The 72089-nt window shown below is 31.9% G+C and overlaps 2 protein-coding genes across 2 annotated transcripts; both read left to right on the top strand.

Annotated features, from left to right (window-relative positions):
* Positions 1–28191: 28191 nt before the first annotated feature.
* On the top strand, positions 28192–32495 carry LOC137813572 (uncharacterized). Its single transcript, XM_068615905.1, has 2 exons — positions 28192–28528; positions 31695–32495. Exons 1-2 carry the CDS (start codon positions 28361–28363, stop codon positions 32229–32231), a joined length of 705 nt encoding a protein of 234 aa, XP_068472006.1. The 5' UTR covers positions 28192–28360; the 3' UTR covers positions 32232–32495.
* Positions 32496–43407: 10912 nt separating this feature from the next.
* Positions 43408–49973, top strand: LOC137813571 (26S proteasome non-ATPase regulatory subunit 11 homolog). The gene is made up of 2 exons (XM_068615904.2): positions 43408–43512; positions 48585–49973. Exon 2 carries the CDS (start codon positions 48600–48602, stop codon positions 49863–49865), a length of 1266 nt encoding a protein of 421 aa, XP_068472005.1. The 5' UTR covers positions 43408–43512; positions 48585–48599; the 3' UTR covers positions 49866–49973.
* Positions 49974–72089: the final 22116 nt, after the last annotated feature.

The following is a 72089-nucleotide window of genomic DNA, read 5'->3' as shown; positions in this document are numbered from 1 at the left end:
GTAGGAGGTTTTATGGTTAGTGTGTATAAAATTTAAAATACCTCCTTTTGAGTTTCTAAGAATGGAGATTCGTGATATAATCCAAGATGATGGATTGTGGAAGTGGAATGGAGTGACAACGAAATAAGGATGATCTTGCACCGTGAATGAGAGGTTTTGGTGAGGATTTAGAGTAGTTCAGGCTTGTAGATTCCACTCGGACAAGTGTGTGGTCCAATCTTTGTGTATCATGGAATGTTTCCCTTGGAGAGGTTGCAACTTTTCATGGTGTTGATTCCGTAGAAGTTTCAGGTGTTGGGTCTATTAGTGTCTAAGTTCAAGAGGGGAGGGGTGAATTGAGCTTATAAAATTTTCGCAAGAACACACAATTTTTCAGTATTCCAGAGGCAAAAAGAACAGATTGTTTTTACATGAAACAGATTGATTCTTCAGAGCAGTCTTGGCACAATTTGAATTTTGTTCAATGTAAAATTGTGTTCAACAAAGAATTATAACAGAACCAGATCAGCTTAATATTGTGAGGATGAAAGATACAACTATGCTTAGAAATCAATCTAAAGTTACACAACACAAGATTTCAAGAAGTATGATCCTTTCTCAGGTTTTAATGAATGATCAGTTTGTTCACAATTCACTTAAACCATTATATGCAGCAACCTTGTTTATGATCAGAAAACTTCAACAAATCAGGAAGAACAGTTTTCACTTAACCCAGAATTAACAGATTCAATTTAAAAAGAACAGATTTAGTTCTTGACAGAATTAAGCAAAAAACCAGAAAAGAGTGCAGGGATGAGAATACAAGATACACACGTTTTTATACTGGTTCACTCATACAGAGCTACATCCAGTCTCACCTTACCTCAAGGTGGAATTCACTAAAACAGTACCAATCACTTACAAAACCAGCAGTTCTTGAACACTACAAGAACAACACACACAATGCTGAAAAACCCTATTTCAGCACACCTTGCACTCCAAGAAACCCTATCAAGGAGTGACTAACACTTACACCTTTACAAAACAGAATAAAGGAAAGATTACACCTGAAAAGAAGATGCAAGAACTCAAAACCAGTAGTTCTATTTGCTGCAGAACTGCACCAGCACCTTCACCAAGATTCAAGGTTTCCTAGAACAAGCACACTTGAAAATCTCTTTGGAAAACCTTTCAAAAACTCTTTCAATCCTTCTTCTCACATGGAAATTGATTGATCTCTGTCAAAAGCGTAATTCCTCAGCACTAATTCATGTGAGAGAGACTTTTCTTTATATAGAAAATAGTTTCTAACCTCTTTTCAAAAAACAGTTGAAAAGCAGTTAAGAAAACAACAGATTCAGTTTTGAACTTAACAGATTTATTTTGTGAAAACTGCCAACTCAGCTTAACAGAAATAACTGTCTGAGTGGTACCTTTGGTGCCCTAACTAACTTGTGAAAAACCTTTCAGCACACCAAAGAATAAACCTGTTCTTTCACAGTAAAACAGATTAAAGTATAACACACAGGCCAGCTCAGCTTAACTGAAATAACGAACTGAGCTTTCCCTTGGTGCCTTAACAGAAATTTAGAAAAGCCTTTTAACAGAGAGGAAATAAACAGATTCTTTCTCCATAAAACAGATTTATTTGTGTACTGTTTTAAAACTGTTAAAACCATTTTAAAAAGCTTTTCAAAAACTATTTAACGAAAGCCTTTTTAACAGAGAAGAAATAAACAGATTCTTTCTCCATAAAACAGATTTATTTGTGTACTGTTTTAAAACTGTTAAAAACATTTCAAAAGGCTTTTCAAAAACCATTTAACCACATCATGTGCTTGATCTAGACTTGGTTAGGTATCTAGGATAGATTACACAGCAAAAGGCAATCATACACACTTACAAGCCTAATTACAAATGAATCTAAAAACCTATTACAATCTTCAAAGCACTCAAGCCATTTTCTTCATCAAACACACATCAAGCCTTGGTAGGGAAGAAGCTTCCTCCAGCTTCAACATCAGGTCCTTGTTGAACTTATTTGGCATACCAACAATGACATTATGGGCATTACTTCATTCTTATATATAGAGAATAGACTGGGATTTTAGGGCATAAAGGGAAGATGGGTCTATCTCACGATATGATGATGTTGGTGCTATAGTCTGGCTTTTAATGAGTACTGGAATAGTTGTGGTCTAGGAATAGTTTTATCTAAATCCCACGGTGGGCGCCAAATGTTTTTACCAGAACTGAGCGAAAACCACCTTAGACGATTTTGGAGAGGCTTTAAGGAAGTTGAGATTTGGTTGAGTTGAATCTTTCAAAGGATGGTTGTCAAGCTTATGATAAAACACTAAGTAGATGTCCACCTACAGAAGATTCTTTGACATTCAAGTTATAGTAAGATTTAAAGAAGTTTAAAAGTGTTTAAAGAGTAGATAAAAAAGATTGAGTGGGTACTTTTTGGAGAATAAAGCTATGTTTATAGGTTTTTAGACCTAGGTTAATATCTAGAGATAAGTCTTTATTAAGTATGGACCATTTAGTCTGAACAAAATCATTTTTTTATCTCACTCTGAATTATTTGGATTGGTAGGTGGTTTTACCTACGATTCTCACGAGCGGGTAATCTCAACTTCGAATATTTTTATATGGATAGTACAATTAGAAAATTATTAAATTTTTAACCGTCTAAGATAAATAATTTTAAAAATATTTTCTCATATAATTATTAGTTAAAAACTAATTTCTGTTTTACACAATGCTTTATTTTATTAAATAAAAAATTCTTTTTATACAAAATAATTATTCATCAAATAAAAAGAAAATATGTAAAATTCTAGATATAATTAGTTAAATTTTTCTAAAAAAGCCTTTAGAAGAAAAAGTAAAAATAAAACAAGTTTTTTCCATAAATTAAGATCAGCCGATAGATAAGTTAAAAAAAAAAATATGAAATAATAAATTTTAAATAGTACCATTTTATTTTTTTCTATTAAAAGTTTTTAAGTTTTTCATTATAAGGTGCTTGTACATTAATTATGCACTCCTCTCTTTTAAAGGTGACCAATTCGAATATCTGTCAATGCCTTTTTGTCTCTTTCTTTTTATTTTGCAGTTCATTGTTAAACCTGAACATTATAAATAAACTATGCATCCATTATTTTGCTTTTTCATGAAACTCACAAAAGAATCATCTTTCTTTGTCTCTTAAAAAAATAATTTTATTAAACTATACGATTAAATGAGTTGAGTAAAAAATTTTAGTTATTCATCCTTAATATCTATAATTTCCATGTTTGGTAAGCACAGATAATACGGTAACCTCTTCATAGGAAATTTTATTAAATATATTTGTTTAGTAGCCATCGTACTCATACTAATTACGTACACCAAATTTTATAAAATTAATTTTGTGGCATCTTTTAATCAATTTATTTTGCTTTCACAATTTATTAAAACTTTTGAGTTTATTTTTTTCTACAGGTTAAAAGAGTTGAGAATACAAGACTCTTCTCTAATCATCAATAAATTAATAATAACTTTAGGTACTGGAAATTTAATTATATTCCTTAATCTCTATGTATTATGGTTCTTTCTCAACTTTTAAAAGTTATGTAAATTATTTTCATTTAGTACTAATTGCTGCTAAAACGTATTTTGCTTGAACTTTCAGCCAAAATGGCCAGCTATGTCATGAATTAAAAAACATGAAAACGTGTCCCTTCTAACTTACCTTCCAAACAATCATTGCCCCAACACCTGATTTTGTATGATCAGTAACCCTTGATTCATAGAAAGGTTGCGCAGGTTGGTCCAGTCATCATCATTTTTAAGATTTTGCCACTTCTTTATATATAATTTTTTTTTCAACAAAACATTTATATATATAAACTTAGAACATAAAAAGATCGATGGGTATTCAAAATTTGAGTAGGGATAAATAAAATTGTTTCCGTTTTTATGTTCCTGAGATAGCAACTAAAATTCTAAGATTTTTTTTTAAGAAAATAGATGATTTTATGAATATGAAATTTGAGATTATGATTAAGGGTAAATAAATTTTTTTATATTGAACAAAATGAGTTATTTGAAAACCATTTTTGAGCAAATTTACATCAATTAAATTGATTCAGATTATAATTGACCATCTATGTAGTTAGTCATTAAAATAATTTAATTTTAGCATTATTTTAAACTCATCCTTAATGTAAAAGCTTCCTTTTTTTTTTGTTCATCGTAGGGAGGGATGCATTATATTTATGTAATTGAATTATTCCGCCAGCTAATGGGATCCATATATGAACTTTGAACTAAAATGAGGGAGAAACGTCATAATCCAAAGGTGTTACTTTTTGCTGGGATTCCTGGTCTATCAAAAGAAAGCTTCATAATATATCGTTTGATAGGCGCAGCCAAACTAATAATGCATTTCATTTTTCATTTTCACATAAAGCAATGTTAATGAAACTTTATAGCTAATTATGAGAGAACAAACAATTTTATATCAATCTTGTCTCAACCACTAGGATGACTTACAATTTCTTTTTTATGCTTAACAAGTTTTACTAATACTATCCAAATGACAATAAAAGAGAAAGTAACAATTCAAAATTTGTGAGAAAAAAATATGTAAAAGTAATATTTGAAAATTAAAACCTAAACAAATTATTTCTATGTGTTTATAACAAATTTAGGTTAAACAAATATATATATATATATATATATATATATTCTTTAATTTGAAGTAAAAATACTTAAAAAAGTCTAAGTTAAGGTTATTTACATCTCATAGTTTTCTTATGTATCCTATATACGTGGTTAAATAATCAAATTGCTTCCCTTGTCATTGTCATCCCTTCTCAATGTCACTCCATTGGTGTCATCGCTCAGTTGTCATTGTTACTCCCGTTATCTATGTGTTGTGTCATGGATAGACTTGAGGAAGAAAATGTTATGAATTGTATAATCTGAAAACTTTTTTTAAGAAAAAACGACTTCCAAAAAAACTTGTAGAATCTATATTTTTTTAGAATCCTTAAGTTTTTTTTTTTAATGCAAAATATGACTTATGGATTGCACAATTCATAGATTAAAAAATCTTCTGCATTGCATAATCTGAAAGTAAAAAATAAATATGGATTGCACAATCCATAAGCCAAAAAAGCTTTTGAATTACACAATCTAGAAGGAAAAAAAATCTTCCAAATTGCACAATCTGAAAGTCAATTTTGACTTCTGGAGTGTTCAATTTGAAAGTTTAGGTTTTTGCCAAAAAATGACTTTCAAATTGTAAATTAAGAAGCCATTTTTAAGCGTAAAATGAGAATTTTCATAGTTTTAGAAGTAAAAGAAGTGGGTTCAAAAAGAAATCCTCCAAAACTAAAACAAAAGTAAAATTGAATCCTTATATGTTATTTTTACAAAAATTCAGAAAATTTATCTCAACTTAGAAAATCATATTGAGGTGTTTTCAATCTACAATAAAACTATAAATGTGTCCACAAAATATGTGTTATATCAAACATACACAAAATTATCATTAACAAAAGTTGAGTAGGAGTGGGGAAGACATCGTTCATTATGCAGAAAGGTTCCAAAGTCATGAGATGTAGAATTGGAAGCCAAGCATCCTGAATTGTCAAAGGACCTCTGATGGAGGACCATCCTCACTACCAAGGCCATTATATATGCAACTAAGAGCAAAGCCCAATCTCAAGACTTACAAAATAAATTTTTGTCTTAGCCTATATAAAATGTAAAAAGTAGAATATAGGTATTTTTTTAGGGCTTGTATTTTTGGGCCATTTATAACATAGAATAAAGATAACCTAGAAAGCTTCTAAAACTCTCACTTGAAACTCAAGCAAGTGTTCATAGAAAGCCTTCTAGAAGGCACCCACAAGTTAGGGTTTAATACCTTGCTCCATACGCTAGACTTGTATCTCCATTTGTAATTAGATTTGGAATATATGTGAATGAGCTTCTGAATTCAAAATATTCTCTCTCAACCTCTCTTTTGCTAATATTCATTTTAAAAACGGATGTAAGACGTAAGTGTTTCATTTGTCAAGCGATACAACACGCTACAATTTTATTTTACGTCTAATAAAGCATTTAACATACTCAAACAATACGCATGTAGATTTAAGAAAACCTCGTACACACGAACATATATATATATATATAGTTATATATATATATAGTTATTCTATGTTGCAGAAAATATTTGTTGTCTGCCAAGAATATCCTTTTAAGCACGGGGCACACCAATGATCCTTAACGCTAGCATTGTCAACTCTAGAAAGACTATTTTCTTTGTACAACTCTGGTCATACACATATTCAAATAAAGTCATGTTGTCCAAGAAAATATAAGTATATTCAACTATTGGGATGTTGCAAAAGAAGAAAGCAATTAATGTTGCATGGAATGCATCATTCACAATCAAGCTCGAAAAGGTTGGCCAAGAGTGGTTACAAACCCAAAGAATACTCAACAAATTAGCCAAGAGTGACTATAGTGCAAAATAATACTCGCATTTTACTTCACAATATTAGTTTGTTTAATGAAATTCAATTTGTTGATTAACAATTGAGCGTATTCGCTTTGTCAGGAGAACTAGTATAAAAATATCTTGTGTAACTCATTTTTTTCCTATCTCCTTTACATTGCATATTATTATTATCTACACTAACCTAAGATGGAGGTTATTGTGAGAATCAATTTCTAAAACACGTTAAACAAAATAAATATGTGAAGTTATAAAGTTGTGTTTGTCGTATTCCATCAATCACGATATAGATTAAAAAATCATCACTTGTCATACAAAACTATAGTTTTAGTAACATCATATATTTACGAAAAGTTTTAAAAAGTTACTAAACCACAATTCACCACTAGATATATTATAATTAGTAATGTTAAAAAAAAATTACTAAATTAAAGAAAAAATTACTAATATAATTCAGTAACATTTTATCCAGCGGATATTTTATGTAACTAAAATTTTTTAATAATATTTTTACATTTCAATAAATACATTTATAAAAATATCACTAAATATTTTTACTAACATTTATTTAATAAAAAGGTAATATTTTAAAAATATTATTAAATCCTTTTAGTAATATTTATTTAATAAAAAGTAAAACTAAAAATGTTACTATAAATCTTTAATAATTTTTTTATTATAGAGGTGACATTTTAAAAGTGTTACTAAATTATTTAAGTAATATTTTTTTAAAAAAAAGTAACATTATAAAAATGTTACTAATTATTTTTAATAATTTTTTAAAATGAAGAGGTAACATCTTAAAAATAAATATTACTAAATCTTGTTAGTAATGCTTTTTAATAAAACAGTAACATTATAAAAATGTTACTACCTACTTTTAGTAATTTTTTTAATAAATAAGTAATATTTTAAAAATGTTACTAAATTTTTTAGTTATATTTTTTAAAAAAGAGTAACATTAAATGTTACTAAATATATGTAGTAACATTTTTTTAATAAAGAAGTGACATTTAAAAAATTTTACTAAATTTTTTTAGTAATATTTTTTTAATAAAGGTAACATTGTAAAAGTGTCACTAATCTAAATATTTTTTAAATAATATATATATTTAAAAAAAATGTTAAAGGTTTCTAAATTGGTCCGTGGTCTCGCATGACTACCTCTATATTTCATTTTAAATTTCTTTCTATCATTTGTGATCCTCATTAAGAATGTTAATTAATCTTTACACTGATATGATAAAATAGGATAAAACATAAATAATAAATAATGTTGAGATGGACAGATCTAATTGACGAAAACACAAAAGTAGCAACATTATATATATCATGAATGCTGGAAAGTGTACTATTTTAACAAGGTTGTAGAAATTCCTTTAGCAACAAATGTTTTAGGTTAAAAATTCATGATAAAGTATTAAAAATGAATGGGGATTTCCATACCAATTGGTTTTGTGGGACACATAAGTCCTTGGAATGCCCCTAGTCTTCTAGTTTTCATCAAGGTTAGCCCTTCCTTTTAGTTGCATGCTGCACCATGGTCCTTAAGTCTGCTAAACAAAATCCTCTCTCTGCTTTGGCTTATGCTAATTGGATTAGACTCTACTAAAAATTGCATTGTAAAAGCAGTAAAGATGCACTCAAACAAGTGGATGCAATATAGTTTCGTACGCATAAAATGCAATGAACTAATAACATAAAGAATATAAATGGAACTTACACTGAGAGAACTGGAATTGGTGACATGCCCAATGATGCACAATAGAAAAACAACATAGATGTCAACATTAATATTTCAGGTAATTAATATATATATATATATATATATATTTGATATTTATATTAAGTACAAGAAATAAATTTTTGCATGAATAATAGGTTAGTACAAACAAGGAGGTTTAATGATATCTAGTTTACTGCAGCACTATGTGAACTATTAACATGTGCTTGTGTTTAAGGTCACAAATTACGTGACTATTAGAAATTTGAAAAATTAGAAAAGAAAAAAAAGTTATTGCAGTAGAATAAGAGAATTTAAAGTCCAAAATTAAAGGCGGATTGAGTGAATCATTGCATGTTAAATATGAAATATTTTGAAAAATGATCTTTATGCATAAAACAACTTGTCAACAGTGGGAATTATATGCATATATGTGAGAACCAAGACTTCGGTGCAGATCACAACATTTTAAGCATACAAAAACTCCAATATTAAATAGCTATTTCAGAATATGGTGGCTCTGCAAACAAATAAAAGATAAAGGAGTAAATATTAAATGCACCCAAGCAAAGTAAAGTTCACTAAAATACTTTGTAATTACACACATTTGAGCGTGCTTGTTTATTCTTTTTTATCATAAGTAAAGTGGGTCAGGAACAATTTAACTTTGATATATGAGAACCAAGACTTCGGTGCACACCACAGTGTTTTTAAATGGCTATTCCAAATAGTCCATAGTTGAAACTTAGCTGCAAAATACACTAAAGCAAAGAGATTTGTAAATTACAAATAATCAATACTACCTTTAGTCCTTTTTACAAGAAATAATTGATAGTGTTTTTAATAGACTGGTTTTTTATATTAAGAACCAGGTGGAATAGAACAAACATGTTTGAAATAATAGGGATCAAGGAAGAACAAAAGAAGGAAATGTCAAATGAAGTTGACATTTTGAGCATTTGAAAAGTGAGGAAAGGACGAATGCAGAGCAAGAATTTAATAAGATCAAGGCAATAAAATGTTCATGCACAATATACCTCAAGTACTCTTTTTCCTCCAAAAGTCATTTTCCCATCATGAATCGCATGCTCAAGAACACTAACAAGATCAATGAAAGTAGTCCAGGATATCAGATAACCTACAAAGTCAAATGAGTAAATTTGATAACATCAATCCTTCAAATCCTCAAGGCAATAAATCACATGTACATAGCAAAAGCATAATTGCGAAAAGACATTTTCCTCAACATGAATCTTGTCATTATCTTTTTTCTGATTTAATATGGATTTGGGGCTTGGTTAAATTTTTTAGGATGATAATAAGCTAACCTTAAATATTTGTCACTTTGGGTTATTGGAACATGATTAGTATGTTCTAACGGCTAGCACAATTAAAATCAATTTGAGTTTGAGCCCAATGGTTCATAATTTCTTGCCAGTACATCGAAAACACACTGATAGACAAAAAAATTATAACACACTAAACTCATAACACATAAATATAGAGAAATTATTTTACAAAATATATTAGTAATGGGTTATGTGGGGATTGTTGAAAACTTTGTTATTTTGATTTTTATGGTTTCCTTAAAACCCTAAACCATACGAATTGGGAATTTTTGTTTAACCTCTTCGTTTCTTATTCTTGGTGTTTAGATTCATTGGAAAATATTGTGGTTTCTAACACCATTGGAAGGGAATGATTTGGCTCCCCATATTAGGGAATAGCTAATCTACCTAATGAAAATAAACAAACAAGAAGAATTGAAGCTTCCATTTGAACAATAACGTATGAGAGAACGAGAAAATTTTACCTCCGTTTGAACGAGAGAATGAGACATGATGGTCGTCGAAGTTATGCAAAGGTCAACATGATCACCGGTTGATGAAACGACGATCTCCATGTGTGCGTAGTTGGTGGTCGTCGAAGTTATGCAAAGGTCAACATGATCGCCGGTCGAGGAAACGGTGTTCTCCATATGTGTGTAATCGGTGGTCGCCGAAGTTATGCAACGTGCATGGGTAACTCGTCGTGTGGCGAGGTGATTGTAGGTGGCCTCGGTTCTGGGTGTTTCGGTAAAGTTGAATGTTGCTTAAAGGTAACTGGTTATATTTTTGGGTTTGGTTTTCTCACTTTAAGGTTGTTCTGCTCCAACCATAAAGGAGAGTTTCTTTTGTGGATGATATAGGAAGTCCACTTCTAGTTACTGTTTATGGGTTGGGATACCCCTGAAGTATCCCCTTTAATTTTATTTATTCATTGTTGATAAAAAAAACGAGAGAATGAGACAACGCACGTAGCAGTATCAATGACACACACACGCATGTAGTAGTAGTCGTTTGACCAAGCGAACGAGCAAGACATAGATGAAACACGAAGAAGAGAGTGAAACCTGAGGAAGAGGAACGACACTGTGCGAGTGAGGAAGAGGAACGTGAGAGACTGAGAGATTAAACAATGAGAGTGAAACGAGAATTAGTGACTTCGCAAAAACAAGACAAAAGTAACTTGGCAAAAAATATTATTTGAGATTGAGAAAAAAAAAACAGTATGAGAAAGTGAGTTGAAATTGAGAGTATAATTTGTATGAATTTAGTTATATATAATATTTAAAAATTTATTAAGTTAAAAAATTTAAAAGATGATATTAATTTAAATTTATTAATTATAATAATTATTTATAAAATGTTATTGTTTCTTTTGTTTATTGTGATATTTATATAAAAATTGTTACTATAGTAATTAAAATTTATGCTTATTTTATTTATAGTGATATTTATGTAAAAAAAAATCTAACTATAATAATTAAAATTAATATATTGTTACATTTTAAATAAATGTAACTATAATAAAATGTCACTATAGATAGAAAATGTTTAATCTTTCCTTTTTTTGTGTTTTTCCTGATTTCTACCTGTATATTTGAATTATATTGACTTTCTTTCTCATTCATTATTTAAATTAAGCATTTTTTTTTGTCTTCTCTGATTGTTTTAAATTTTAAATTGTAAATATATATATTTTCTTTCTATTAAATAATTATATAATAAATATGTATAAATTGGATAGTTTGAATCTTGTTCATTTATTATTTAAGATAAATTAGTTGCCAAGAATTCATTAAGTCAATAACATCATTATCAAGAAAATACTTATTTAGTTATTTATATTATTTATATTTCATTTTGGGATTAGTATCTTGTTTTTAGTTTTTCACAAATATAAAAAAGTAGGATGTTTCTTCATGCACCTCCATAGATTCTTTTGTCACTCATACCAAATGTGAAAATATCTTTTTATTCTTATTGTGTCACCCTCACGCATTTGAAAACAGACTTTCAGATTATATAATCTGAAAGCTAAAAAAACTTATGGATTACATAATCTGAAAATTAATAATCTGAAAATTAATTATACATTTGAAAAAAAGTTTCTAGATTATATAATCTAGAAGCTAATTACAAATTTTGAAAAAAAAACTTCTAAATTACGTAATCTAAATATTACCTAGTATACTTTTAAAAATAAAAAATTTATGGAGGTAAGATAATTATATATAGAGGTACAGGAAGAAACCATTGTGAGAGTTGTGGCCACTGGTAGGCCCTTTGAGATTAAACCCATCTTGTTGAATTTGAGAAGGTGACGTCAGTTCACAGGGGCATCTAAAGAAGATCTTAATGCACACCTTTCTAAATTCATTATGAGGATAGATTACACCATTCATAACAGATATTTTTGTCTATATTATATTAAAAACACTTTCAATATGTTTTATTCTCAATTTTTAAGTCATTTTCTTTAAATAATAATAAATTGGACTCTCAATTTTGTATTTTTAATTAATGTGACATTTGTTTCTCTTTTAGCCATATTTTTTCTGTAGATAATTTTTAGGGTGATTCTAGTTACATTAAATTTTAAATTTCGAGTGCTTCAAAATAAACACATGATTTGTTTGATTTAGAATTTTCTACTATTTTTTATTTAATCTTTGGAAGATAAGGAAAATTTGTTTTACTTTTTATAGAAACCTATGTATATTTTATTTTTTTTAACTTAAATTTTTGTAATTGATTTTGTTAGAATTAATTAGAATTCATAATTAGGTCTGCATGTACAATAGATTAGAGACCTTGTACAGAGATATGAAGAGACTCTAATTAGAGAGATTGAATTGTTTGTTTAATTTTTTAATTTTAGATATTATCTCTTGCTCTCATTATTTTCTCTCAAATTCACAAATGTCTTCTCCTCTTCCTTTTCTTTTGTGTTCTTTGTTGCAAGATGTAATGAGAATGAAAATTCTTGAAGTTCGATTCACAAAATTAAAATCATATCATTTAACTTGTGTTTTGTACTATTTGTTTTCTAAATTTATTCTTTTTCTTTCTAATTTGTAGCTTGGAAAAATATTTCTAGATTTATTGAAAAAGTGTTCTTTTGTAGTAGATTTTTTTTTTGTTATAAATTTAATTATATTAAAAAAATAACATTTATCATGTGTAATATAATAAGACTAAAATACTAACTATCTATAAATTTATTACAATATATATTCTCATTTTTTTTCCCACAAAACCAAATGAAATTAATGAAAATTTGTTTTCTTGTCTACGTTTTGGATGTAAACCCATAAAATAAACGTAAGTGTTTTTGTTAGGGAGATGAAACATAGAGAACTATATTACGAAAGAGTGGACTTTAAGCTGAACTCAACCCCATAAAACCGGCTCATAGGGTTGAGGTTTGCACCCACTTATATACAATGAAAGGCTCTAATCTCTAGTCGATGTGGGATCTCCAACACACCTCCCCACGCCGAGACTGCCAACTCGTGCGTGGGACTATATATTTTGGGTGGTCCGATAGCGGCCCGATAGCGGGTGGCACGATAGGCCCAACACAAACACTCGCTAGGATAGGCTCGAAAATGGCTCTGATACCATATTACGAAAGAGTGGACTTTAAGCCTAATTCAACCCCATAAAACCGGCTCATAGGGTTGAGGTTTGCACCCACTTATATACAATGAAAGGCTCTAATCTCTAGTCGATGTGGGATCTCCAACAAACTATTGAACACTTCATTTTCCTCCTTCTTTCTGGCAGGTTGCTAGGGCTTTGCTGTGATCCTTCTGGTTGTCACGCTACTCCTTCGGCTCTCAGTTTCGGGTGAATGTCAAACGGGGGAGGTACCTGCAGAAGACACTCTAACGCTCAAGTCTGTAAAGAGGGTGTTCAATTCTTGGGTGTGTACAGTAATAATGACATACCTTTCTTTTTGGAATGTGCGTTATTTATATTATTTTAATGGGCTTACCGTATTGGGCCCGATTAGTGGAATGTGCGTTCTTGGAATGACTTATGGTTGCATTACCTAATTTTTAATGGTAGTTTAACTTCACTGACATTGGTTTGAGCGTTAATGGTTAAATGTGTCAGTCGGTCTGATTGTCCGTAGAGTCTCGATCATCTCGGTCAGAAAGATCAAGTTTCGGACAGCTCGATCTCGCCCCATACCAGTACAGTAAGAAATATGAAAATAGTTATAAAATGATTTTTGTGATTTCTTCAAATAATTTGTTTATAGACCTACCTTTATTAAATGGATTAGCTAGAATGATTGTTTGAGCAAATGGGATGGTGAAGTTTGTACCGATTATTGGCTACATAGCAGACTATTTTATTGACATTTTTTGACGTGATCGATTAATCCTTTTCATTTAGTATCACAATCCACAACTTCAACCCTCGTGACTTTGGAGCTCTCAGAACTTCAATTCTGAAGTGCAACACGTTAGATTTCCACCTGGGTGGAGAAAAGGTAGAAGGACAAAGACAAGTGCATAATGTGATTTGTCCTCTTTAGGTAAGACAAAAAAATGGTAATAAATAATCAACCACTAATCACAAAATTCGCCATACCTTTTACCATTTCTTAACTTTTTTAGGTTCGTAACTTATTTGAGTCACGTCATTGTAAGCTTAATGAATTAAAATATGCCTACTCAGAATCAAACAAAATGTAATTGTACAGAGAAAATAAAGATTTAATAAAAGTTAGTTAGAAGTTTATGTGCACTTGAACCATACATAATCCTCAGCGTTCGTTAATTTAACATATTGCAACTTGAACCAACTTTATGTGCACTTACTAATTGGCTAAGCCATATAAGGATACGTATATTCCTATTCTTTAATCTCATGAACCCAATCCAATATTAGGTGCTAATGTTAGGTAGGTTCGAACAGCTTGCTTCAATTAAGCAACAATTATTAAATGCTCTGTAAATAAGATAGTTTTTTTTTTCACCCAGAGAATTCCTTTTAATTTTAATGGTTTTTCTATTCTATGATAATTTTATTTTTTCAATTTTATCTTTGAAAATTTCATATCAACTAAATATAAGAACATTTTATAATATATATATAAATAAATGTGTGTAAATCTCATTGTTATAAGACTGATTTTGTAAATTTGACTCAAATTTAAATTTCAGTTTTTAAAGAGTATCAAAGTCTTTTAAATTTTATTTAAATAAGAGTTCGTTAACATCATTGGTCATCTGCTAAAATAGTTTTTTATGAGACTAAATTAAACATCATATTAAATATTCTTAATTTATTATTATTTTTATTAACAAGTCAGTTGTCAGTTTCATGAAATTAAGGTTATTTTTTAAGGTAAAAAAGATATGGGTGAAATGATAGTATGATTAAGATGGAATGGAGAAAATGTGTGCTTGGTCTCTTGTGTTGTGGCACTAGGACACAGTGGACGTAGGTGGATATCAATGTGGAAACTTATTGCAAAGGCTCGTTGGCAACCCACTTCCTATGGCACCCCATTATTTGTACCTTTGATTTGGACAACTCACTCACATTTTCATTGCATAATACACTCCATCACTTTTTTTCTTTAGTTTTTTCTACATTCATCATAGAAAATTGTTATCTAAAAGCTTTCATATGCATATCTACATGGCTTTGGGGATTTCTATAATTCTAAAGCCAATGTCCTCATCAATTATGCACTCCCCACTATCCTCTTGTCCAATTCTTGCTTTCACAGAAAATGACACATTCAAATAACATTCCTTATACATGAAACATCTGGAAATACTACATCACTTCATCCATGAAACAATTTTATCTTTTTTCAAAAACACATGTTCTTATCACTCACTTTTCTTCCTTTAACTTGTTCTTTGCTTTGACCAGCTTTTTTTTAAAGTTGGGGCTGATTTACAAATAGTACATGGATATTGTTTGCATTTTCTTTACTTATAAATAATTAAATAGTTGACAAAAAAAATATATGTATATGTATAAAAAACAAAAAAACAAAAAACAAAATTCATTTGTTTCCTCGACAGAGAACATAAATAATCCGTGCTAGTACTTTGTTTTCTTATTACTTGTGTTGGGTTCTTACAAATATTAACGTTAATTTTTTTGTTGCTAAAATATCATATTTATCATTTATTTTAGTTTTTATGATTTTTCTTTTGGCATTTCATATTATTTTATTGAAATAGTTTTTTTTATTAATGTGTGACTTAATCAATTTGTGTTTAATTGATAGACGCGAGAAATAAATTATTAACTAATACATAAGATAATTTTCATATTATTATGAAAATCTTGAAAAAAAAATTGTTAAATAAAGTTTAAAAATCTTTGAAATATTTTCATAAAGGAATAAATGATACATGATCTATGAATATCGTCTACTACTTTAAAATAACTTTTAAGAATGTTTTCATAAACAACTTGTGAAAAATACTGGAAGTTTGTATTAAGTTTAAATGTTTAAACAAACAGACATTTCATTTTATTTTAATTCAGTGAATCTTAATTACGTTTAATTCTCCGTTAAAATAATTATTGTAAAGTTCTATAAATAAAATTTATTATAAATATTATTTATGTCACTTCTAACTCACAATCACTATAAAAAAACCATTAATAATTATCCTCTTTATCTTGTGTAACATTAGCTCGCTTCTAACTTTCAACTTTCAACTAGTATTCTATTAGTCTCATTCTAGTTATAATAAAAGAAATTGTTTACGATATAAAGAAACTCTTAAAAAAAATATACAAATGAATTTTTTTTTAAGAAATAACTTCGCAATGTGAAAGATTTATAAATGTAGTTTACTTTCTCTATTTCTTTTATAAAATTTCTAATCATTTAGTCACTACAATAATATTGGTGATTAGTTGTTAAAACATAACATTCATCAAATTGGAAACACTAACAAAGTGAATTTCATAGAATCTAAAACGACACTATATTAATTATATTTTTTTATTATGAGTCGGATTTGACCAAAATGTCATCTACATATACCTCGACATTTTGGTCGGGCATCCCTTTAAAGATTTTGTCTATTAACCTCTAGTACGTGGTTCCAACTTTTTTCAAACCGAACACATGACTTCGTAGTAAAAGTTAGCATAGTCAATCATAAAGGTTGTCTTTTCCTTGTCCCTTCAATGCATCTAAATATGATTATAGCCGGAATAAGCATTTAAGAAACTTAATACACGGTGAATGCCCACACCATCTACCAAGCAGAGGGTAAGCGTCCTTCGGGGAAGATTTGTTTAGGTCCGTCTAGTTCATGCATATTCTCCACTTTCTGTTCGCCTTCTTCACCATCACCATTTTGGCCAACCAAGAGGTATACTTTGCTTCACAGATGAACCCTACTTTCAGCAGCTTGTTGGTCTCGTCTTTCGCCGCACTTCATTTCTCTTCACCCATTTTCCTCTTTTTTTGGGTGACTGGTCGAGCTTTTTTATACACAGATAACTTGTGTCTAATGACTTAAGGGCTCACCCCAGGCATGTCTGACAAGGTCCAGGCAAAGAGATCAGTCTTCCTAACAACATGTTAGAGGAGGTATTGGCTTGCACTATCAGATATCTTATCTTGATATTTAGGCTCAAATGCTTTCCCTCCCTGAACGTGGTGTAGAGATTGAATTAACCTCGTGTGTCGACCCTTTCTCCAAAAAAAATGACGATTTGCTCATCGTACGACTCAATCTCCGCCTCTAGTATTCTCATCTTTTTAAATGTTTTCCAACAGAGTATATCCATTGAACTCCCCTGATCAACCAGTGTTTTCATATTGTGAAATTATCGATGTCCACAATGATTATCATAGAGTCATCTTGAGTTGGGTCAAATGCTTTGAAATCCCTATCTGTGAAGGTGATGGGAGGCATCCTTAGGCAGGTCATCGCGGAGGCCGAGTTCACAAATTGCACGACACAAAGGTGTTTCTTCTGAGCTAAGCTTGAACATCCTCCACCCGCGAAGCCACCTACTATCGTGTTGATCACTTCTTTGGTACCTCAACATGCCAGCTCATCCATTCTCGGGGTTCATTCATCCGGAGGCATTGCTTTGGTTGTCTCTCTTCATGGCTTTGTTTGAGATACTAATCCCTACACCCTTCATCTCTCTTCAAGGGCTCTTCTCCGTGATGGGCGAATAGTTCGAACTGCAGTCATCTCCTTACACAAATCTGTGCAAGTGTTTAGCCTGGATAAGTTCCTCAATCTTATCCTTTACTGCTTGACATTCCTTGTTCGTGTGCCCATAATTGCGATGGTACCAACACTTTCTGGTCATGTTGGTATCTTTAGGGCTTGAAACCTTCCTTGGGATTGGCAGAAGATCAGAATTTCAAGGTTCCTGCAAGACCCGTCCCGTGTCTGAATTCAATGGGGTGTAGTATTGAAAACGAGGTACTTCAACCTCCCAACTTTTGTCGAACGCAGGTTGACTACCTTTCTCTTTTCCATTTCCTTTTTCTTTTTCCTTCTCTGCCTTGTCTCGGTCTGGACTTGATTCCACTATACACGAAGTTCTTCAAGTTGCATAAACTTCGCCACTCGTTGTCGTAGTTCATCCATATCGGATGCCAACTTCTTAGATAAATTATCAACAAAAAGTCCCAACTGCAGTGTTGTTACCATATGCTGCATTGCCACCTCCAGACTCATATTTTATATGTTCATCAATATTTTTGTTAAACCTCTCCATGAACACTCTAAGAGGTTCTTCCTTTTCTTGTTATACATTCATGAGTGCAATGGAGGTTAGGTGATGGGGTCGACTGGTTGTGAAATGTATCCCAAACTTAGACGTTAAGGTTTCAAAACAATTGATGGAATATGGAGGAAGCTTTGTGAACAAGTTGAGGGATCCTTCTTTCAGCGATGTAGGGAATACTAGACATAAGACCGAATTATCAGATGTGTACAAGCTCATACGAGTAGTGTAGACATCTATATGTTTGTCCAAATTTGTGGTCCTGTCGTACCAGTCCACATTCAGTCCCTTCCAAGCAGGGGGTAGTTGGGCCCCCATGATCTCATCAGTGAAAGGGTTTCTCCTAGGTCTACCCATGGTGTCGAACGTGAGGACAAATTAATTGAGTCGTGACTCATCGTTTTGGCTATTGTTCCCATACGGGCGAGTTATGGTTGATGGAACCTTCAGGTTCTCCTTTTGTTAGGTACCCTTAGTCTCACTTGAATGCTTCTTAGTTGAGTTACCTGCGACCAACTATTGCTTTATTTCTTTTTCTTCCTATGAAATACGTGTATCTCTTTTTCATGCCTTATCTCGGCCATCTCTCTTTGCAGGGATAGGAGCAAGGTCGTCTAATCGGCTTCAATCATCATCTCACTTGCCATGTTTCTTGATGATACCATTTGCTTATATGTGACTTCCTCTACTATCTTGGCCCCACGGTGGGCGTCAATTGTTCTTGTAAGGGGCTTAAACAGTAACTAATACCGACTAAACAATTGATTTCTCTCCTTTGGTCACGCTTTTCCTTTCTCTCCTTCTTCTAACATTCAGACTTCGATTCTCGGTCGGGAGTGTACTTGCAAAAGGTTCTCCGACGCTCAAGTGAGTATTCTATACTTAACTTCTACGTTCTTAGATTCCTTTCTGTCATTGTGTGATTGTTTCCAAATCTTATTTATTGATATTAATAAAAAAAAACACAATTTTCAAATAAGATTAATGATTGGATGGGTTTGGAAAGTTTTCATAATTAGAAATATAAATATAGAACATTGAAAATATGAAATATTATGTACTTTAATATGTTTTGTGAATGAAATATACTTTCTACATTGATTGTAAATTATTTGGAATACAGTTATGCCTTAATGATTGAGTTTAAGACTGAATTAGAAAGTTTTTAATAAACAATATTTTAACTAGAAAGTTTCCAAAAAATAGAGCACATGTATTTACCATATAAAATGGGTTTTTGAAATATATTTTGTAGAAATATATCCAGGTTAAAATCTAATTGTGCTTCAACATTTAAATTTTGTGTTAACTTAAAAATTGTTTGAAAATTCATTCACTAAGTATAAAAACATATGTCTCAGTGATACCCATGTTTTATTATAATGATTATTTTGTTCACTGATACTTATAATCTTTTCAAAATTTGTTAAAGGAAAATAAAGACGTGTATAAAGCTAAAAGCCAAAGTTTCCTTATTGAGTGTCTAACAGAAAAGAGATGAAGTTGTGAAGCAAGATTTGCACTAATGAATATAGAAGCTATTTTATAATGCTAAGAAAGAATATTTGCAAAGAGAAAAAAGTTTGAAGTGCAAACAAGTGATACGATGCATTAAAGGCTCATATATGAACTTTCGTATTCGAGCGTCTAATACAAAGAATATGATGAACAATGTTGAAAAGAGAAAGATTCAAGTCCATAATTTCCAAAGCCTCAACATTCATATTGATTCAGATAAAGAAACAATTTGAAGAGAAAACATACGTTTAAAGGTGCATGTGTATATTACATCAAAGCTAATGTTTCCATATCAAGCATTTATAGCATTCAAGAAAAATAATGTGGTAGATTTCTACAGTTGATCAAGTTAAGAAGATTAAATCTACAACAATCATATTTTAAGAATATTAAGAAACAATTTTGAATTACTTCAAACGGTTAAGACACAAAGATTATATCAGAGAAAAAGTTTTCTTTTAGGGCATTTACTGCATGATGGAAAGATTAGCGTTGTAGACTTTCACAGATATTTGAATTAAGAAGACTTAATTCTTCAGCCTACATACTAGAGGAATAGAAGGAAATAATTTGAATTGTTTCACATGTTCAATACGCGAAAGAATCAATCAGAGCAAAAGTTTCTATTTCAAGCGACTAACGATTATGTGAAGAAAGAAAATACATGAAGCTTCAACAGTCACATTTTTAAAGACTATATAAAGACCTTGAAGATGAAGAACAAATAGATAAGAATATACGAGCATTCAAGTGTACAAAAATGCCATTACAACCAATATACAGTTGTGAGTTAGAATAATGCTTAAACAATTTTGTATCTGTTATTGAAGTGTGATTTGTGAGATTGGGTAGTGGGCTTAACCATGGTAAATACTTCACTTTGTGAAGCATACCCTGTGAGCTTTCATTGTTCTCTCTAAAGAGAATGTTTTATCGTATTATTGAGAGATTTTGATCTCAATGGGAGATTGGGATTGGTTTACCTATAAAGGTGGGTATAGAATATTTGGTGACCTAAAGAGATGTAAGAATACTTGTGTGCCTGGAGAGATGGAGAATACTTGATGACTTGAAGAGGTGTAAGAATACTTATGTACCTGGAGAGGTGTCAGATACTCACGATAGTGAAGGCTCTTAAATAAGTTACTTAAGGGGACTGGACGTAGCTCTAGTTGTTGAGTGAACCCGTATAAATTTGTGTCTACTTCTTTCTATTATATACTCTTTTAGACATTGCATATTATTTTTTTGTTATTCGACGAATTGAATTCAAGCTCCATTTAACCCCTCCTCTTCTAGAGCCAGTTGTACCTTCTCGATCATCTTTTCTAAAGCTATACTAGAAGTTATGAGTCAAAGAATAATACACAAAAAATACGAAAAACAAGAAACAATTCAAGACAACTTTTTTGTACAAAACACAAGATACACATATGTATATATAGAGCATCTAGTCCATCAGGTTGTGAGCTAACCATTGTAAAACCTTCACTTTATGAAGTATACCCAGTGAGATTTAATTATTCTCTATGAGAGTAATTTTCTCATATTTTGAGAGGTCTTAGTCACATGGGAGATTAAGACTGGTATCTGAAGAGGTTAGATACTTGGTGTGCCTAGAAATGTTAGAATACTTGGTGTACCTGTAGAGGTTAGAATACTTGGTATACTTGGAGAGGTTAAAATACATGGTATACTTGGAGAGGATAGAATACTTGGCGTACTTGGAGAGGTTAGAATACCTTGTGTACTTGGAGAGGTTAGAATACTTGTTGTACCAGAAGATGTTAGATAGTGTACCTAGAGAGATTAGAATACTTGTTCCCAGAGAGATGTGAAAACTCGTTGTAACCAAGTTGTTTAGTTAGTGAAAACTCTTAAGTAGTTTTCTTAAAGGGATTGGATGTAGCATAAGTGGTAGGGTGAACTAGTATTAAATTTGTGTCTACTTTTCTCTTATTTTTTTCATACAAACTAAAAATAATTAGTCACTATATTAACTAAATTATATATTATTTCAGAGACTAAAAAAATTATTAATATCGAAAGTAATTTATATTATTAATTAATAATTTTCAAATTGTTACATAATTAACTACCAAAATTTTAGCTACCAACTAGTTAGATTCTAAAGTTGGTATCTAAAATTGATATCTATTATTTTTCTTTTTTAAAAAATTGTGTTCGGTTAAATCTCACTCTAAAGTTGAATTATTACTTCATTTAAAGTTAATTCTTAAGACTACTTTTTTGTTAAATGACTACCAGTAATATTTTGTGATATAGTTTTCTTATTTGTTCCTTTTTAAAAATTACAACGACAGTTTGATAACTCATCAAAAAAATATATTTATATAAAAATATCGTGAAATTACAAATATCTTAGTACCCAATACGAACATAGCCATAAATATAATTCACTTTTTTTTTAACTTTTTAATTTGCTGGTGTTGTTTTGGAGTTACGATAGGATGTAATAGTTCAATTGCATATGCCCACCTACATGGACTTCAAATCCCACACCATTTCAATTTTTAGTTCACCCGTGATTTAAAATGCTTATTAAATTGAAAAGTATTATTTTTTATCAAAAAATAATAATAAAATAAATAAACATTAAATATTTGAGAAATATTCCAATTCTTATAAAAAATATATAATAAGTTTATCTAAACTCCCAACAAATATCTTCTACAACCAAAAGGTATCTTATATATACTCTTTATGTGTCCTACACAAAACAGACCAACAAAATTGGCCTAATATAGAATTATAAATATTATGATATAAAGTATATTGAATAGACAAACTAAATTAAGAATTTCAATCTATTAATCCGTTGCTATCAACTCTATCTAAACAGTAATTGATTGACCTAATTTTTTAACCCATTACTAACTCCTTATGAAACTCGTTAGTGGGTAAAATAGGTCAAGTAACCCTTTTGATTTTTTTTATATAAAAAATATAATCTAAAAGTTTTAAACTTAAAGTTTTTACTATATCTTTTAAAGATTTTATTGTTTTAAGAAAAAAAAAATTTATTATTATTCTTAGCTTATTTTATAATTTATTTTTTCTAATATTAATAAAAATTAATATTTATATGAAATTATTAAAATACTTAACATCTTTAACTACATTTTTCTATTTAAATTAGTTTATAAATAAATAATTCATCTTTTTTTAAAAATTTCTTTTATCAACTTGTTCCTAAAGATATATATCAATATTCTTAATCCATTTTTAAACAACCTATTTTAAAATTTGATTATATTAAGAATGACATCAAGACTAGTCGAGTATATATATATCTTCTTCCCAAATGTAAAAACTTATAATTATGTTCATCCTCAGTATTCAAAGAGTGTTAAATATATAATCATGAATAATTTTCTTACAAAAATTTAGCAAAGAAAATATATATTAGCAAAAATTCAATACTAAAAAAACACTAACTTTTTTTTTTTATTTTCAATGTCAAATAAGAAGGAAGTGATTAGATAAATTTAAAAATAAAAAATTAAATACTTTAAAAGTATATTTGCTATTTATTAATCTAGGAAGAAATTGAAACAATGTTTATGAATACTTCTATTAGGCTTGTAGCATCTAGTAAACGAACGCCAAACCAAGCAAACGTTAATTGGTTGAAACTGGGAGTGAGCTGTGTTGCCAAGAACTTGTCGTTAACGACAAAGGTGTGAGCGAAACGGCACTGCTTAGCTGCATGAAACGGCAATGTGAGACAGTTAGCGCAATTGCGTTTCTTCTAAAAAATCGCGACGTGTCGCCTTCATATCTTATCCCTCTTTCTCACAACTCACCGTAGTTTCGTTTCAAAATAAACAAGTTTATAAGAATTAGTTATTCCCCTTCTTGGTCCTTTCATCTAAAATCATTTCAATCTCACATATACGGACATTGATACGATACGAATATGGATACGGAGATACGTATAATCTCTAAAATGTAGGACACGGGGACACGAATTTATATATTATATAATTATGAATTATATAAATTGAAAATAAATATTTATGTGCAAAAGTATGTTTCAGATTTTTTTGGGATCAGAAAAATGTTATGACTGGTTCAAAAGAATTTGTTTCTTATTTTTAAAATCATAATAAAAATTTATACAATAAATATGAATTTTTAGAAAATTATTGTATTTATATCTTTTAAAATTGTGTTAGAACCGTGCTAAAATTTTAAAAAATCCAACAAATATTTTTGGAATTGAACACTCCACCGATAAGTGTCATACGAGGGTCGACACCGATATGTGTGTCCGACACGGATACGCCCATTTAAGAGAAGTGTCCGAACTTCATACACCTGATCTTAAATTATGATTTATCTGCGTTTTGTTTTTTTAATTTATGAATATATATAAGGTAAGTCATTAATTTTAACTTGTGAAATCATGTACAATCCAATACATATAAAATATAATAAAAATAATTATTATAATAAAATTGATTTAAAAATTACTAATATTTTTATAAAAGTTATAAAAAGTTATATACATAAAAAATATTTATGAAAACAATTTTTATTAATGTTATAATTATATAACACAAATATTTGTAAATTTTCATTGTAAAATTATGATAAAATGTGTATAAAATATTTTAATTTATATTTAAAAAATCATGATTATAATTACGTGATAAAAAAAATACTTTCAAATTTTATGGGTAATTTTCTTTTCAGATAAAATAATGAAAACTAAAAAGTTCGTTAAAATTAATATAAAAATACAGAGGATAAAAGACCTACAATGTGTTTGGTCAATACATAGTAATGTTTAACATGAAAACATTTTTATAAAAAAAAAAAAAATATCTTGTCAAATTCTTACTCATATCCTATATTTAAAAGTGTAATGGAAAAGAACAATAAGTGGAATAGATTTCATCATGTTCTTAGATAAAAGTTCAAAGTAATTGTACGAATTATTGAAGGAATAAAGTTTCATTGTTGAGTTTGTGAACTCTTTGAGAATGAGTATTGATTGTAATGTACATCAAAGTATTAAATGAAGGTTAATTTGCAGAAAATTTTCTAACTCTTAAAGTAGTAATAGTTTAAAATAACAATGAGAAATGCAAAAAAAAATTGATTGAGTACTTTTCTTTTATAAATGCTTGTATTTATAGGTGTTTAGGATTCATAAACAAAGCTGGTAGTAGAAAATATATTTGACTTCTTAATTGCGCTCTTGCCCTCTATTGAACTAAGGTGATTGATTTCTTAGTTTTTATATTGAATTAGGTTCCAATATATGTGATAATCAAAATGTACTTGTTATCTAAGTATCTCAATAGTAAATAATAGGTATACAAACCCTCCAAATTGAAAGCTGATTAATACTTAATCGAGCAAGTAGACAAATAGCAATTTTGATTTCTGTAACAAGGGTTCTTTGGTTTGGCTTGGTATTCGTGGTTCATCGGGTTGAATGATTAGCTACAAGTTGCATGACACTCTAGTTGCTAACTCTCATTTCTTTCGCAAGTCTTAGTCTCATACTCAATTTAGTTGGCAAATGTCAAACCATTGAATTATGTCCTTTCATAATTATACCAGTTCCACTTTACCTTTTATTTCAAGAGCCATCAACACTTAATACCCACAGTCATGTCTTTCATTGAGCTTAGTAGCTCAACAAGAAAGTCAGAAAATCGGTAAATTTTCACTCTTTCAATTCTCACATAGATGTCAAACTTAATTTAACAAACGTTAATCAAATTTAATAAAATCTTATCAATAGAACAAACATCTAGTAATGTATTTAATATCTCATTCGTCTTCAAGTATCTACTCGTGATATGCTTATCTTCTACCTCTTGAACTAAACAAATAAGATATTCATTAGAACTAAGCAAACTTACCAATAATTCTAATTAAAGAAGATAATTGAATTCTCAACAAGCGTTCAAAAATAATTCCTTAACAAAAACTAGAATTAAAAAAAAAATAATTAGACCTTTTAACACAAATTGCTATAGAAAACAAAAATTATTGAACAAAAACTTTAGAATTCATTGTGCAATCACAAGAGAATCAACCAAAAGAAGTTTAGCATTCCATGTGGTAGCAAAACAAAAAGATTATAGAGAAGAAAATAAGAAAACACTAGTGCTCTATTTTTCAAACACCATTGTGAAAGTTCGAAGCTTGACCATTTCTCCTTGAAACTTGCATCTTTTGTTAGGTTTCTTTTCTCCAAGGATATCAGAATAATATTTCCGTTTAGATATTGTTCAAAGTTTCTCAGTTTCCAATTTTCTAGAATTATTGAATTTTGTTTCCTACTTTAACGTGAACTCTATTTCTTCGTAGTTTTCCAAAATTTTGCTTCCAATTCTGTTTATAAGATATTGTAGATTTTATTATCTAATTCTCCTACTAAGATTTTGCTTCTCGTTTAGAGAAGCAACTTGGACTTTCATGTGATTCGACACATTCACACTGCAAGACACTTCATTCAGATTGTCTAGTCATAAAAATATTATACTGTCTACTGTGACTAAAAGACAATATTATCATAAATAATAATTAAGCCCAAAATAAATCTAATGAATCTCAACTAAATCAATGAATTTATTTATGATTACAATTCAAGAATCTATACTTAAAGCTTTAAAGTATGAACAAAATTATGTTGATCACAAAGTAAGCAAACTTGTGTTCACCTGAATGTGGTACTATGGGTCATTGACTCAATTGAAAATTTACCATGAGCTTATTAAAAGTTGGTCAATTTCTTCAAAATCAATAAGGGGTGAAAGTTGACTTCCTCTTCCATGGTTAAATCTTGGGTCCTGGACATTAGCTCAATGTTATTGAATTGTTACAAAAGTTTATTTTCCTTTGACCCTTATTACTAGCAAGCTCCATTGTCTTGGCTTGAGTTTGGTTGAATCAACGGTTCTCGTTCTATTGTTCAAAGTGTAGGGGTTTACTATCAAATATTGAGTGTAATAGTCCCTAGCCTCTTTGGGAGCAACCTTGGTGTTGATGATAATATTGTCTTCACCTGTCATTGTCATTGTCATGTGAGGTATAAAGACCATTACATTGATTTCATTATTGAGATGTTAAGTATTTCTTTTAGTAAATACTTATATTTACATGATTTTTTTTATTAAAACTCATGCTGGATAACATGTGTCATCACATCAAAATAACATAAAATCAAAAAAAATTGGAGGACTAGACCACAAGAAAAATAAAAGGACAAAAAAACTCTCAATAGCATAAACAATTATATTGAGAATTTAAACCAAAAATAAAATAATTAAGTAAAAACAAAAAAACAAACAGAATACGTACTTATATTTATGGGTATTTAATCATATTTTTTTATGCTGTAAATTAGGTAATTGAGTTTAGTTTTAGTTCTAATATACATGATAATTAAAAAAATATCTTTAATTCGAATATATCAATGATATGTTTAGAAGAGTTAAGGATTTAAATTTGTTTTTATTTTAATAAGTTTTATGTTCAAGTATACTCTTACTTTTTTTTAGATATAGTCTATTCACGAGTTTTGTTTCTAAAATTAAACAATGACTTTTTCACTAATTTATTTCTAATTAAAAATTAAGTCTTGAAGTCAATATCCATAAAAAAAACTGACGTATCCTAATTTTCTATTCAAAATTGAAAGAATGAATTTTCTTAGACTTTTTGCCAAAATCGATCGTATAAGGAAAAATATAAAATTTCACCCAAATAAGAATTTTTTGTCAATTTTTCTCTCTTCAAATCCTAATTTTACATAAGATAAAATCCTTCAAATTTTATAAAATTTCCACTAAAAATCTATTTTCTAATCTTAATGATTGTGCATATAACAAACTCTAGAATATTAAATAGAATTAAGAATTTATACCTAGAAAGATTAATAAAGAGACTAATTTTACTTAATTTTAAAAATAAAATCTTATAATTAGAAAAAAAATATAAGTAATCAAAGCAGACAAATTTACATTAACAAAAAACACATATAAGCTTAAATTTACATCTCCATTGCATGATTATGAAAATTGTATAAAGAAAACAAGAGGGAAAATAGAAATTTATACAATGTGTGGGGGTATATATACAAATTTTTGGTAAGTATGCAGGGTTAACTTTATATATGATATAAAAATAATGGGTGTTAATAATTCCAAGCACTATTATCCGTTAGAATGTGGAAGAAAACCGGGATTAAAGTTAAACTAATTGGAAAAAAAAAACAGTGAAGAAAGGTGGAAAAAGTGATCCACTAGCAGAAATAAAAAATAGTCCAATGTTTGTAATATAGTGATAAAGTAGGGGTGTTTGATTATTCTTAGAACAAAACCTTGAAATAAGTCCACGTACATCTCTTGTGATGTGCCTATATATGGGGTTGAAGCTTGGCATAGATGAGAGAAGAGTGACACCAATTTTAAACGCAAATTGTTCTCTCAAAAATTGCTCTCTCATAAGCAATTACCGATATTCCATTCCACCAAGTTATCTCTCTCTGTTGAGATCAAGATCATCATGGAATGGAGGAAGTGCTACTTGGATGTGATTTTGGTTCCTTTGGGGTTTCTTACAAGCATTGGGTACCATTTCTGGCTATGGCACAAGGTTCGAACTCACCCACACACAACCATCATTGGCATCAATGCTAGTGGTCGTAGAAACTGGGTTAATACCATGATCAAGGTACTTATCTTTTTTCTTTTCATTTTTCTCTTCATTTACCTTTCATTTTCTATACTATATATCATCCTTTTCACCATTACTTGTCATCATCTTCAACTAATTTTGCTTCACACGGCTAATGGCTCATAAAACTTGTATTTCCGATTGCAACTTTTGTGGCAAATGAAAAATTGCAGGTTTTAAAAGGTTGATTCATAATAGAAAAAAATAACAATCTGAGTTTTACCAAGATTGAATTAGAAAGTTTGGTAAGGTTAATACTTCTTAATCATGACTAGTAATATTTTCAAAAATTCTACTTTGATTAATCATAATTTAGTTATGGAAAATGTTATACCAGCCATTTACATTGCTGTTATAAAGCACCATAAGTGCTGTCGAATTTTGGTGGTGTATTGAAAATATATGACTAATTAAGACAGCTATGAGAGGCTAAACAATACATTTTTTTAAAAAAAAAAAAATTGTTAATAATTACTATTACTTTACTAAATTGCATGATAGTGGAAAAGTTTTTTGTACAGAAAAAAATGTTAAATTTAAACCCTTTGTTTTCCAGTTCAAATTTTAATAATTATCAAACAGTTTTATTGGTCTTGATCTATGTTCTACGTTAACTCTAAATTGTTAATTTGTAAAATATCCTAATAAAAATATAAGATGTTTTTTTATAATACGTGAAATGTCTTAGATCCCAAATTAATCTGCTGATATATATATATATTAAAATACTTTGAATTTAATTATGGGTCATGCATGTTAGTATATACAATTTATGAAAATATAGACACTAATTTTCATAAAAATTGTAAACATTAGTTTGATTGTAGTGGTTTTTGATTTTTTTTTTTAAATTGATGGTACTAAGCAAATAATAATAACATAAAGTAAAGCCCTATTAACATGAAAGCATCTTTAAAAAACTTACTAACAATTTTATACTTTTAAAATTTATAAAAATAGAATAAAAATTAATGAGTTATATTACGATCGATAAGACTGAAATAACAAAATTTGCCAAAAGTCCTATTATATACTATGCCTTCGTTTTTTAGCATCTCAGGAATCATATTTTTCTGTACAAAATTTTGGCTATGAACACTATCTACAATCTTGTATGGGAATCTTTATGCATATATCATTTCCTTGGAGAATAAGAAGAACATATTAATTCCATATTCCTTGGCATTTAGCTTTTATTGATTTATTCTTGTTCTTGGTACCTAAATGCCACTTTAACAAACTATGCACAAACAAAACAACACAGAATGTTCTTATGGTAGTTAAATGAGTATCCATATAGATGATAATGTGCATGACAAATCCACGAATTTATCATAATATATATTCAAAGAAATGTATGCATAACAATGTTTTGGAAATTAGATTTAAATATATTCTTACTCCATATTTAATTTTAATATTTATAAAAAATTTAGTTGTATTGTGATCCTCAATTCTTATAAAATTAAATATTTCTGGAATACTGTTAATATATTTTTCACTTTTAACAGAAAATATTAACATGAATGTCAATGATTATATGTTAGTTTGGAAAATATTAATAATAATGTTTAATTATAACATTTAACATAGTTATCACAAAAATAAGTTAACATTTTTTTATAATGATCTAATATATCATATTAAATCCAAACTATTTAATTTTAAAAACTTCAGTTGCCAAAATGTCTGTCATACTTATAGAACTAAAATCATATTAAGAAAAAAATGGATTTAAACTTATAAATTATTTTCCTTCACAGTCTACGAGTATTTTCTATAATGGCTAGTTATGTACAAATCTAAACTCTGTTGCAACCATTGGTATGGATTTTCTTAATTTAAGTTACATAATAGAGGGATATAATTTTTTAGTATGATATTTTTTATATAATAACTTTATTCTTTAGTGCGAGATGATATTTTTTTTATAACTATCTCTATTGTTTTCAAGTATAAGAACCTGAAAAACAAATCAACATTATTCGGATTTAGTGCATGCTGAGTCGTGAACAACGTGTGGTGTTTCCTAATCTTTCTTATTCGTCAAAAACGTTGTCCCACGATGCAATGTCCCAAGATACGAAAAAGAAAGTGTCTTTAAAATCATAATTAAACCAACATAAATTCAATTATCGATCTAATTAATCTCTTAAATAATGAGAAAAATAATAAATAACTATTTTTGGAATTGTGCTATATTAACACAATAAAAAATAGAAAATATATACTTTATGAATTAATTAAATAATATTTCAATATTTTTAATTTTAAATATTATTATAATGTATATGTTTTTATTATGTGTGATAAAAAAACCCTTTTACTTTTTCCAGTTCTTCACTCTATGCAAATAGCAAGTCTTGTCATGCTACGGAAATATATCCTTTAACTTTTAAGAATATTAAAACAAATCTCAAAGTATGTTATTTACCCAAAAACAAATCTGTTATATCCTATGAGGTTCCCCATCAAACACATTCACCGTCTCTTTCCATCAATCCTAAACAGTAAAACGGATATGTCATAAAAAGGGTTGAAAAAATAAAAGATTCGGGAAATTACGGTTCGGGAAAGAAAATAGAGAGCTTATAGAAAGTTTATAATAACTATTCTTGATATAATAAAATATTTTTTAAAATATAATTTCATATAAAAATTATGTTGATATGAAAATAGTTTTTAAAATACAAATTATAATTGATATTAATTTTAAATTAAAATAAAAAATTATTTTCGCAGGTATTATAAAATAGTCCCTCCATATTTATCTATGAGAAAAAAATTTAAAATTTAAGTAAATTATAACTATTTTTATTTTATTTAATAATATTTTTTAAGTATCATAGTCTTAATTAATATTTAATTAAAGTATGAGGTTCCTTCCCATTTGTTTTAGGATTTGAGATTGTTTTTGAAGATTTCACAGATAAGAAAATATTTCATTGTAAATAAGTGGTGCAAACCTCATTTTTTATGTGGGTTGATTTATATTTAAAGTCAATTTCTTATCGATTGGACCTATCGTGTCATTCACTATCGAGTCGTTATCAAATCACTCATAAGATTGAATTACACTTAAAATTCACTTTTTAATACACATTATTAAGATTTAATTATATAAGTGAGTGAGTAATTGAAATGTATATGTTGATTATGACAGGACAATGAGAAGAAAAACATCCTGGCTGTACAATCACTGAGGAACACAATCATGGGTGCTACTCTAATGGCCACAACTTCCATTCTCCTCTGCTCAGGCCTGGCAGCAGTGATTAGCAGCACCTACAGTGTGAAGAAGCCACTGAGTGATGCAGTGTATGGGGCACATGGGGAGTTCATGGTGGCCCTCAAATATGTCACTCTCCTCACAATTTTCCTCTTCTCATTCTTCTGCCACTCTCTCTCCATAAGATTCATAAACCAAGTGAACATCCTAATCAACACCCCTCAGGACCCCATGTCCCTGGTGACCCCAGAGTACATCAATGAGATCCTTGAGAAAGGCTTCATTCTCAACACTGTGGGGAACAGGCTCTTCTATGCAGGACTCCCTCTGCTGCTCTGGATCTTTGGCCCTGTCTTGGTCTTCCTCTGCTCCCTCACCATGGTACCAGTGCTCTACAATCTTGACTTTGTCTTCACTACTGGCAAGGGAAAGGGAAAGGGGGAGCCCAACCAAAACAGGGATTTTGTATGAAATTACTGTGTAATGTCATCTACCAATAATGGAGAATTAGTTAATTGTATTATGTGGGGGTGAGTGAGTGAGAATTGAATTAGGTCTTTTTTTTTCTCATTTTGATAATAAAAAATGTGCATCTATGCTTTCCCCACTGGATGGTGATGATCCCTTAGTTTCTACAAGTTAGGTTGTGAACAAAAAGCATACCTGGTGCATAGTTTTGATTTTCTTGGCATGCACTTTGGTTGGATGAATAAAAGGTTGCAATGCTTTTCTCTCCCTCGTTAACTAATTAATTACAATGATGCTAAGTAGATCTCCAACAATAAAAGGTTTATCTTTATTCTATATATTATTTTTTACATGTTAATAGTAAAGAGTGAAATAATAAAAAATATATATTATTTATCACATAAATGGTTGCAGTTTAATTTTCTATTTTTTTAAATAAAAGTTTTCATGTTAGACATTACTATACAACTTGACATCTTAGTTATCCTCAACAATCATTTACCATCATCACATGAAAAAAATATTATTAAAAAAAATAAAAAAGAAAGAAAATAAAAAAATATGGGGGGACTAGACCAAAACTCATGTTAACAAAAACGATACATAGGTAGACTATATCTATTCATAAAGAATTCTAAGAACAAACTAGATGGTAGCCTATTATACCAATGAAAAGATTCTCTATGAATAAATTCTAAATTAGCCAACTTATCAGCACACACGTTTCCTCCATGAAAAATATGAGTAACCTTAAACCTGATTTTCCCACAGTAATTAAGACAAGTATTCCATTAGCATCCAAGGAACATTAGTCCTAGCAGTAAACGTAGTACAAACCAAAGCAAAATCACATTCCAGCCAGACATTAGTAAGCTCCATCTTTTGAGCTTCCTCCATAGAATGTATGACCCCATAAAACTCAGTAACTAGAGTAGTCTGAATTTCAAGAAACGCAGAGAAAACTCCAATAAATTCCCCCATACTCCCACGGAAAATACTTTCACAAGTAGCAAGACCAGGATATCCCTTAGCAGCCCCCATCAGTGTTAATTTTAACCCAACTTGGTGAAGGAAAACTTTAACTGTACGAGTATTAATATAAAAAAACTTGATCACATTGAAATCCAACATATCATTCTTCATTGAAACTTTAGACGAATTTTCCATTAGACGAGTTAAATATTTAAGAATCGAAATAGCCCTAGAAACCTCAATCTTATCCTGAAACAAGCATAATTCCTCATACGCTATATCATCCAAATAGAAAAAGTTACCACAACAAGCTTAATCAATTTAACCAAAAGACTGTCATCACTCTTAATAAAAGAGAGAAGATATTCCTTATTAGAGAAATGAGAAGTAGGAAAAATTTGTCGAACCTAACTCCAAATATGCTAAGCATTAGAACATTCAAAAAATTAAATGCTGAATATATTCCTCGTGCTTTTCACAAAGCGTACACATAGAACAAATATGCCGACCTTTATTTTGAATATGCTGATATGTAGGAAGCCGCCCATGAAAAACTTTCCAAAGGACAAGAATTTTGGAAGGCGGAAGATATGAAGACCAAATAAATTTACCCCAACCACAGGAAACTCCTGGATCCAAGAAAAAATTCATAGCCAATTTAAGAGTGAAACGACCAGACTCATCTAGAATCCAATTAGGAATATCCTGTTCCGCCCTAACCATGATATGACGAAAAAGATGAGGCATCTACCGTAAAACAATGGAATATTCCAATCACCACCTGTCCAAAACTGATAGACTATATTCAGAATGCTAGCACCATCAGATAATCCTACAATATTCGCTAAAGAAGTAGTAGCACACCATTTATCATTCTAGAAATATCTTGTTTTTATTTAAAGTGTTTTGTATTAACTTCTCTATAAAAAAAAATCTGAAACCAAAACTAAAAATAACTTATATATTAATAAAAATAAAAATTAAAAAAATTATCTGAAATTTTTTCTAAAAATTTATTTATATATAAATTAATTTTAAATTATAAAGAATTCAATTTTTTATGTTTCTCTCCTAGAAGTCATCAGAGAGAGAGAGAAAATATCCTGCAAAAAAAGTATAGTTTTGTATATATAATTAGAATTTAGATGTTTTGAAATCATCTTATCACATACTTTAAATTTATAATAAAATAATTATAGTTTATTCTATACTAATATAATTATATAAAGTTTAATTATAATATATGTAACAAATAGTAAAATCAGAATAAGGAAGGGTTGTATTGTGATTTTAATTAATACTTAATTTTTTTAAATTTTATCATTTGATTTTCAATAATAAAGAGTACAATTTGATTTGTCAAACAAACAAACTGAACATTCAAGATTTTCTCCAAGAACAAATGTACAATTCAAAAGGTTTTTTTTTTCACAGAAAATAGTAATTTCTCTCTTATCAAATTTAAAAATTCTGAATTTTATTTAAAACACATAAAAAAAACATAGTTTTGTAGATTCAAATATGAAATAATTACACTAGAGTTTCACTACAGAAACAAACAAAATTATGGGAAACTAAAAAAAAACTCTTCACCACAACAAAAATATAAATATTCCAATAACATTCAAGATTTTCTTCAAGAATCAAATGCACGATTCACAAGATTGTTTTCTCACTTAAAATAGTAATTTCTCTTTTATCAAATTTAAAAACTCTGAATTCTATTTAAAATGTAGAAAACATAGTTTTATAAATTAAATACGAAATAATTCTACTTGAGTTTTGTTGCAGAAACAAACAGGTTTTGGGAAACTAAAAAAAAAACTCTTCACCACAACAAAAATATTTCAAGAATATTCAAGATTTTCTCTAAGAAATAAATGTATGATTCAAAAAGTTTTGTTCTCACAGAAAATAGTAATTTCTCTCTTATCAAATTTAAAAAAATTGAATTCTATTTAAAACACAGAAAAAAACATAGTTTTATAAATTGTTTGTTTTAATTGATTAAAGCTTCGTTTCAATCTACTGATTTCACTTAAAATAAAAAAATAAATTAATTCAAGTTTTCAATATGTTAAATCTTAACGGATTACAACCTTTTTAAAATTTTAATCTATTGAAAACAAGTTTTAACTTACTAAAAAATCTTCACAAAACTCTAAAAATCTTAATTGATTTTAACTAATTGATTCGATAAATGAACTAGTTGAAAATATTATCTTTAGTCTTTAAAGACTTTAGTATAAGAAATTTTTTCTTACTCCATATTTTAACAGATTGAATTATCAATCCAAAAAGTTTAAAACATTTTGAAATCATTCTTGGATCAATTAAGCTTGGTAAAAAAATAAGTACAAACTCATACATCAAAATCAAAGTTACACACACTCTAAAAAATTATGTCTTTATTTTTCATGAGATAAAGTTTTCAATGCACATGATTTGGATACATCGAATATAGTTTAAATCAAGCTCCAACTCCAACACAAATCATGTAAAATGCAAGTTCTTCGTCTAATAGATGATATAACACAATGCAAATTTTTCACTTCATCTTATAAATGATAATGATGGCCAAACGATAAGTGCAAAGAAACTTTAAGCAAACATAAAGATAAAGAATATTCTAGAAGCTTACTTCTATGTTGTAGGTAATGTCTTCACCATCTGACACCAAGGTCATTTGCGCCAAAGTCAAATTTACATCAAAGATTTCTTGGGATTTGAGGTAAAGCTTTATTGTCCACCAACTATCCTAACACAAGCATATGTCAACTCTGACTTAGTCATCTATCTAATATGTTGCACTTTTACCATGTTATAGCATAAAAGGCTATGCAACCTAGGAAGATAAGTACTATCAGCTATCTGTTGATCAAGAGCTTTGAAGAATCCAAATCCAAGGTGTTTGATGAAAGACTGGTGTTGCTGCTGTGTGGGTGGGATCTGAGTAGATTAAAGTGTGATCCACTCTTTTGTTGAATCTAAAACTGATGTGAATTGAAACCTTTTTGAAATTAGATATTTTTCCAACTAAGTGAAAAACAACCTGTTGTTTTGTCGAATCAACCTATTGTTTTGGTCTTAGAGGTTTTGAAAAAGGTTGAAAGCTGTTTGACTTGGTTGACTTAACTGTCAAACCAAATCAATCGGTTGTTTCGTGTTTTCAACCGATTGTTTCTTTGAAAATCCTAATAGAATTCAGTTTCAATGGTGAATCTATCTTAAATGTTTTCTAACTGAATACGCTCCTTCATTAAATGTTTTAACCAATCTTTGGAAAATATAAATAGTTTGTTATATGTTTCTGAAGAGTAAGAAACAAATTTGAGAAATTCAGTTTGACATATTTGATCTCAAGTTTTCAAGATTCACATCAAGCTTTGGATTTTCAAGTGAGAGTGGAATAGGATTGCAATTGTATTCTTTTCAGTTGTACTTTGATCAGGTGTAATCCTTTTCTCAATCTTCTGTATTTCTATTGTTGTATTGCCAATGAGTGTTGTGTGTTCTTGAGGTGTTCAAGATCAATACTCTCGGTGTTGTTTGCCAAAGGTAGTGTGTTTCTTGAGGGGTTCAAGGTCACTACTTTGGTGTGTGGTGTTTGTAATCTAGTTTGATTGCTTAATGGATTATCCAGTGGTTTCTGGGAACTTGACGTAGCTCTTGTTGTAAGAGTGAACCAGTATAAACTGCTTGTGTGCATTTCTCTTTCTCGATCCCTTTTAATTTCTGTTTTTAAGTTGTTTATAATTTTACTGGTATAAACAACCGATTGAATCGAAGAAACAACCGATTTTTTTTTTTCTGTGTTTCACTTTAAAACAGATTGTGTTCTTGGTTAACTTGATTCCTCTTCTGGATTTCTTCACTGAGTTTCATTAAACCTTCACAAGTTTTCAAAAATCTCTTATAAGCAATTCACCCCCCTCTTGTTTAAGGTCATATATTCTAACACTATCAAGGATGTTGTGTGAAGAAAATGAGAGAAATTAGTGTTGCATGAAGTGAATTCAAATTATTTTCAAGGATCAAGTTTGTCAGATGATAAAAGAAATATGAAGATATTCAAAACATACACAATGATCATAAAAGGGATGTCAACAACTATATTCTTCAAGCACCTATATAAAGATATGTTTCTAAGAGATGAACAAGAAGCGACACCATTATTTCCAAGTGCTAAAACGATGTTAGATTTTCTCTGTGCCCAAAAGCTTTAGAAGAACATTATTTGTATTCATTAGCAAACTAGGAAAGAGTGTTTATCCTTGTAATCATTAAAAGATGTAATCCATCTCTAGTAAGTAAAATATGTGATCTATTGATCACATTATTAGACAATCCTTAGTCTTATCTAGGAGGGGCTATGTCAAAACAATACTTAATCTTAGCCAAGAGTGACTACATTCCAAAGAATACTCAGTTTTAGCCAAGAGTGTATGCATTCCAAATAATACTCAATTTTAGTCAGGAGTAGTTGAGTTTCATAGAATACTCGAGTTTTTAGCCAAGATTAGTGGAGTGTCAAAGAATACCTGGGTTTAGCCAAGAGTGGTTGGATTCAACTAGTACTTGTTTTGTGCTTCGTAGCATTTTTCTGCTTAGTAAAACTTAACTAGTTTATTAAGAACTAGACGTAGTTTATGATATTAGACAAGTTAGTATGAAAATATTAAGTATTCCTTCTTTCCTTAGTCCATTACATTGCATGTTATTTCTTTTTGTTCTGATTAAGAAAGAAGATGATTTTCTAAAGGATTTTTGAAAACTCATTGAGAGATCGCTTGTCATACAAACTATCGTTTGACTACCAAGTTGTTGGGTTTATTAATGTCTAAGTTCAAGAGGGGGGAGGGTGAATTGAGCTTATAAAGTTTTCAAACAGATTCAGGTTTTTAACAACACAGAGCAAAAGAATCGATTTATCTTGGAAAGAACAAATTTATTTTTATGCTTAGTTTATCAGGACAGTGTTTCAGTTATATGCTTTCCAGATATTAAGAGAATTAAGCAGTAAGCAATGTATCACATTAATATGCAAAGATGAAAACTAAGAGCTGAATCAAGAAACAATCTTTGAATATTAAACCACACACTTGAATAGAACTTGACACTTAATTGGCTTTGTTTTAACAGAGAGATTTACTTCTAATACAACCAAATCAGACACTCAGTTAACTATAAGTTATTTAGATCAGTTTTCAGAATATAAAGAACAGTATGAACAAAGCCAAAAAGAACAAATTCAATTTTAATTGAACAGGTTTATTGTCTGACAAATCAACACAAGAAACCGTAAATGAGTGCAGAGATTAAGAGAGACAGAACACCACACGTTTATACTGGTTCACTCAAATGAGATACATCCAGTTTCACCTTACCCAAGGTGAAATCCACTAAATATAGTACAAAACAATTACACAACCTTAAGTTTCTTGAACCTACAAGAACAAGGCACACCAAGCTGAAAAATACTATTTCAGCACTACCAACACTTCAAGAAACACTATCAAGAAGTGTCTTACAATCACTGTTACAAAGACAAGAATGATGGAATTGAATACACCTAGAAAGAGAATGCAGGAAACTGAAAAGACCAGTAGAACAGATTGTAGCACACTAGTGACAACATCTCCACTAAGCTTAGGGCACACAAGAACAAGCACACCTTGATTTCTTTTGGAAACTCTTTCAAGAACACATGCAAATTATTTTCAACTCACTAAAAACTTTTAATCTCTGTTTAAAACTTGTTTGCTTAGCAGTTTTTTCAAGTGAGATGAGTCTCTCTTTATATAAGAAACAATTTATAACAGACTTTCAAAAAACAGTTAAAAAGTTGTTATATAAAAAAAACATGTTGAAAATAAACAGAATAGATTTATTTTCAAAAAAGACAAAGAGAGATTTTCAACTGTTGCAACTCAGTATTTTGATAGCATAAGAAAACGAGCCAAGCTTCTTGGTGTGAAAACAAAGCTATGAAAAAAACTTTAGAAACAAGGCACCAGTTAAAAAAGAATCTATTCTTTTTAAAGAACAACAAATTCATTTTTTGTGCAGTAAAGCATATTTTGAGAAAAGACATGAGAAAATCATTAAGAAAACTTTGTGCTTGATCTTATCACCTTGATTAGGGTCATGAGGTGGGTCACGAAATAAAAAGCTACCTTAAACTCACTCTACCCTATATACAAGACCACCCAAATAGAATTTGACTAGCTTCAAAGCAAAGCACAAACTTTGCTACATCAAACACATATATAGTCTTCAAGGAGCACCACGCATCTTCAACACAAGTATCATATGATACTTTATGAAAATGTTTTAAAAAGATTTTAAAAGTAGAATTCAACCCTCCCTTCTTGTGTTTTTCTTGTTTTCTTTAGTTTACTTGTAAGACGACGTGTTTATATACACAGTAGATCATGTAAGATGCAAGTTCTTCATCTGATAAATGATACAACATCTTGTAGTCTTTGCTTCGTCCGATAAGCAAAGTCTTGATTAAATTATAAACACACAATCTTAAGCTAGTGTTTTACTTAACGAAAATATTTTCAAGCTTATTCTTTGTTGCAAGGAATGTTTTTGTCTTTACTCTAACAAGATGATTTTCTAAAGCATATGTGAACATCATGATATCTTATGATACGAGTTAAGCTATTTTGTATCAACAACCATCCTAACACAAGCATATGTCAACCTTGGTAAAGTTATCAACCACGAATGGTCTATTATTTTCTTATATTTGCTATCTGACATAGGCTTGATAAGTACTAACGGCTATTGGGTTGTTGCTTGAATAGGGGATAAACATTTAATGCTACATGGAGCACATTTAATGCACCCCTACATTCTCACTCGTTCAAACGCAAGAAGATGGGCATATGAATTTAAAAATCTCAGTAACCAGATAGGCTTGATAAGTACTGACAACTCTTTTTAAACATTTGGAGGGATTCAAAGCCAAAAGATTTCTTCCTATTTAAGAAAGATGATTTCACTGAGTTACGTTTGAAGCGAATCCTGTAAGGATTAAGAAACTTAGGATTTTGCTGAGCTCATAATAGGCTTTGAGCCAAAAGGTTTCAAGGTGAAGAAAGCCAATCCATTGTGCAGATGACAAATCTAAAGGAACTCTGCACTAAACTCTATAAATAGAAAGGTTCTAGTTCATAATTGGAAGGTTGAAACGAAGGTGTACTCAAGGCATAAGAGAACATTCTCAACTGGCAAACAACATTCAAGAATCCATGTCCTTTGTTGCAAGTTGCTCATGCATGAGTTTCAGTGTAAACTTTATCATGAGTAGCTAAATTTATCTTGGAGAACAATGTAATATTTCTTAAGTTGTTATTTATGAACGCTTGTTTAAGTTTAGTTCGTATGATTTGATTAAATGCTTGATGCTTGATATGTAAGGAATCACCATTCATGCCTTTAGAATGTGAATGATGTTGGGAAACACGTTCATTTTTTTGAATTATTTCAAATAAACCAAGTATGTAAATATCTAGGAACGAAATTGAGTATTTGGTTTGAACTGTTCCATCTTAATGCAAAAATAGGCTAATTGTAGGTCAAAGAATTTATTATAATAGTCTGTTGTTCTAGATAACCATGGTTAAGGCATTAAATTGGTTTGGAAATAAGGAACAACGAACTTGAAGAACAAAATATTTGTAAGTAACAACAACAAAAGAGATTTACATAGTGACTCAATCCCAACATTTGTTATGAATGTCTAAACTTCTCCCTTTTGCATCTAGTTTCAATCTCGCTATTTATATTGTCTAAACTTTATCTAATATATTTATTAAATATCACTTATGCAAACCAAAAATCATCATATCCTCACTTCACTTAGAAAGATATTACTATCTCGGTTATATTTAGTCCCTTTCGATGCGAAAACTCCTCTTATTTGTTGTACTACAATTGACTCGGTCCGATTGCTGAGAATATTAATAAAAATCACCTTTGATTTGTTATTAGTCAAGAGTGGCTGAGTTCCAATTATACTTGGGCTGTTTTAGAAAAAATAATTGAGGTCCAAAGCATGTTGTAACTTGCAACACTAGTTTACAAAGTGGAACTTGACCAGTTGGTCAAGAATTGGATGTAGCCTGTGTTTTTAGACAGACTAGTTGGTAACGAATTGAACATAGCCTGTAAACCACTATAAAACTCTAAGTATAAATCCTTCTTTTCATTTATCTCTTGTTCATTACATATTATTGTTTTGCACTGACAAAAGAAGGAGAGATTTTATGAACTAAGTTTCAGAAAAGGTTTTTACTAATCATTTGTCAAATAAAACTATTGCTAGTCTGGACATCATCAAAGACTACTCTGCAAAATTTTTGAAAAAGTTTAAATATACAATTCAACCCTCTCTTCTTGTGTATTTGAAATCACACTTAATAAATCCTTCCAACCCATCCTTAAAATCATTTTAATTTAATTAAAGTTATATAATTTCATTTTCGTAAAGGGATAAGATTTTACACATGCTCCATTAAATTGATCATAACTCCTTTGCTCTAAACCCATCTCAGCCAATACTTTCAGGATTAATTATCATATTCACCACCTAATGATTCAAGGTTTAAGTGTGTATCAATCACAATATTATTTTACATTTAATTCAAGTCATATATGAACAAATGTAAGAATTAAAACTTAGATGTTATAAAATTCATTTTACAACAACCACTGAAGTTACATTAACCCTATAAAGTTGATTGTCATGTAGTTTGCTCGAACACTTAATTGCACATAAATAATACTATCATCGCAGCCATACATAAAGCCATATATTCTATATTAGCACTTATTTCCAATGTTCATAATCCTCCCATCTCACACATGAAAATCCTATAGAAACTTAGGGATATCTACATTCCTTACACATCACAGATGTAAGATAATTCCTAGGAATAATGATCACTATCAAGCTTCCAAACACTACTCACAAACCAATAACATCACACTAAATTGCAACATCATAAACACTCTTATTTACTTAAGTTAACCATTAGCTAGGGTGGGTTCTAAAAACTACACCCAAACTTAATTAACCTTGAGTCCATCTTAATTGATTCCATGCATAATATTTTACATTCTTATAAAACTTATTCTTAGTTTACTTTAATGAACCCACATTAATAATAAACTATATTCACGCCTATTTAAACGAATTAACCTTTATTATAACCTTTTTGTTTAAATAAAACGGGTTTTTGTTTATATTAATTTGATTCACTTCATAGTCCCTAAAATGACTGTTTAATTCATTTTTATAAGCCTCTATATTAATATTTAAAATATTTTCTCTAAAAAAATGATTTCCCTCTGTAAAAATATTTCTTATTCTTATACAAGTATAAATAATGACAAATTACATGTTCCGATAATAAAGTTTGTTAAGTAAAGTTATTTATATTTGAAATCACTTTTACCAGCATAATTTTAAATAATCTAAAATTTAATTATTTTAACTTAAAAATACTTTATTCCTAAATTATTTTAATTAATGTTTTTATTCTTTATTTTAGTCATATGAACTGCAATTAGTTATAAAGATGACAAGAAATTAAAATTGGACAGAATGATACCCCTATAATATATTTGGAAAAGTTTTAACCTATTTTTAAGCATGTTATTCCAAGTATAATTTTTGGCTTTTCTTTTTTGCAGCCCACAATTTCTTAGCGGAACCCCATGATTTTCAAAATAACACATTTTATCCTTCTTTAAACAGATTATCTGTTTTGGAATTTTTTGAAGCACGCTTTGAATGGGATTTTTGGAATCAGAATTTCTTGAATGTACATTCTGGAACAATTTTTTTGGAATAAATTTTCAAATTTTTTCCATAATATGTATAATATTTTTCAGAATATGTTTTCCAAAAAGTTTTTGATAACAAACTTTTCCAAATAAGCTTATTTTTGCAACACATTCCCTCTCTTCTTCGGCAACAACGATCGTGCAGCAGCGACAATAACAATGAAAGTGATGGTGTAGTGCAATAAGAGAGGGTATTTTAGTCTTTCTGTATTAAAGGTGTGAATTTAGTTAGTAATGATGGTGGTGTAGGAAGCGAAATGTTTTAATTTACAAGGTTAGAAATTGCTCATTTTTAAGTATTTATAACTTGTAAATGTATAAAAAATATATGAAATATCATTTGCACTTTTCCGGAAAGATTGAGCAACAAGTAATCCCAATAGTGTTTTGCCACTCTCAGCGTCTCAACACCGAACCTTGCGGTTGTGGACTCCTTCTCCTTCGGTTCCGAGTATGTTTCTGTCACACCTTATACACTTGCTTCCTTTGGGTTTTATTTCGTTTCCACTCGTAGTAATCTAACAAACTTTTGCATCACATGCCATCCATCTAACAATCACCGAATCCAAATTTTAGATTAAGGCATGATTCAAATGCTGTAGTTTCCTCTCGAATAATTATGTTACCGCGACTCAGAAGTGAAGAAAATCTTTAGAACTTTCTCTAGCAAATCTGAATGCCTTCTGTGCAATTTGTCTTTTTAGTTTCTTTTGAGTAACTATCTACCGACTTTGCGATGAGTGATTTTCTGAAGGAATTCCACTCCAGTTCCACTTGGACAAAGGACATTTGGTTGTTCTTTCTGTTCTTGAACAGTCAACTGAATGTACACTTGAAAGTGTCTAATTCATCAAGTTTATGTATTTTATTGTGTGTATCTATCTATCTATCTATAAATATATATGTTAAGATATATTTAAGAGATTAACCTTGTTCAATAGATGCGATTTTGAGGTGAGCCAACACCAACGTGTTTTCTTGGCGGCCTATTTATGTAGTCTTGAATAAAAGGGGATTTAAGTCCTCTTCTTACTTGGGAATTTTGAATCCTTTAAAGAAAATGAGTTTTTCTCATGGCAGGGTCATAATGAGACTGAGAGATAGACATAAACCAAATCCGTAGGGTAATCTTTGCAGGGCCCTTCTCAGGAATGTGGGTCTGCCTGTACAGTATATTGTTTCTGTTTCTCTCTTGACGTGCGCTCAAATAAATGGAACTGAATCTTAGCAAAACCTAACTGTTTGATTTTAATGATCTGGTTTAACTATTTGAAATAATGTTCTTTATTCATCTAAGACCTGAAACTTCTTTTGTGTTAATTATTGATGTTTGAAAGAATAGCCCAGTCTTCACCTTGCTTGGTATAATCCACATTGATAGTGATGGAAAAGGCCCCTTCAAAATTTCAACTTCACATTTATATTAGTGTCATTTGATAGATACTTTTCTTTATTCTGAGTTAAAACAATTGTAAAAGTGTTAAACAACCTTTCAATTTCCTTTTTTTACCTTAATGATTTTGGTTGCGGATTATTAACTATTACCCTCTTTTTTTTTTCTTTTTTTTTTTTTCTGTTATTCACACATTTTTGTGCATGGGCATAGGCTTGGGCATGAACGGGGCAGGTGGTTGGGGAATTTAATGGCATAGGAAAGCTAGGTTTTTTAGTTCGAATTTTGAAGTGAGGGGAAGATGACTATTTGTTACCGGATAGATTATGCTTGTTCTTTGCGAGGTTGAGGGCTATTTGAAATGTTAATTAATGAGTTTGGTCTGTTGTCAATGAAAGCTATTAATACTTCGTATTCACATTTTATAGATTAGTTAGTAGTTTTCAATAATTTTTTTCTTGACAAACCCTTTGCAGTCCTCACATCCTACTCACAATAAGAAGCATCTTGTATTGGGTTACACTTTTTTCAAAATGAAAAAATTGTTTTTTTGTGATGATTCTCTTAGCGTTTGTCATCTATGGTTAACTTATGTCATTGAAATTTGAAGACAATATCTATTACTATCACCAATTGCAATTATAGCAAGGAGGAACTTTTGACTTGGCAGAATAACTTTATATGTTTTATGCATGATGTTTTTGGTCTGTTGTCAATGAAAGCTATTAATACTTCTTACTCACATTGTATAGGTTAGTTAGTAGTTTTCAATAAATTTTTTCTTAACAAACCCTCCCTAGTCCCCACATCTTACTCACAATAAGAAGAGCATCTTGTATTGGGTTACACTTTTTTTCAAAATGGAAGTTGCTTTTGTATCTATCTGCCATTTTGTGGTAATTCTCTTGGTGCATGCCATCTATGGCTAACTTATGTCATTGAAATTTGAAAACAATATCGATTACTATCAGCAATTGAAATTATAACGTGGTACTTTTGACTTGACAAGATGCCTTGATATGTTTTGGGCATGAAAGTTTAAAACATGTAAAATACTATTGTATGGGCCTACGCCTGTCTCTATGTAATGCAATGTACATTTATATATAATATGTTTCTTTGTTGTGCTTGTAACATAGAAGGGTTCCATCATATGGCTATCTATAATTTATTTCTACATGGCTAGTTGAATCCTTGCCTACTTGATGGACTCACTATCCATTGACGACAATTTTTTTTCCCAAAAGTCATGTTTCTTTTTGGTTTTTGGCACCTCTCATTGCCATGCCTCTCTTTTATGTCGTTTTACACCATTTTTGCTACTGTTGTCATTGTCAGCTTTCTGACTGGCAACCCCAACATTAGATTTTACTTGCTCATGTGAGCGCTGCATTGTTAGACTCGCTACCATTGGAGCAGCTACACACCCTTATGTTCACTTGGAAGCAGGTGTGCTTCTCTCTTTGTTTGTTACTAGCAACGTGGTGGCATGTCCAACCCTATTTCAGTTGATCTCCTCTAGTAGATCTCCTCTGATCTGGTCTTGTCTTCGTGGTTGGGACTTGTTTTATGTATCTCCTCTCTTTTGGGAATGCTTCTTCTCTCTCCTGTCGTTTTTTCCCTCTCCACATTCCCATGACTTCTTTTCTTGGTGCTAGGTTTGAATAGATTAACTTATGCATTATATTACCTTACCTATCTGACCTGTGTAGGTTCATTGTTACTCTTTTGTATATATTTGATGAAAGAGTTCATATAAGTGAATGAATTGGCTAAGAGATGAAATAATCTCTCTTAAGCACTTTTTTCGTATTTCTCTCTCAAGTTGGTATCAAAGCAAGTCGTCGATCTTGCTCTGTTTGTCACTATTTGATTTGTAGTGGGCCACTTCTGCCCTTTCTTTCTGATAATAACCTAGTTGTGTTTGTCTTGTTGAGCAGTGCATAAACCTATATTCACCATTACCATCACCATCCACTGTCACTGTCCACCATCATTGTCTGACATTGACAACCAGAGTTTTCTCTGGCCAATATCGGATTTGGAGCACCACTTTAAGAAATGCAGAACCTAGTCAGCCTTGAAGGACCGATTCCTCCGCACGTGTTGCCATGCATATCCTTTTTTCAACTAATTTAAATTTTATCGTCAATGATAGACTCATGGGGTGAGTCAATGATAGACTCATGGGGTGAAACAAAGATTTTGCTTATGCGGACTGGTCCGTAGGCTCCCTAGCCGATCATTATGCAGAGAGGGATAACAAAAGTAGCTTGCAATTCTTATGTGGGGTGGGCTGGCCCGACCCTCTTTTGTGGGCTAAATGCGGGGTAGGCCAGTTTGGATAGCCATCCCTAAAGGGATGCTGTGGAAATAGAGGAGGACAAAGAGGTTTTGAATGCCCTCAATGCTCTTATAATAAGAGAATGAGTCATACTCAGGAAAACTACTTCTCGTTACATGGCTTGCTAAGTCAATGTCTCCAAATCTAAGAAGGTAAAACCAATGTACCCAAGCATTATCTTCCACCCAATCCGATTTGTCAAAAACTTGCATTTCTCAAACAATATTGTCTACTCTTTATCAACATCAGACTATATTTACAAAAATTGTAAAAGAATTTTTAAAACATAGTCTTAGATATCCTAAAAGAAATAGGTATGATTGATCATAGGCCTGTGGATAGTCCAATGAATCCAGATAAAAAATTAATGGTAGAACAAAGAGAACTTTTCTCAAACACAAATAGATACAGAAGACTTGTTGGAAAACTTTTTTATGTCACTATTATTAGTCTTGACTTGTACTTTGCATTTGGAGTGGTTAGTTAGTTTATGCAGGCTCCTCATCGTTATGGACGATTCATGATTTGCTATATGAATATAAAGGCTCCAAGACATTACTATATGAGGATAAGGAAAATACTTAGGTGACTAGGTATTAGGTATTGTCATGCGGATTGGGCAAGAATCTTATATAGATAGACGATCCACGATTAGATTCAATGTAGGCAATATTGTTTGAAAAACAGGAAATAGAATGTGGTTCCTTAATCTAGTGTTGTAGTTGAGTATAAGGTGATGACTTCATTCACTTTGAACTTGTGGATAAAACAATTCCTTCAAGAGCTGAAATTTTGTGAAATTCAGCAAATTGTGTATATCTTTGATGTAAGGGTTCCTATAAATGAAGGGATTGGCAAGAGATGAAATAATCTCTCTTAATGACTTATTTCATATTTTTCTCACAAGTGTAACTTTAAAGAGAGTTGTCGTTTATCCTCACTCTTCATATTCTTTTACTCTTTTTAGAAATTGGATTTAGGCGTAACTTAGTTGTACAAAATTGTCTTATAAGATTTACACTCACTTATATACTATAATTGAGTCATATCTCTAGTTGATTTGGAATCTTCATCATACCTCTTCATGTCGAGGATTGCACATATTGAGTATGAGACTGCAATTTGTAGGCAGTCAAATAGCGAATGATACAATATGTTCAATAAACTTTGTTAGGATAAACTTTAATATGACTTAGAAAGTGTTGGTTTTGCATGGTTAATCCACTTTCTAAGAACTCTAATGATTGAGATTAAGTTAGATTGAAAGAAAATGAGTGTGAATAAAACGTGACTTTCTTAAAATTATTTTGGAAGTTACTTAATTCCTTATATATATATATGTGTGTCTGTATGTAAATACATTACTCATTTTGGATGTAACTTTCCTTGATCCTGTACTGTAAGTTTACTCATGAAAGAGGAATATCCACTAGTCATTTTTTGTTCTCTGCCTCATCATTTTTCAACATTTTAGTGCTAATTAAAAGTAAGCATCCAAATTTGAACCTTGAAATAATATTTTATATACTTTGTAATGTCAGTAATTTATGAGATGTTTTTCATCTAAAATCATTATATGGCAAATGACCTGCTTCATCTTACATTACACCCTCTTGTTTTTGCAATTTCTGTGTAATTTACTTTTAACTAGTAAAGACGTGTTACGTTTGAGGAGGGGTGGAACATCTGAATTTGTCATAATAATTTTCACTCAAAAATCTATACTGGAGCAAAGGTCGTTAGTTTTCAGGTTTTTATCCTTTTTATTAAATATGCTTTTTTTCAGAACTAAGCAGCAAGCATGGCTGTTTTTCTTCCTGCCACAAGAGAGTCAATTATTCAGGCACTGCGAGCCTACCACCCATATGATACCATATCCTCTTTTTATCAGATACTTGAGGATCCTTCTTTTGCCCCGTATGCTTTGAGCATGAAAATGCTAGCCATCAAAAACCTCATTGAGGAGTTCATGGAAAGGAAAATGCCAGAGGATCTGTTCCACCTTTTGACTCGGTTGAGGCCTTTCTTTTCCTCGGTTCCAAACGTAAAAACGGCAAAGATTGTGTGGGACGTAATTGATTCTCTTGGTAAAATGCCAGGGACTTCTGATCTACAAATTGAACTCTGCAGAGAAACGGTGCAATGGGCTCGTGCTGAAAGGCGTACCTTTCTGAGGCGGCGACTTGAGGCAAGACTTGCTGCACTACTTCTGGAAGATAAGGAGTACTTGGAAGCTTTGACTCTCCTCAATGGCCTGGTCAAGGAGGTTAGAAGACTAGATGACAAGCTTCTACTTGTAGAGATACACTTGCTTGAAAGCAAGCTACACTCTTCCTTAAGAGACCTTCAAAAGGCAAAGGCCGCCCTATTAGCTGCAAAAACAGCTGCAAATGCTGTTTACCTTCCTCCAGCTCAACAAGCTGCCATGGATTTTCAGAGTGGGATTCTTCTTCTCGAGGAGAAGGAATACAGAATTGCAGATAGTTATTTCTTTGAAGCTTTTGAGTCTTTCACTGATCTTGAGGACCCTAAGGGGGTCCTTAGCCTGAAATACAATCTGTTGTGTATGATAATTCTGGATGAAGCTGATAATGTGGCCGATATAATATCTAATGATGTTGACTACCACAATCGTGGACCCGACTTGGACGCCATGGAAGCCTTAGCAAATGCTCGTAACATGCGATCTCTGAATTTATTCGAAATCGCTTTGCGAGATTATAAGGCTCAGTTGGAGGGAGATCCAATTGTCCACAGACACCTTTCATCCCTGTATGACACTCTTCTGGAAGACAACCTTTGCAGATTGGTTGAACCTTTCTCAAGGGTTGAGATTGCACACATTTCTGAACTAATTAAACTTCCTGTTGATCATGTGGAGCAAAAGTTGTGTCGGATGATTTTGGACAAGAAGTTCACCGGGATAATGGATCAAGGAGCTGGATGCCTTGTCATATTTGATGATCCCGAACTGCATCCTATATACCCTGAAACCTTAGTAACCATTCTTGACGCTGGGAAAGTCGTGGACAGTCTTTATGCTAGGTATGCCAAGTTAATTTCATGACCTCTCAATCCCTCACTTCATTTGTACTACAATACTTTCCTTACATTCTCTTTACAATCAGTACGATATCAATTTCTAATGAAGTTTTTAGGAATATTTTAAAGGACCAATCATAGTGTGCCATAATGTTTTAATTATATTAATAGTTAGCTAAATAAATAATCAAGGACATTTAAAATCTTATTTAAAAATATAACGCAATAATGATATAACCTTCCTCTCAAGTTTTCTCGTATATCCTCTGTGGTATCTCCAAAGATCCTTAATTCCCATGAGCACTTCAATAATCAATAATTTCATGTGCTATCATTGAATACACAAGTATAGCTACCATCACCTCATGTTCCTTTAAAGTACTATGCACGTCTATAAAGTGACTTGAGGAGAAAGTTTAGACTTGATCAGTTTGTTATTGATTCCACGAATTTTGTTGCATATGACATAAATTTAATATAAGTTTTCCCATATGAATCATTCCAAACATGTGAGTATAATGTGTGCCTATGCATTAGGTTAACCCATTAAATTAGTTTTTTTTCCACTATATGACGCTTAAACACTAATATAAATCACATCTAATAATTTGTTTATGGAGGAATCACATTTTATTAAATTATTTAAATTAAATACATATAAATCAATTTACAGTATGTGATGTGTCCATGATGTATCATGCAAGAAAGGATAAAGTCATGTAGATTTAAAATGTTTTTTTACTCTTACGTGTTTGAAATAATTTTTCATCAGCAATGAAAAAAAAAATCATTAAAAAGGTTCAAAGATCCATTGGAGAAAGGTTAGCGGTTGAGCAAGCCTTTCCTTAAGGATCATTCACTCCGATTGAAAGATAATGATTTATAAAAAAAAGTTGCATTTGTTTTAATTCAATATCAAAGAAAAAAAAGGCGCTGATTTGTGGGATATGAAGAAAATGACTGACCGCAAATATGCGAAGAAAAGCAGTGAATTCTGAAAAGGTTAGGTAATATGTTATTGGTGGAGCAAGAAGAGTGGAGTAATGTCCACGTGGAAATTTATTTTTTTTCATTTGAATTAAACATCAAGAGCTTCCTCGTTTCGTACTCAACTAAATCAGTAGATCAATGATTCGAATGCGCATCCCTATCCAGTCAATAAAGAAAGATTAGGTTCGCGCTTCAGCCTTTATTTTATTTGATTCGAAATCAAAACGAATAAATCTCGTTGTCGCGGGCAGGCCTATGTACCATCTGTATACTCGAGAGACGAGTTGACAGGAAGAGAGTATAATAATAAACTAATATATTTATATAATAATTTAAATGTATTTATAAATAATAATAAAAGAAAATAAATTAATAATATAAATATAAAAATTATAAAATAATAATAATATACGTAAAATTTAAAATATTAATAATAATAATAAAAATAAATATAAATTATAAATCTAATAATAATAAAAATAAATTTATTAAATAATAATATTAACAATAATATTTTATTTTTTATTTATAAAAATATTTTTTATATGTATCTATGATAAAAATAAAAATATTAAATATTAAATAAATTTAAGCAATAAAAATATTTAATAATATTATTAATAAAAATAAATACTAATAATTAATAATAATAAAATTATTTATAATAAATAAAAATAAATATACAAAATTTTAATTACTACAAATTATTTTTCATTTTTAAAGATTAAGATAAAATTATAAATTTACATTATAATATTTTAAAAAATTAAAAATTTCTTCACACACATTACATCACTCACTAACTTTAATAAACTTTCTTCACAAATTCTTTCTCTATATACCTTAATCCAAACAACCTAACTTTCCTCACACTTTCCACTCAAATCACTTCAAATTCACTCCCTCAAATCCTCACCTTTCTTCTCCCTAATCCAAACACACCCTAAGAGTCTATCTCAATACGACCCAAACCGACGAACAAATTCGCACAATTCTTCGTACCAGACTCCTATGTTAAGCTATTTCTTTTCTTTTAGTCCTAGAAGTACTGGATTCAAAGAACATAGTGGTGAAAGGGAACTGTGAATATTATTGAAACTGAGAGAGAGAATATAAAGAGAAAATGAATTTAAAAGTCACTTAACAAAGCTTTACAATAAGGTTAGCCTTATCTTATATAGCAAGGTAGCTCTCAACCTCACAACCCTCAACTAAACAGCCTAGTCAACTTGACTAATGGCTTTAAAAATTCCCTAACATAATCTACCTCTTGAAATTATCTTTGTTCTCAAGAATGAAAACTGGAAGGAAAAAACTTGGTAGTTAATTAGATACTAATTTATAAACTATTTATCAATAATAGAAATTAATAATTTTTTTAGTCTTTAAAATGATATCTAATTTAGTCAATATAACAACTAATTATTTTTTATCTCTAAAATTGGTTTTTATTTGATGATTTTCTTGTAGTGAAAAACCATGTTAGATGATGCTCTATTTTTTATGAGTTTATTTAGTAGACTCACGCATTGAGTTATTAATTTCACTCTGATTAGGATTTTGATTAGCAAGATAAGGTGATGACTCAGTGAGGATGTCACTGGACACAAACTTAACCGAGTGATTAAGCAAGTGTGAATGTTATCTTCAAAGTGAAAAGGGGAAAAAGACTCACACAAAGAATGATAATGCAGACAAAAAATTAAGAAATTAAAAGATACTAGAATAAGAGTTTGCAAGAATGAAAGAGAGGAATTTAGAGACTAAGAAGGAAGAACTTAGATGGTTGAAGACTTCCATGGAGATGGAGAGATGGAGGAGTCACGCCACTTGGAGGAGGAGGAGGAGCCCAAGATAAGTGATGAAAGGAGTCGCCACTTGAAGCATCTTTGCCAATATAAGAATTAGAAAAAACTAGATAATTAGAATTTCACTTAAGCAAAGTTTTTTTACTCAAAATGTGAGTGAATTACAAGAGGGGGTGACCACCTATTTATATTGTAGAGGGAAATCCAAATTCAAATCAACATGCTTAATCTCCATAATTCCATGCCACCAAGGTTGTCAAACTCGTGAGTCTACGTAGACTCGTGGGAGCTCCGTAGATTCGACTCGTAAACTCGATTCGTAAGAGTCTACTTTCATATTAAAAAAAAAATTAATAGTTTCCTAGAGCATTTTTACTTCTATTAGAAGATGCAGTTATATTAGCCTCGCTTGAATTTGATCCACTCCCACCCACACATTGCTTAAAAAATATACTGCTACTTTAAATTCAATTTCTGCCCAAAAAAACAAATGTGCAGCAAGCCCAATTAAAAAAACAGACTTATAGTAGCCCAATAAAAAAACACAGAACCTGATGGAAACCATCCAGCCACATACATCCACATAATGATGATGAAGAAGAAGCATTGGATTTGAGGACAAATCCTTTTCAAGAGGGAGGGGATGATGGAAGAGGCCCAAGCCCATGATAGAAAAAGCCCAAGCCCAAGCCCAAATACAAGTTCAAGCTTCAACTCAAGCCCAACAAATAGAATATATGGGCAAACTAAGCATCATTGGATGTCTTTCTTTTGTAATTACTTTTGAGTATTTTTAGTAGAACATAAAGGGAGGTGTAGATATAAATATAAGAGGTGCAAATGTATAAAGCTAAGTCACACCTTCCATGTGACACAAAAGAAGGTGTAGGTATAGATTTAGGAGGTGCCAAAAATAGAAACCAAGTCACACTTCCCTTGTGACTAGGAATTGGCTCCAAATTCAAATGCTTCTCATTTGAATTTCCCTCCACTTTCTTTTTAATTTCCAGCCCCCTAAACACTATAAATAAGAGGGCTTGGCTCATGTATTTGCAAGATTAATGAGAGTAATGTTATGTTGCCCACATTGTGCCATACATTGCTTTTGCCTAGTTTCTAGGACCTAATCTTCATCTTCATCACCTACCATAGGGCTGGCCGAACCTCCCTCTTTCCATACACATCATGCACCTTCAAGATCACCATAGCTCCTAGGAGGATCTTGCACATCTCAATCCATAGCTTCCGCACCATTTTTTCACAACATCCAAGAAGAGCTCCATGAAAATGCCATCATTTGGTATCATGAGCCTAGGTTCTTCAAAGATGAGTAGTTCTTGGTCATTTTCATTTTGAGTCCTTCTTTATTTCATGTTGTTCATCTTGTTTTCATATTTGTCTTGCTGTTTTTAATTTTTTGCTTTGATTTGGTGTGCTGTTTGGAAATTCCAATCGGTGCATCTTGTTCAATTGATCTTGAGCAATCCTTGTGCAATTTTTGGTAGGATTCCATACACTTTGAGTTGTTGTTTTTATTTTAGGCATTTGAGTCCTTATTGCAATTTTATTTGGTTCATTTTATGCTCTTTGAGTCTTTTAATTTCTGAATCTATATGTGTTTTGTCTAGTCATGTTTTTCCAAAATGTCATCAAATCATAATAGTACTTTGTTTGACTTATTTGTTTCTTGATTTTGGTCTAAATGTTTGTTTTGAATCTGCTGTATTTTTGATCCTTTGGTGCCTTTTATTTTTTTAGTTTGAGTTCATATTTGTGTTTAGATCTACACAAATTCCTTTTCACCAATTCCATTGTGTTTTTCTTTTGGTATCTTGCTTTTTTTTTTTTTCCAGATTTTACAGAATCCCCTGTTTTGCATAACTCTGTGCTGGCTGTTTTGCTTAAGAAAATTATTTTCCCACATAGGAAATTTCTGATCCTCTGGATTATGCAAGATTGAGGTGTTACAGAAAAGACAAAAAGAATCAGTTCAAAAGAGTCAATAGAAAAAAAATGATAAATATTATAAAAACAGTGTGCAAATCTGGCGCTACAGTTGGCGTAACTGAACACTGATTTTAGAAAATTTATTAAAAAAAAATGGTTCATGTGTTTGAGTGAAACCAACGCCAGAATTTAGTTAAGATCTTGAATTATTGGCATATAAATTTTCAGAAGCAAATCTTAAAAGGACAACTCAGCATAAATCGGGGAAAATCACGCTCTCTGGCCCACAACAATTTTTCAGTGGTGCTGTTTTTGATTTTGAAATCAATTCTAGTGCTATTCTTAGGATCCATTTTGTGTGCCTACCTTTCTTTGAGTACCTTTATTTGCTTGTCTAATATTTCTTTGGAACTCTTTCTAGTTGTCACATTTTAACTCCATTTGTGTGGTACTGTTTTTCCAATTAATTTGTTTCTTGCTTTAATTCTTTGGCCTCTAAATTTGGTGCTGGATTGTTTCTCAATTGGTGCTTATTTGAGTGGAAATTTGACTTGAGTGAGGTCTAGCTTGCTTGATAGGTGCTGGATTGGAGAATTAATTCCCTAATTCTAAGAGAAACAAAGGCAAGGGCAGAAAACAAATACCTACCAAAAACACCACAAACATTGGAAGGCCCAACCAAGAAAAGACAACCAAGGAAGTGCCAATAGCAAAAAAAAAAAGAGATCAACAAAGGGAGTTTTCTTTATTCTTTGCAACTTAACTTTTGTTAATTACTTCTTTAATTACGTGATTAGACGGTGAGTGTGTCTTCAAGGGCTCCAAGTGTCCAAGAAGTCTCACCTAGGGCCGACTAGTGTAGAACTATCTAGTTTAGCAATTGTTAATTGTTTTAATTGCATCTCTTTGCTTTAGATAGTTACGTTTTTAAATTGTCTTGTTTGGCTTAAGGCTTTGTTAATTGTTGCTTGGTTAATTAGTTAGTTTGCATTGTTTTCTTGCATTAAAATTTGATTTCTCCAACCTAATTGTGTTTTAAGTGGTTTACTAAGAGAAAGCTTTGTCTGAAGACATTGAGGGATAGTCTTTGGCTAAGGCAAGACTTGGTATTTAAGTAGTCCATTGTGACTCACCTCCCTTACCTGAAAGACTACCTTCTTTGACTTCCCTAAATTTTCTCAAAGTAAAATACTTCTACACACAAAGCTCTAGTCATGTCTTCTTCTTCTCATTCTGCAAAGTTTATTGAAAGTGAAGTAAAATATTTAAAAACTCTTTTGAAAGAAGTTTCACAAGCTGTGCAATTGATTTCAATTAGACAATTGGAGAATGAGACTAAAATCAATGAGTTGGCTAAAGCCAAGGAAGAGAAGTCTCAAAAATCAAAAAAATCTCATACTCATACATCCCATTCTAAAAGAAATGAGTCTCTAGGGGAGGGTAGCCTTAGAATCAATGACTATTACCAACCACCCCCTAGAAGAAATAGGCAAAGGGAGGAAGAGAGCCCAAGGGAAGTAAGGGTAGACCTACCCCATTTCTATGGTAAGGAAGATGTAGAGGTATACCTAGATTGGGAGATGAAAGTAGAGCAACTCTTTGCTTGCCATAGGGTGAGTGAAGAAAGGAAGGTACCATTAGCAACCCTTAGTTTCCAAAGCAATGCCATGTATTGGTGGACCTTTCTAGAGAGAGACCGACGTCTTCATAGGGAGCCTCCCATAGAATATTGGAATGACCTTAGGGGAGCCCTAAGACGTCACCACATACCTTCCTACTACCATAGGGAGTTAATGGACAAGCTCCAAAGACTCCAACAAAAGAACATGAGTGTGGAAGAGTATAGGCAGAAAATGGAGCTCTACATGATGAGAGCATCCATTAGAGAGGAAGAAATCATCACCATATCTAGGTTTCTAAGTGGGCTCAACCTTGAGATAAGGGATAGAGTAGAACTTCTACCCTACCAAGACTTGAATGACTTGGTTCAACTTTGCATTAAAGTTGAACAACAAAATTTGCGCAAAACTTCAAGTCAAAGGGTGGGTTCTTACTCCAACTTTTATCCCAAGAAAGACTTTAAAAGGGAGGGTAGCACATCTAGAGACGAACCCAAAGAAACTACCAAACCTTTAGTGAAAGATGTCTCCACCCCATCCATCCGTGCTAGGGACACCAAGTGTTTTAAGTGTTTTGGAAGAGGGCATGTGCAAGCGCAATGTCCAAACCAAAGGGCTTTGTTCTTAAAAGGAAAAGATGAGTACACTAGTGGTGAGGATGAACCTAGTACACAAGAAAAGGGGGAAGGAGAGAGGATAAATCCTTTGGAGGGGGACTTATTGATGATTCAAAGAATCCTCCACAATAAACCTAGTGCATCCATCGAGACACAACGAGAGAACATCTTTCATACTAGATGCAATGTTTTAGAAAATATATGCTCTCTTATTGTGGATGGTGGATCATGTTGCAATTGTTGTAGCACTAGATTGATTGAGAAATTAGATCTACAAGTAGTTCCTCATCCAAAGCCTTACAATTTACAATGGATCAATGAGAATGGGGAACTACGTGTAGACAAACAAGTGGAAATCAAGTTTTCTATAGGTAACTACAAAGACAAAGTTTTATGTGACGTAGTACCTATGGAAGCTTGCCACATCTTATTAGGTAGACCATGGAAATTTGATAAGAAAACCTTGCATGATGGTCTAACTAACGAGATTTCCTTCATCCACAAGCACAAAAAGTTTGTACTTAGCCCTTTACCACATTCCCAAGTGGTAAAAGACCAAATACAAATGAAACATAAGAGGGATGAAGAGAAAATAGAAAAAGAGAACTTTTGGGAAACAAAAGGCGTGGGAGAAGAGTGTTCCTTCCCACAAGGTCATTCAACAACACAAGCACATTGAAAATACCCTTGAAAACATGCTTCTTATTAAACAACCTAGCCTTACCTCTTGTAAAGGAACACTTGCAAGCATAAGCATAAAAGAAGAGTCTTTAAAAGAAGCTTGCATAGATAAAGATAAAGTAGATTATTTCTCGTATGTGCTAGGATATCACCAATTGAATGTCAAGTTATCTATAAGCATCTACAAAAACAAATTTTTATGTGAGGTAGTGCCTAAAGAAACTTGTCATGTCTTATTGAGACAACCATTGCTGATGTGATTCCACTAGCCATATGGAGAATGATTCTTGACATTCTTAGGAATCACCTTGAGCTGGACATTATTGAGGCACTTTTCTTAGAGTTGGATCATTGTTCTAAGACAAGAACTCACCAAAAACTAGTACCAAATCCCAAACTCATTTGGATGTTCCACATATTGTCAAATTGAACCAAAAGAGATGGAGGAAAGGCAAAAACACTAATTAACAAAACAAAACAGTAAGGTACCGAATCAAATTGCTGGAATTGAAGAAGAAAAGATGAAAAACAGCCAAGAACACAAATGAACCATAGCTACACAATAACAAGCTGAAATTGCCGAACCAAAACAACTAGGAAACAAGCTAAGACAAGGAAATTAACAAGAGAAGAAAGGAAGGAGAAGAGAATGCTCATGAAGATGGAAGAATGGTTGGATGATCACGCCACTAGAAGTATGGATGCTCCTAGATGAGTGTGCAAGCCGCCACTTGAGGAAACCATGATCCTTCAAGATAAGACTAGAGAAGAAGGCTCAAAAAGCTCTCCAATGCTCACTCCAATTTTGAGTATAGTTTCTTTAGATAAATTCAAATCTGAAATTTACAAAGAGAGCACCTCTATTTATAGCCTAAGGTGCTGAAATATAAGCTACACAAATTCAAAAACTCCCTCCCAAAAAGCTTCTAGAATTTGCGCCTAAAACAAAGCATGAGGAAGGTGTGACCTCTTCCTTCACTTTGGCACCTCCTTATTTACTCCTACACCTATCTACTAACACCCCCCCCCCCCCCTAAGACTCCTAACTAAAGACTAAAAGATGCTTTAACAATAGAGGTTTCTAATGTTTCCCTCTAAGCACCTTCAAACAATATTCTTTATTATTTAAAACTTGGCCTTGCCCTTCATAGGATGGACTTGGGCTTGGGCTTGGGCTTTGGGCTTGGGCCTCTCTTTTATTTTACGTCTTCTTTTAATTTTGAGAAGACTAGAAGGAAGAACTTCAAGTGTGATGGTGAATTGCCTCTTCCTTCATTGATAAAAACCTCCTTTACTTGACTCTCATCATACTCCCTGAGTTGGAGAGAATTCGTCCACGAATTCTGAATCCCTGCATATAACAAAGTCAGTTTACTTTTACAATCAAAAGTGTAAGAAAAAGGAAGACATGACTTAGCAGATGGAACCAAAGGGATTGCAGAAAAGGATGTCCTATAAATCGACCAAGTTGGAAAAATTTGTTTGGGAATGATGATGTTTTTTGGAAAAAGACCTCTTAAATGGTGAAACCCATTCGGAGGTAAGAAAAAATCATCCCTAACATATTTTAACCAAGGTGGTGTTGAAATAGGAACCTTGGGTAATGAAAAAGATAAAGAAGAAGAAGACCTTGGAGGGTCCATTTGAGGTATAGCACGAGTCAACATGATGGATTTAGAGGAGAAAATGGTGTGACTCGGTGTAGTACTTACTTCTTTTTCTTTCTCATTTGCTCTTTTAGTTTTCATTTTTATTTGGTCCTCATGAACCTCTTTGGGAGAGAGGGGTTTTAATATAACCTTGCGCCCTAGGAAGGAAAAAGACATTGTATTGGATAGGCCATCATGTAAAACATGTCTATCATATTGCCAAGGCCTTCCTAAAAGAAGATGAGATGCTTCCATGGGCACAACATCACATAAAACCTCATCTTTATACTTTCCTATTGCAAAGTTAATGAGGACTTGTTTATTCACCATGATTTCACCTACTTCACTAAGCCATTGTAATTTGTAGGGCTTGGTATGAGAGATAGTGGGTAAGGCTAACTTCTCCACAACTCTTGTACTAGCCACATTAGTGCAACTTCCCCCATCAATAATCAAGGAACATAACTTGTTGTTGATAAGACATCGGGTGTGAAAAATATTTTCTCTTTGAGTATCATTCAAAGATTTTGGAATTGTGCCCAACATATGTCTTACCATCAATAAGTCACCTTCACAAGGACTTTCACTCTCATTTTCACTTGATGGTCTAGAAGGTGAAGAATGCCTAGGTGAATTGGAATCATGCTCACTAACTACAATGCCTTCATGCATGTACATACTTCGTTTAGAAGGGCAATTAGCAGCAATGTGACCATATCCCAAACATTTAAAACACTTTTGACTAGACGATTTAATTGGGGATTTAGGCCTAGAAGTAGATGGCGTAGGATCCTTGGGTTTGAAAGAAGAATCTTTGGAAGGATGTTTAGAAAAAGAATTTTTGTTTCTCCAAGACTTGGAGTAGTATCCATCATTGCAAGCATTTTTGAAAGAGTTTTTCTTAGCAAGTTGGGCTTCCACCTTCATTGCAAGATGAACTAAAGAGCCCAATGATGAATACTCTTGTAACTCAACAATGTCTTAATATCCTTCCTAAGACCACTCATAAACCTAGCAATCATAGCTTCCTCACTTTCCTCTAATTCAATTTTAAGCACATGCGTTTCTAGCTCTTTATAATATTCATCCACATTTAGCGTGCCTTGTTGAAACCGTTGGAGTCTCAACATGAGGTCTTTCCTAAAATGTGGGGGCACAAATCTAGCGCGCATTTGATCCTTTAAAGAGTTCCAAGAGTCCACAGGAGGACCCTTGTGATAGATAATGTCCTTTACAATTCCATGCCACCATTTCATGGCATAATCACTAAACTCTAGGGTGGCTAGCTTAAGCTTATGCTCATCTTTGATCTCATGGATCTCAAATATTTGTTCACACTTAGCCTCCCAATCTAAATATACATTAGGATCACTAGAGACATTAAAACAAGGTAGCTTGACCGAAGGAAGCCTAGACTTTGCATCATGATAGAAGCCATTGCCGTAGTGAGTTCTTTCCCCTTGGTGATGATGTCTTTGTCCATGGACTTGGGGTGGAGGTCTCCTTCTCCTATGCTCATCTTCACGGCCAAAATCATTTGAAGAAGCTCTTGTGGAAGGTCTATGATGCTCATCATGAATTGAAGGAGATGGTCTAGCTTGTTGCACCTCCATCTTTTGCAATTTCTCCTCCAACCGTCTAATGGTTCTTTGAGCTTCATGTAATTCACCAAGGATTGAAGCTTTGGATGGAGAATTCTGCTTGTATGAAGCATCACTTGAAAATCCAGCCATTTTGGAAATAAAAAACCGCAAACACACAAAAACAGCAAACAAGTTAAGCAACAAAAATTAGCAAAAAAAAAAACAGTGAGTGTGGCCAGCAAGAATGCCGAAGTGAAATGAGGTAGAAAAAGAGGTCACTCTCAAAGAAATAATGTCCTTGCACCAATCTGATCTTGAGGCCTTGGAATCCTCAAATGAAAGATGTCAAAGCAAGCACACCAATCTCAAAAGCAACCACCACAAAACCAATGAAACAATAAAGACAAACAAGAAAAGGTATAAGCAAGGAAAGGTAATTGCAAAAGGAAAACTATATGTAAGACAAACTCAAAGAGTAAGAATGAAAGACAATCAAGAAAATAAAGAACTCAATGAGAAAAGTAGGCACACAAAAGAATACTTAAGGAAAAGTACTAGAGTAGATGAAGAAAACAAAAATTAGCTACTGGAAATTTTTTTTTTAAAATGCAAACTGTGCTTGATATTCACTGATTTAACTGGAATGATGTAGAACGAACTGGATTATGAAATTTAAACCACAGAAACTTCAAGATGTTAACTCAATAATGGCACTGAAATCAATTAAAAACAGTAAGCCAATTAATTGAGATAAATTTTTTAAAATCGCTGCCAGATTACCGTATTCTTTTCGGCAGAATTGTACACTTTTTTTATTTTATTTATCATTTTTTGTGTACTTTGAATTTTTGAATGATTCTTTTTTCTACTCTTTTCTAACACTTTGAATATCACAAATCCAGAATTTCAGAATTTTCCAGTCAGTAAATCAATTGCAATAAGGAAAAACAGTAAGCACTTTTTTTCAGAAACAGAGGAATCCTAATAGGAACAAAAAACAGAATTATGAACTAGCAAAGACATAATGGAAAATGATGTATTGGAACTTGTATAGGTCTAGAATACAAGTATGAACTCAATTCTAAAAAGAAAATGCACAAAGGATCAATATCAATTCAGAAAATTATATGACACTAAAGCAAGAAACAATAAAAAACAATAAAAGTACTACTAGAAGTAATGACAATTATGGAATAACATGACTAAGACAAAACTTGACATGATTACAAAATTAAAAGACATATGACAAAAAATAACAACAAGTGAAAGGAAGCTTAAGGTAAACTCTAGGAAGGAGAATGCCATTCCAAAAGAGCAACCATACTCATATGAATAATGAGTGCCATAAACCTTTTCACAAGCACTTGGTGTAACAAAAGAAAAAAAAGCAAGAAAACTCAATTAATACCTAAAACAGAAACTTAAATTGCAAGAAAATTAAAGAGATCTTGAAATTAAAGTGCACACAACTCAACAATTAAACAAGAAGAACCTAAGACTCATGATACCACATGATGTGATTCCACTAGCCATATGGAGAATGATTCTTGACATTCTTAGGAATCACCTTGAGCTGGACATTATTGAAGCACTTTTCTTAGAGTTGGATCATTGTTCCACATATTGTCAAATTGAACCAAAAGAGATGGAGGAAAGGCAAAAACACTAATTAACAAAACAAAACAGTAAGGTACCGAATCAAATTGCTGGAATTGAAGAAGAAAAGATGAAAAATAGTCAAGAACACAAATGAACCATAGCTACACAATAACAAGCTGAAATTGCCGAACCAAAACAACTAGGAAACAAGCTAAGACAAGGAAATTAACAAGAGAAGAAAGGAAGGAGAAGAGAATGCTCATGAAGATGGAAGAATGGTTGGATGATCACGCCACTAGAAGTATGGATGCTCCTAGATGAGTGTGCAAGCCGCCACTTGAGGAAACCATGATCCTTCAAGATAAGACTAGAGAAGAAGGCTCAAAAAGCTCTCCAATGCTCACTCCAATTTTGAGTATAGTTTCTTTAGATAAATTCAAATCTGAAATTTACAAAGAGAGCACCTCTATTTATAGCCTAAGGTGCTGAAATATAAGCTACACAAATTCAAAAACTCCCTCCCAAAAAGCTTCTAGAATTTGCGCTTAAAACAAAGCATGAGGAAGGTGTGACCTCTTCCTTCACTTTGGCACCTCCTTATTTACTCCTACACCTATCTACTAACACCCCCCCCTAAGACTCCTAACTAAAGACTAAAAGATGCTTTAACAATAGAGGTTTCTAATGTTTCCCTCTAAGCACCTTCAAACAATATTCTTTATTATTTAAAACTTGGCCTTGCCCTTCATAGGATGGACTTGGGCTTGGGCCTCTCTTTATTTTATGTCTTCTTTTAATTTTGAGAAGACTAGAAGGAAGAACTTCAAGTGTGATGGTGAATTGCCGAGACTATCTTTACGCATAAGAGAGAAAGTCTTCATGAAGGAGAACTCATGGGTCAAATTAGAGTTGATAAAACTCTAGCGCTTTTAAAAGGAAAACTTTTGTCCCAAATGAGAAAAGAGGTTCAAAGACATTACCTTAGGTACAATTCTTGTTTTAAAACTACACCTAAGGCAATGTCTCAAGAACTCTATACTCCTTCACCTTTTGCAAATGATCCTTGGGAAGACACAAATTTCATATTAGAGCTTCCTAGGACAACAAAAGGTTTTGATTCCATTTTCATGGATATGGATAAACTCTTCTCTAGAGAAGTGATACATCCTCATGGTTTATCTTCAAGCATAGTGTTGGATAGAGCTCCAAATTTCGCAAACCATGATTTGAGGATTCTCTTGGGAAAACTTGCAACTAAGTTGTACACTTTAAATTCTTATCATCCTCAAAAGCATGGTCAAAATACATTTGAAAATCTAGCTCTTTCTACTATGCCTAGAATAATCATAAAGGACAAACACAACTCTAGAGATGAGCATACATACCATGTGTAGTTCACAAAACTACCAATATTTTCCCATTTGAAGTTGTATATGGACTTAATCCTCTTTCTCCTTTAGATTTATTACCCCTTCCTAATCCATATACCTTTGTGCATAAGGAAGGAGTTACAAAAGATGATTTTGTTAAGAAAATGCATGAGAGGATTCAAGAACAAATACAACAACAAATAGAGAAATATTATGAGAAGTTGCCAAAAACAATAGAAAAACAAAAGGAATGGCAACTTCCTAAAATTAATGTTTACACAACTGCTCAAACTAACACATTTGATTTGTTTGATGACTCACAGAGATGGACATTTGATCCTGGAGGACGAGCCTAGTTTTCAAAATAGTAATAAGGTTGTTGTTCGAGATCAAACCTGTAGATATGAGGACAGATCCTCTCAAGAAGGAGGGGATGATGGAAACCATCCAGCCACATACATCCACATAATGATGATGAAGAAGAAGCATTGGATTTAAGGACAAATCCTTTTCAAGAGGGAGGGGATGATGGAAGAGGCCCAAGCCCATGATAGAAAAAGCCCAAGCCCAAATACAAGTTCAAGCTTCAACTCAAGCCCAACAAATAGAAGATATGGGCAAACTAAGCATCATTGGATGTCTTTCTTTTGTAATTACTTTTGAGTATTTTTAGTAGAACATAAAGGGAGTTGTAGATATAAATATAAGAGGTGCAAATGTATAAAGCTAAGTCACACCTTCCATGTGACACAAAAGAAGGTGTAGGTATAGATTTAGGAGGTGCCAAAAATAGAAACCAAGTCACACTTCCCTTGTGACTAGGAATTGGCTCCAAATTCAAATGTTTCTCATTTGAATTTCCCTCCACTTTCTTTTTAATTTCCAGCCCCCTAAACACTATAAATAAGAGGGCTTGGCTCATGTATTTGCAAGATTAATGAGAGTAATGTTATGCTGCCCACATTGTGCCATACATAGCTTTTGCCTAGTTTATAGGACCTAATCTTCATCTTCATCACCTACCATAGGGCTGGCCGAACCTCCCTCTTTCCATACACATCATGCACCTTCAAGATCACCATAGCTCATAGGAGGATCTTGCACATCTCAATCCATAGCTTCCGCACCATTTTTTCACAACATCCAAGAAGAGCTCCATGAGAATGCCATCAGAACCCATTACTTCTCTACCCTAATTTCACACCACCCATCTCTAACCTTAAATGATAAGCAACAACCTGCGACCACCGCGATGCCACCACTTACAACCTACGACCACCGCGACGCGACCACCTGTAACCCGCAACCACACGCTCCGCTCGATCTACCGTCGCACTCCACAGAAGAACTCGACAAACGACACCGTTTTGGGGTTTAAAAAAAACAAGTTGGACTCGCCAACTCGAACCAGAGTCGCGAGTCCACTGCGATTTCACCGAGTCTGCACCGAGTCCACCGAGTTTACCCAAAAAACGAGTTTACTACCGAGTTAACTCGGTAAGGCAAAGTGGGCATGTAAACTCGGACGAGTCAACGAGTTGACTCGCGAGTTTGATAACCATGCATGCCACTAAAAGTGGATCTAAGAGAGTTATGCTTCTTACATTTAAGCATGTGCTTAATGTGGAAAGTGTGACTGAGGGCTGCACATGGGAGACCTTCTAGATGTTAGGTTTTCTCTATGGGCCATGAACAAGCCCAAGTTTTATGCTTTTAACACCTCCTCTTAAAAAGATTAAAAGAAAGAATAGTTGGTATCTTGGCCCATGCTCCGGTGTTTTGCTCTTGGTGTGAGTTGATTTAGATGATTCCATTTTAGATATGACACTTGACTTAGTATTGATATTTTTATTAATTATATGGTGAGAACTCAAAAAAGATCTCCATTGGACAGGAACTTAACCAAGTGGTTAAGTAAGTGTGAAGGTTCACTTCTAAAGGGAAAAGGAAAAATACAAGTATATGGTGATTGATGATGAAGGACAAAATTTAAATGAGCATGGAAGGAAACATACAAGCATGATAGAAACCGAATTGACAATGGAGGAAAATAAGAACACAAAGATAAAATGGAGTAATGGAAAAATGGAAGAAATGAAGGAAGGAAATGCTTATGTGGTGGAAGAGAGTTGATCACGCCACTTGGAGTGTGGTTTTCCTCCAAGATAAGTGTTGATGACCGCCACTTGAGAGCTCTTCAATCACTCAAGATGAGACTTAATGCTAAGAGGAAACAAGCCTCACAAACACCTCACACAATTTGTGGAGAGTAACTTCTCTATTCAAATTCAACATGAAAAATACAAGGAGTATGACACCATATTTATAGGAGATGGTGCCTTGGAAAACAAGAAGCAAGGGTAGGATGGGAAACCTAAAAATGGGGTTGCCTTTAGGGTTTGACTAAGTCAAACCACACCTTAGGCTTGTTCTTCTAGAAACTAGGTAAAAAGCAAGCTAAAGTGATAAACACATCTCCCCTATTATGCTATATGAACCTACTATAGCCTATCTTGTTATTTGGACCCCTAGAGTGAGCCCAATTTATTTACAACTTTTTAATTCTTAAGAAGACTAGCAGGAAGAACATTAGATGCTCTGGTTTTTGTCCATTTCTCCCTCTGGTGAGGTCTGTTAGATCCTTGGTGAGGTCTTCACTTGATTGTTAGATGACTTATTATGGTGTGAATGGTAATGCGCTTCCTTGGTCATGTCCTTGTTGGCTTGGTTTGTATCACACCTCCTTTTAAAAATATTAAAAGAAAGAATAGTTGGTATCTTGGCCCATGCTCCGGTGTTCCGCTCTTGATGATCTTCTGAGGGATTGTGGGGCCTTGTGTCCTAGCCTGAGATTAGCTTTGAATAGTCTTCTTTGCTCTTTGTCATCTTCTTGTAAAGTTTGGCTAGTTTAGATGGTGAAGCCCCTTTCATGATTACATCAATTTTACTGTTTTTCTTCTTCAAAATTCATTTCATAATTTTATTTTCGATTGAAAGTGAGTTTCTAAGAACATATAAACCGATTGATTATGTGTTTTCTTCATTATCAAAGAATCTAGATTTAGGTCATTTACATTTGAAGTTGAAGATCATTGATTTGTGTTTCGCTTTTCTTTTTTGTATTTCTCTTCAATTTGTGTTTGTTTACATTTATGCAATTTACATTTTTAGTTTTCCTTTCATTTTAAATCAATCTCAGTTTATATTTTCATCATGCTCTATTTTACATTCACAGTCTTTAAGTTTCTTCAATTTACAATTTCTATCATTTATTTTTTTCCCTTTACAGTTTTAGTCATTTACATTTCTTGGAATTTACTTTTCAGTCATTTACATTTCTTGCAATTTACTTTTAGATGTTATCGCTTTCTTTTTCTCTTGCTTTTTTCTAAGTAGAACCATTAGACAATCTTGTAAGCGATTACTAACTAGACAATCTAACAATTGTACTTAGTTTCTTTTCTTTATGTCATTTTACTTTTCTGTGATTTAGTTTGTTCTTCGTTTGACACCCTTTTTTGCTTTTCCCCAATCTTTATAACTACTAAACAGTAGTCGATTAGATGCTCTAATTGTTGTACTTAATCATTTTCTTTACAAATCTTCATTCATATTGCACTATTCTTTTAGAATAGATTTAATTTTGATTCGATTTACATTCTTGCATTCATTTAGCATAGTTTTCTATTAAGCGTCTAATGCATATTTCATTTGAATTTTTTTATTGTAATTTCATTTTCTATTCATTTTATTTACGTTTCCAGTTTAAATTCCAATTTACTTTCAAGTGTTTTACAATTTACTTTTCAATTCTTTACATTTCAAGTGTTCATAGACGGTCTATTAGACGATTGTCTCATTAGATGATCTATTTTGCTGCACTCTTTCTACCCCAATCATCAACTATTTAACCAATGATGTACTCTTTAATGATGCAATTGAAGTTAGGAGGCTACGATGATAAGCTTCATTTTACATCATGTATAATGGCGACCTGTTTTGATGAGTATTCTTTTTACCCTTATTGAAGTGCTTGGATATCATCAAGCGCAGTACGTCTTAGCAGAGTTACACCAAGGTATATGTGGAATGAATTTTGGAACTTGATGTACGACATCGAAAGCATTCCACAAGACATTTTAGGTTTACCGAAAGTGGAATCCGCAATATGTTTTTTTGTTTTATTTTTGGAAACATGATTCTAGTCATTGCATAATTTTATTCTTTGAAATTAATGTGAATAAGTTTTTCCACTGTTGTGAGTTGATTTTAAGATTGCGCATTTTATTGGTTTCACTTTGGTTTATGATTTTTGGATTAGCAATTATGGAGAGAACCCTAAGAAGATTCCCACTGGACACGAACTTAACCAAGTAGTTAAGTAAGTGTGAAGGTGCATTTCAGAAGGGCAAAGAGAAAAAGACAATTATATGGTAACAATGATGAGGCAAAGTGCATAAATTAAGACAAGGAATAAGTAAAGAAGAAGAGCAAAGCAAAGAACAAATTAAAGAGTAGAAGAAGACATATATGGAATGGAAAGGTTGGCGCAAAGAAAAATAAAAAGAGGAAGAGCTTATGGATTAAGAAGGTTGTCACGCCACTTGGAGAAGAGAGGACTCCAAGATGAGTGGTGTAAAGAGCCACCACTTGAGATGTTACCCACCTAAGATAAGACCCAAATTTGAGAGCTCACAAGTCTCACAAAATCACTTATGCAAAGTTTCTTTACTATATCAAATTCAATGTGTAAATACATGAGAAAAGACACTCTATTTATAGGAGAGAGTGTCTTGGAGAACAAGATAGAGGGGTAGGGGTGTCATTTGTGAGAAGCCTTCTAGAACGTAGGTCAAGGAAACCCTAAACCTAGAAATAGTTGTCATGAAAGGTGGGCTTGGCACAAGCCCAAATTACTAAGCACAACGTACTCAAATTACTAAGCACACCCTACTCTAGTTTATTTTTTCTATTTGGGCCCCAAAGTGAGCCCAATTTATTTACAAACATTTTTGCTTCTAAGACGACCAGAAGGAAGAACTTTTGATGCTCTGGTCTATGCCCAATTCTTCTTCTGCTGAGGTCCTTCCGATATTTGGTGGGACCTTGTCTTGAATGTTGATCATAGTTTGAATTATCTTTTGTGTCCTTGGTCATCTGCTTGACTAATTGGGTTGTATCATGCCCCCCAAGTTGGAAAGAATTCAACCTCAAATTTAGACCTCTTGCAAATAACATAGTTAGTTTGTTCACATATAAGATATTGCGAGATGTGGAATGTGAAGTAAACTTATGTTCATTAAGCTTTGGGAGTTCATATGGGTGGGTGCTAGATACAAGCCATGTTTGGAAGCAATATTTGGGGGTGAAATGACTTTTGGTGAGAATCCTCTTAGAAAGTGAGAACCTTTAGGAGGTGTTTGAATTTCATCCCAAAACTTCTTTGTCCAAGATGTCAAGTGTTTAGATTTATTAGGTAATGAAAAATATAAGGAAGAAGAACTCCTTGGAGGTGCAATTTGCATTTCTGTATGGGTCAACATGATTTTTTTTTTTGCAGTATGAGGTGAGGTATTATTACCCATTTTATCTTTTCTTTCTTTATCTTTTTCATTTTCTCTTTTTGTTTTCGTTTTTATTTGATCCTCATGAACCTCTTTTGGAGAGAGAGGTTTTAACATAATCTTGTGTCCTTGGAAGTTGAAAGAAATTTTGTTAGTATGACCATCATGTAAAATCTTTCTATCATATTGCCAAGGCCTTCCCAAAAGCACATGTGTGGCTTCCATAGGCACAACATGATATGAGCTGGATAGACATTTAACAAGAAACAACACTTTAATGAGGCTTAAGGTCATCTCAATGGAGGATAATGCCATCCAAGAGAGAAGCCAAACTCATTGAACAATGAGTGCCATGTCCTTTTCACAAACACTTGGCGGAATTGAAAGGAAAGCAAGAACAAATCAAGAACAAATCAAGAACACAAATAGAAACACAATTGAAATATGTAATTAACTAAAACTGGACAAAATTGAAAGAGGAAACGTATCTACCGATTAAAATCATCCAAAGAACACAATGAACCGATTAGAAACTAAAGAACAACACAAGAACCAAACTAAACGGTACAAATTGATGAACAAGACATAAAAGCTGAAACTACTGAATGAAAACAACAAAGGAGATGAAAAGGAATGGAACTTAGATGGTTGAAGTCCGACTGGAATGGATTAGGAGAATGATCATGCCACTTGGTAATGGAGTTCCATGATGAGTGAAGGAAGCCGCCACTTGAAGCTCTCCAAAAGCTCACAAGATGAGACTATGCTAAGGAGATCAAAATCTCACAAAGGGCTCTCTCAAAATGAGTAGAGTTTCTCTATATCAATTATCCAAATCTAAATTTACAAGAGCCCAACCTCTCTATTTATAATAGAAGAGGGCTGAAATGAAACACAAATGAAACTCAAAGTTCCCTCTAAATTCAAATGCAAATTGGTGCCACCTAGTCATGAAGTAAGTGTGATCCACTTCCTATTTTCAGCATCTCCTAAAATGCGTCTACACCCCTAACTATTCACACTTTTTATTTAATATTCACACCTCCTACAACTATACAAAATTAAATCAAATGATGCTCTTTTATTTAATGCTTGGCCTTGGGCTTCTTGGGCTTGGACTTTGGGCTTGGGCCTCATCTTTTGAAAAGACTAATAAGAAGAACTTTAAATGATTTGCCCCTTGTCCATTCTTCCTATTAACAACATCTTTTTGATTCTCATCATACTCCCCAAGTTGGAGAGAATTCGTCCACGAATTCAGTACTCCTGCATAACACAAAGTCAGTTTGCAATTGGATAAGAGAATACAAGAAGAAATAGGCAAACTTGACTTATCACTTTGAAACGTTGGGAGTTCAGAAAAATATGTCCTATACATAGCCCATGTTGAAAAAGATTGTTTAGAAATGATATTATTTGGAAAACTAGAAGGTATGAAAAAATCATCCTTAACATTCTTTATCCAATATGGTGTATAAGTAGGAACCTTGGGTAATGAAAAAGACAAAGAAGAAGGATACCTTGTAGGCGTAGCGCGAGTCAACAAAAGTGATTTAGTTGAGAAGGTATTAAGACTCGGTTTATCATGTACTTCATTTGCTTTTTCATTTTCTCTTTTAGTTTCTTTGGGATTGGTCCTATATGCTGGACGATTTGGTAAAGAAACCCCGGGCATGAAGTCTATTTGATGTTCAATCCCTCTTAGAGGTGGTGAGCCTTTAGGAGGATCTTGAAACACATCTTCATATTCCTTTACCAAGTTATCCAAACACGTAGGACTATCTTTAGCCAACTCACAATCAATAATTATAGGAATAGCTAAAAATATAGGCTTTTGAACAACTATTACCTTTTTGACTTGTTGTGTGGATATGAGAAGGCTTCTCTTTGAACTTTTTGTATCATGTTCTTTTTCTCTCTTTTCTCTCATTTTAACTTGGTCCTCATGGACTTCCTTTGGAGAGAGAGACTTAAGTATGACCTTGTGTCCATGGAAGTGAAAAGAAATTTTGTTGGTAAAGCCATCATGAAATTTTTTTCTATCAAATTGCCTTGGCCTACCTAAAAGAATATGTGTGGCTTCCATTGGGATAACATCACACAAGACCTCATCTTTATATTTACCAATAGAAAATGCAATGAGGACTTACTTGTTAAGAATAATCTCACCTACCTCACTTAACCATTGTAATTTGTAGGGCTTGGCATGAAAGATGGTAGACAATCCAAGCTTGTTTACCACTCTTGTGCTTGCCACATTAGCACAACTCCCCCCATCCACAATCAAAGAGCATAGCCTATCATTAATAAGACATCTTGAATAAAAGATATTTTCTCTTTGACTTTCATCAAAGGGTTTCAAAATTTGACCAAGCATTCGTCTTACTACTAATAGGTCACCTTCATGTGGACTTTCACTCTCTTGCTCACTTGGGGATCTAGAAGGTGAGGAATGTCTAGAGTTTTCGGACTCAGGTTCACTAACCACTACCCCATCATGCATATACATATTTCATTTAGAAGGGCAATTAGAAGCAATATGTCCATAGCCTAAGCATTTAAAACATTTCTTACTAGACGATTTAGTTGGTGATTTATGCGCAGAAGTGGAAGTAGAAGGCTTAGATTCTCTAGGTTTGAAAGGAGTGTCTTTAGAAGGAAACTTTGAAAAAGATGTATTTTTTCTTTTCGAAGGAGAGTGGTAGTAGCTATCTTTAGAAGAATTTTTGAAAGCATTTTTCCTTGCAATTTGATTTTCAATTTTGGTAGCAAGGTGAACTAAAGTTTGTAGAGAAGAGTATTCTTGAAGCTCTACCACATCT

The sequence above is a fragment of the Phaseolus vulgaris genome, chromosome 1 (genome assembly GCF_051622355.1).
Source record: "Phaseolus vulgaris cultivar YP4 chromosome 1, ASM5162235v1, whole genome shotgun sequence".
Lineage (NCBI taxonomy): Eukaryota > Viridiplantae > Streptophyta > Magnoliopsida > Fabales > Fabaceae > Phaseolus > Phaseolus vulgaris.
This window is presented reverse-complemented; position numbering and strand designations above follow the sequence as displayed.

Excerpts from the sequence above, each read along its gene's own strand:
- LOC137813571 (XM_068615904.2), top strand. The coding sequence starts at position 48,600 with ATGGCTGTTTTTCTTCCTGCCACAAGAGAGTCAATTATTCAGGCACTG.
- LOC137813572 (XM_068615905.1), top strand. The coding sequence starts at position 28,361 with ATGGAATGGAGGAAGTGCTACTTGGATGTGATTTTGGTTCCTTTGGGG. Across the intron at positions 28,529-31,694 it reads GGGTTAATACCATGATCAAG|GACAATGAGAAGAAAAACAT; the intron begins GTACTTATCTTT and ends TGATTATGACAG.